Raw genomic sequence first — 72,089 nt, 5'->3', positions numbered from 1 at the left:
CTTGTATTAAATAAACAATTGTTCTGATAGGCACACATCAATTACCTTATATTAACAAAAGTAAATTATACTTCCATTGAGAATTTTATCTCAAAATTTAGAGATAAAGACCCAAATGCAAACAATGAAAGTAGTTTCCAAAAAAGTCTTTGTATGAATATTTGTACTGATGCAAGTAATGCTACACATATAATCAAATATAAGCTGCTTTTGATGAAATTGAATTTTTTAGATCAGTTTGAAATGCAATCAGTAAATGAATTAATAAATACTAGTGAATATAATTTGTTTAATAAATAGTCTATAGTAGAAGTGAAGTATTTGATCAGATCATCTTAAATCAATTTTACTATAATTCTAATAACAAGGGATGAAATTATAATTATACTCATTCATATGTTTATTGGTAATTCAAACCCCTCTTGTGATGAAATAACAATGAGGAAGCTGTGTAACAAGAGGGCACGGGAAGTCCACTCTTCTGGCTAAGAGTGAGAAAACAAAGCCAAGAGCCATGCTCTACTCTATCACTAGAGAGCTATGAAATCATTGACATGTCTTTCCTAATGATTTCAACTGGGATGCCCCAGGGTTAAACTATGTGACACTCCCCTCGGTCATGTGTTGGTTTTTCCAGTCATTATTAAAATTTGAGAAGTGTCATTGGTATCATTTGACCTGACTTTATCTTTTACTGTCGGACACAATTGGTGTTTAGTCAGCAAACAATAGTCAAGTGAGAATAAAAAACTAATTTGATATGCTTTTAATTATGTGAAAGCTGACAGTTTATCGCTTAAAGTACTGACAACATGCTTCACTGTATGAAGTGTCAATCATACTCTAGTTTTAAATGAAATTAACATTAGATATTATACAGATTTTTTACCATATTACCTATTTTTCATTGATATAATTACCTTAAATGTGATTTTCGTAAGCAATTGTGATAGACACAATTGTCCAGTAATACAATATATAACAACTGTATGCTAGAATGCTAACTTGATCCTGAAAATGACAAAAGTCTACAATAAGTTTTGGTTGAGAAATTATTCCAGATTTAAGTCCTTATCTAACAACAGAACCATTTGGGCTATAAAAAAAGGCTCTCATTTTGTTAAAGTCTAAAAAAGCAACCAAAAGATACAAAAAATACCTTATGCCAAAATACAGTCTAGTATATATATATATATATATATAAAAATACATATCTAACATACAGGTAAAGAAAATATTTGGTTTTTCTAAAGCATAAAATTATGCTGTTGATTATTTTAGAACATATTTCTAAATTCCAATGTGATGTAAAATGTATTAATGAAACAGAGTAAAAGTATCACCTGGTATTATTGGTCAAAAACATTATAATTATAGTTGGTGGTCATATTAAAATAGTTCAGTCAACAGGAAAATATGCACACAATAGATAAAGAATAAAAGCATGTACAATGGTCATTTAGTATAGAGAATTATTATGGACCTTTATTTACCTTGTACTGTATTGTATGTTTTTATATTCATTGGGATGTGTGCAGCTTAACAATAGCTGAAGAGTTCACTGCGGAAACTGTTGTTGGCCTTAGGGTGCTGGTAATCCCTTGACACTTACTTTAGATCATGTAGTGCTGAGATTTAAAAATGTATTTGAAATGATTGAAAACTGTTCTGCAGGTGTCAAGACTAGGGCACGTGTTAACTTACTTTTAAAAACTTTCTTTGGTTTTGAAAGAAAAGAATTTGTGAAAGGTATGCCTGGTATGGCAACTTTGTTTTTAAGTATGGATTATTTTGAATCTTTCAAAGAGGAATTTATGTATCAAGCATTGACTGATGTTATGTACCCTCATCTGTAGATGAATATCAAGATTAAAATGGATTGACTAGGCACAACTTTCATATACATGTATCTCCAGATTTTTATGGTAAGTTCTTCACTAACAAGATATATTCCTTACACGATTTCTTCCAGTAACGACTTCAACCAAACCTACAAGCCATGTGAAGAAAATCTAATAATAATTGAACAGTGAGTGCAGTATGAAAGCAGACTGATCAAGCAGAAAAAAGATAAGAATATTTAAATAGAATGCTGACAGCTGCTCATTTTTAGTTAATCCCACTAAGTTGACAAGGCCTGTCAATTCAACAATATTTCCTTTAGTCTCTGGCCATTGACAACAAAAAAACTGAATTGTATTGTGGATATTAAAACAATTCTCTCCTAAAAAATTTCTAGTTCATTGGCTTATTGACTCCAATTTGATTGATCTCATTTTAAAATGAGAAAATAATATACACTCTTTTTCTTGGATATATTGTTCTGCAAGTTTCTGAAAATTGAAGATGAAAGGTAGAATGGTGTACTGTTAAAGATTTAATTGTTGATAGAAATTATAACAGTAACTTACTTATCACAAAAGACAAATAGAAATTATAACAGTACAACTTACTTATCACAAAAGACAAATAGAAATTATAACAGTACAACTTACTTATCACAAAAGACAAATAGAAATTATAACAGTACAACTTACTTATCACAAAAGACAAAAAAATACTGTATAATTTAAAATGATTTGGAAAAAAGTAACTCAAATGATTGTCAAGATACTCAATTAAAAGCATCCTGCTACCAAATCTGTGAGACTGTTTTCTCACTCTTAAATTTTGTTCATTTTACTCTATTTCAATGTGTCTTTGTTAAATTAAATAGAAAATTCAATATTTTTTGTATGTCTGAACGCCAAGAAGAAATGCATTTAGAAATTGACAATGGTAATGTATTGTAAAGAAATCTATCTAGTATAGGAACAATTCAATTTCACATCACTTGACACCTCACTTCAATGACTTCAACCTACTGACATGTTTTCACATTGAGAAACAAGTATTTTTATTTCTGCAAATTCAATTTAGTTGGAGGAGGTTTTCAAATTGATCTAGGTATCTAATTCAATTAATACAAAACCCATCTATGAAATTAACTTGTTGAAATAAGATTAAAATCACTGAGAGCCACCATTGTTAGATTAAAATTCAGACTATTCACAAGTTTGTCTTTCAATTGCATGCTCATTTTAATTTGAACAACTTACAAACACCTTGTTCATTGTCAAAATATTGATTCTAGATGACATTTTGATTGACATCTTTAAATTTTGAAACTCTATCTGAACATGTTTATTGTTTATGTTAGAAAACATGAGAGAGCCTATGACCAAGTTGTTAAAAAGGACATGCTAACCTCCATAGACTTGGACAATGGCTAGTCTTATCAAAATAAACTTGGAGGACAAAGGTTTAGGTTATAAAATTAAGTATTTGTGTTATCGAGAGATGTGCCAATTATATTTCTAGAGGTGTGTCACATTGTTTTGTTTTGAACTTTGTGAAGGTGACACTTGCACCGAAATAGGTGGGTGGTTTGAAGCTAGGATGGACTAGGTATATGCAGAATTGCCAGGTGTGATGTGGTAATCAATAAGCATGGGGCAATAAGTTTATTATGGTTATCATAAGTTTTAAATTTCAATGAATTATGTGCAGATTTATATCAGTTACAAATTGAATCAATTGTCATCCATGTTTGAAATTAGTTTTGGTATCTGATAGGTGTGACCTGTGTTCACTTTTGAACCTTCACCTCTAATTTAGTCCAAAGTGAGGATTTGGTTTCTCATTTCACCAAGTATGACCAGCTGGTCAGATCTTTTGTGTTTAGGTTATTTAGAACTTGACAATTAAAGAATTATTTTTCTGATAAAAAACCTAATTTAAACATTCTTAACCTTAATTAGTTGAAAACTGATAGTGTAAACAATTCTGTGAATTTCTTTATCAGAAGTTATTGATGACAGTTTTTCAAAATGGCTATCATTCCCTAAAATAAATTTTCCTGATTGGTTCTTTTTGTCAGTTCAAAAATGTTAAATAGCTGAACTAAAAGAATACTTTAAATGGCTCCACTAATGAAATTCTTTGACTAAAATTCATTTGATTTTAAGCAGTATTCAACATCAAACAAGATATTTTCATCTAAGGTTGTGTATTGTGTGTGCTTAATATTGGAATAATTTCAGCATTAAGCAATTGGTAAAAATTACAGATGAATTGAAACTGGATATTCATTAACTTGACTTTCACCATGATTGTTACCAAGGGTGTTCCTGACCCTAAAAAGCATTTAAGGAAAGCATTAGTGAAAATATTGTTTTAATACTTTGTGGAATATTTTGTGATTAACACAAACCAACGAAATAAAGTTTATTTGTCTTTATCAGCTAGCATTTAGCAACATCTACATCTATTGTTACACTCAACTACAATTCTAACATACATGAGGCTCATAATTGAACCACTTATTAAACATGATTAAAATAATCTGTATAGAAGAGATAAAATGTCACTATTAAAATGCCAATTGTCATGGATATCTGATGCATGTTTATGTTTGATTATTTTCATCCTTATCAATCAGGCCCACAGAGTTGTAGGTAGTTCAAAACTGGTCTTGAACAACTGGTCATTTCTCTGATGTTCACCACAATATACCTCGCCAATACATGAATGGTGGAGATAAATTAGTCACTTTTGCAATGCACTGACTTAGTTTAAACTTTGAAGTGAATTTTAAATCAAAGAATAGAGATAGCTAGCTATATATTCTAAACTGTAATGGTTATTGGCAAGAACACTCATGTAGTGCTAGGGAATAAATTCATGAGAAACAACACTGTCTTTTTTGTAAAGAGACCCTATGTATGCCAGTGTTTTGCCCAAAAAAGTTGTTGCCCTCTGCACTAAAACAGATCTTTTATCAATTATATATGCTTTTTGCTGTTGATGCATTTTTATTCAGACACGTTAAACAAGCTTATGAATTGTATCATTGAAAAGTTATGTGAAAGTTGAGATTGTAATGTGTGATTTGTCCCTGTCTAGATAGTGGCATTATAAATCAAATACACTATAGTCAGAGGTCAATAAGGTCACTAATTATAGGTTCTGGTACTGTGATAGATACTTTGTAAATTTAGAAATTTGATCTACCATCTAAATAAAGTACTATTTCTGATCAATGGGATATTCTTTGGTCACTGTTCTCATTTTCAATTGAGCCTAGTTTTAAACACAAAGGTCCAAAATCAAAAATCAGTCTTCAAAATTGGCTGAAATCATTGCTTTTTTTTTTACATGTGCCATCAAGCTAGTTTTAGTAAAGTGATAGGAATAATTCTTCATTCTAGACACAGGTGGCAAAAATGGTATCTTCCTTCGAAATAGGTTACAGAATGTGTCATTAGTGGTTGTCCTGTGGGGATGAATCAAGTACTGGTAACACCACATGCTAGACCAAGATGGTCGGTAGGTCACACTTGCTTACTTTTATACATTACTGATAATATCCTGTATCATAAATATGATCCATCATAATATATTCCACCAGGGGATAATAGAAAATATTTGATTTCAGACTTATTATTTTAATGTTGAGGGTTAAAGAGTGCAGTGGACAATTTTAATCATGCACTGATGCAGACCTGTCAAGATTGATTCATGATCTAGCAGTCTGTCAAATCACCTTTAATTTAGTCCTGGCCATTCAAATCAGTTGATATCAGAGGGGAGAGTGCCTGCTGGGTTGATTGGTAGCCTTGACATAACCTGCTGGCATCCACAGCATTCCAATACTGACACATCCTTCAAATATTTTGATAAATCTTCTATCTTGTGATTATTGGTAGTATTATCACTGCAGGGACAGTGGCAGGGTATAAAAAATCAATGGCCGACCAGAGCAGCCTGTAACTGATACTGTTTATCATTTAACCACATTGTTTTCATGGCTGTCATCTCTACACTATTTCCTGAATTGTCACCAAACTTAAGTAATTTTGATCACTTTGAACTTATTATAATTAGGATCCATACTGATATCTTAAATAGTTTTTAGTTTTAAACTTAATGCAATAGATTACCTTTTGTACATGTATAAACACCAGTTATATCTGACTATGGAATGATTGGTCTTCAAACTTATTTTAGCAAATATTAACATTTTAGTATGGTTTTAATATCAGAAGTCATATGAATTATGCCTAAGAAATCTAAATGTCTAGTATATGACATTATAGGTTATTTAGTAAGACAGAAATATATCCAATCTACTTGAAAACTGTGTTTATTTAAGACCAATAATTATATCATATATTTATCAGAATGATACACAAGACGGCAGACAAATGATAGCCCAGAGTGGAGATAAGCTACAATAATTAGCTTTCAGAGATATTAGAAAATCAGTCCTTGTTTTCCCTGGCACTTGCCTAAAACTAATATTATTTTATGATAACTAGTTGATATGGTAGTTTAGGGTAAGCTGACATTTATACACTCTACTATGGTCTCTTGTTGATTACTCTAGTCTCTAAACACTGTACCAGTTTTAATTGTAATTCCAGCACATTGACACTGTGTCACTTTGATTCAATGGAGACTTGAAACTCTGAGGGTTTGATCATATAAATACATAATACATGTACCTAAATAGCAGTCAGTTGATGACAAACTTATTCATGAACTTTTTGTAATACTTATTACCAGAAGAAGTCTTGTCCAAATGGTACTCTGTTGGTCCAAATCTGAAAAAATCAATTACGTAGAAATAAATCAGACAGTCATCTTGGATTATTAAATTTTAAACAATCCACTGAATGTATACACTTTCTGACATTTCTTCAAGATGTCTGTTGACATAGTCTAATTTCCCTGTTTTTGAAATCACAGAAAGCTGGTAATGTACTGTCTAGGTTCATATTGTTTTGGACCAATGATTTTTTAACCAGAGTTGAGTACTGACAACTAAGGGTCAGTACCAATCTGAACAAACACCAAGCATTGACAGACACCATTTATTCAACCAAAACAGGATCTTCTGGTTGCCAGATTTTTTGGGGAGGGATGTCTGTAGAAATTATTAGTCAGTTGTGTCTGCTTGTTTAAGAAACTGAAAGATGAAACATTTGTTTGTGTTTGAGATTTTTTTAAATGAAAACAGATGGTCAGATCTCAGTGTATTCAATGCTTCAGTGAATGTGAAATTACATTTAATTTTTTTGACAAGAAGAGCTGAAACCTTTCATTAGTTTAACAACTAGATTTGTGCTGTTGATTTTGGATTTTTTTTTTTTATCCTGTTTTCTGTATAAAAACTATCATTGCAAATTGATACGTCATTTACTTTGTATTTTATGAATAATTGATAAACATTTTGTAATAATAGTCTTTATATTTGTGCAATAATTTTTTTTTGTGGATGCAGTATCACTTGTTTAAAAACCAGAAACTTGCAATTAAATTTTCAAATATAGTATATTAATTGACAGTTATATTAAATAAAATGTAATTTCAACAATCATATATTACTGCTGCTACTTGAATACGTCAAATCCACTTCCTTGCATTAAACATGTACGTAAAGGTTAAAGATCATTCAATGACCTTTGCCACCTTACCATGTGTATAGCATATTTGTTTATTTCCATGAGTGAATCTTGGCATATGCAATATAGGTTTGCTCTCTGAGGGATTACCATCTTATTTTAAAACCACGTTTTATAAGTTCAACTGGTCCTCATCATGCCATGTTAAGGAATTAGGTTTTTTTTTCACAAAGTAGTTATGCTTTCATTAGCAGAATATTATTATATACATGGTCACTTATGCATATTTCCTATGGGATCATTCTATAGATGCATCAATCAGAGATAAATAATGTTTTTAACATAATGATCAATTGAAAGAATGAACATTTTTAGCAGAAACAACAGACTACAGTAGAAACAAGTTTATTCATGGACAATCAACATTATATCAGAGCCAGGTTGTGTCTGCATGATTATTATTAGAATGGTAAAGTATGCAACTAAACATGCATCAGAAAGAGAAAGTCCTCAAATATAAGACAAAATCAAAAGAATATATTTTGGCAAATTCTTTATAGCAGTAACATGTTTTGTGTTGTGATCTGAAGTCTGACTATCAGATATTTGTCAAAGTCAAATTCATAAGTCTATTTGAGCTATTTGTTTTTTTCTAAAGGAAATATTTTTGTGGAGAAGTTAAGAAGATTAAAAGAAGTATTAAGACTATCTGGAACTAGGAATTGCTAAGAAATCTGAGCATCCTGCTTATTGAAATAAATTGAGATTGATAGTAGGATTGGAGTATTAATAAAGAAGAATTCTGTCTAAGCTCTATGATTACTACACTATCAAAGCTGCTTACAGGCCAGAATATTGCTATTGTAATATCCTGCTATGGTTAAAGTGGTGGTGTCTCTATTCAATATTGGCCTAATATATGAATGCAATTCTGAGCTATGTTTAAAGTAGTGTTGTCTATAAATTACAAATGGAGTGTTATATTGATCAATGACATGTAAAACTGTAGCAGCTCATTAAGGCAAACTAAGTTCAAGAAGTTAGACATAATAAAAACTTCCTTTTCCATTTAATGGTTTTAAAGTAAAGGAACAATAAAAAATATGTGGACCAGGAAAAAATCACCTTTGATTTGGAATTTCATGTCTATAAGGAAACAACAATATATATACTGAAGAGTTTATGATTAAATTCCATTCCTATGTGACATAAAAGATATGGAGAGTTATTGTGGGAAATATTCAGATCTGGTGCTGACATTTACAGTCTTATTGTACAGGTCAGAAAAAAAGTCATGTTAAAAACAGCCCTTTGACAATTAAAAAAAGTAAAAATTAATTGGATGTGTGTTGATTCAAGCATTAGTAATGAAATAACAGTTGATTCTTCAAGTCCGGATATTAGAATTTGACATGAACTGAATATTGACAATTTGAAACTTGAACAGAAATTCATGTACAATTACTGTCAGACACTGATTGTTTAAATGAAATTAAACAAAGAAACGTGAAAAAAGCCCAAGTCGTAACTTTTGTTCTCTGATTAACTAACTCAATTTTAGTTAAATTCACTATGCAATGAACTCTACTCAAATTTGCTTTCTAATAAAGTTCCATCATCTTGTTGTGCTGTTAAAATTTGACTAGCTAGATTAACCCAGTCAATTTTGATGATTTTCAAATTGATGTGAGTCACTTATACCTGATTTTTAATATTGCCAAATAATCTGCTTTTTATCTGATGACAATCAAAGGTGCTGAGATCAGGCGGAACATTTCCCAAGAATCAAATTGATTAGTTATGATAGAATTATACACGCCTTTAACTCCATTACGCTTCATTTTCAGTTTTTGAATAGGCAGAGCTCGTTAATCACATGGCACAACTTTGTTAATAAAATCTATTAAATTTAGGGGAGTAACGAATTGGAAGTTGTGAAAGTTGAAGTATTTAGGGGTGTGTAATTAGGGTGAAGGTGAAATCGCTGTTAATGACCTGATATGTCAATGTCACTTTACAATCTGGACATATTCAATCTTTTTGTCAACTTTTTCTAACGTGACATTGACTTTTTGGCATTGAAATTTTGGTAGAGATTTCTATACCATAGAAAATGTCTATGCTGCTTTGGAACTTTCATAATGGTGTTTTGATAAGTGAAGTTTATAGATGCCAAGGGTACATATATTTTTAGTGTTGAAATATATATAAGCATTTGAATGCAGGTGATATTTGGGGTGTTTTTATATTCAATTAAATTTTTTTGGAAACATAATTTTTAGTGCATCATTCTCTTTCAAAACATGATTAAATTAACTATCCTAAACCTCTACAAGGAAATAACAGTTGAAATAAACATGACAAAATGAATGTAAAGTTTGTGTAAGGAAATGAAGATTGGTAAGTCAGTGAGGATAAACTATTGTTCAGTTGAGATTTTGTCAAGGTTGAAGAACGATAGGAGATTAAATTTTCTTCTCTATCCAGATTACATTAGTCATTTGTGAAGAGATTATTATTGGTGTAAAGTCAGACGTGGAATGACCCTTGTCATCTTATTAGAAATACGATGTCCGACATTGATACAGCAGACGTCATGATTACCAGACAAGCTCCGCTGACATTCTAATCCTCTTTTCTTGATTAGATAATCCGCTGTCCTCATGCATCGTTTCATTTCTCAATATATTGCCTGCCATTGGATTACCAGATGCCATTTGATGTCTTTCTGAGGATTTTTTAATTGTACAATATTGCCTTCTGCTCTTTTTCAACTTGCTTGACTAAATTCCATCTTGAGACAGCAAATCCTGATACTTAAACTTTCTTCTTTTTGAAAAACATTGCATCAGCAAATGTCTGAATCAGTGGTGTGAGTGCAAATTATAACACATCCAATAAGTAGCACTATATTTCAATTCAATTTCAAAGAAAATCTTAATATATACCCATCATTTTTTATTTTGAAAATGAAAATCTTGCATTTTAGAAGTACTTCAGCAAATACTATCATATAAGTTGTTTGCACTATTTAACCATTTTTAAACAGAAGACTATCTACTTTTCATCAAAAATACACATCGAAATTAATTGAAACCATTCCTTACACATTATTTTCTTGCCTGCATCAAAAAAACTGAAATAACATGTACATTGACTTTCAAGTGGAACTTAACATGTTTTAAGTTGAGTGTTTGTATGGATGGTAACAGGCTGAGAATATGTATTTATAATGCTGTGAAAACAGAGTGATTGCCATTGAAAATCATGTAATGAAGATAGGATTGGAAGAAAAACTAATTGATTTCTGGTAAATGGACGTGGATTTTGCTGTGAATAGAAGAAAATTACATAAACTGACGAGAAAATGACTATCTTTTCAAAGTTAGACAAATATAAATAGTTCAATTATTACTTGTAAACACTCAACTCACATGTTAGATGTTTCCTAGCAAAATTTACTCCATTATATGATTTTGTATAAAATACCAATTTGGAACATGTTTGTTTTAATCATCAAATGTTCTCAATATTTCTGATTGCATAATTTCTCTGCCATTCATATGATAGAATATATTTCTTGATTGGGAGTACTATACTAATATCATCTTGTGACATGGCATTTCAAAACACTTGACATTCTTCATGCAATTTTATGATTGTTGTTCCAGTGTTTGACTTGACTGCTCCAGTAAATACTCAGAAGCAATGCAACTATTTCAAATTTAGAATGAATGAAGCTGGAAAATTGACAAAAATGACCATGAGATTGTATAAGCTTAATAAAAGCTTAATTTAAGCATCTCACAAGTTATGTGCATTATTTAGTGACATTTACTATTTATTGTCTAGTAAATTTTTGCATGCTAGATCAGAAAATCTTTCTCAGCTTCTAGCTCATGAGAGCATGTTGTCCTAATATATTTTCATCCAATGTATTTCCATTGAATGCTTTAAAATTGAAGATTTTATCCAATGCAAATTTTGTGTATACGAAAAATGAATCATTTTCAGGATAAAAATGATAAAAGTAGCAGACACTACTTTTACTTCTGGAAATTTTTTATGACATTGCCTTCTGGTAATAAAGCCATTATTGAAATCTTGTGTAATATAAAAGCTTATAGCCATCTGCTACCAATACATTATCTTCTAGTGTGTGGTTATATCCACATGTGATATGTCATTACCCATTTAGATGAATACTTGTCAAATTCATTTGCATAATCTTAGATTACCAAAGAGTTAAGTCTGTGGTTTTTTCTTCTTCTGTCAACAGCTTGACTATTAGACATTAAATATTGTTTGATTATTCCAACAACATGTTGTCTCTCCTGGTTATTTATTCATCCATTCATTTATTCAATAGTGCTTGCTCAATTTATTTACAGGTTATTCTTACATGGTTACTCACTTCATTTGCTTTCATTCTGATTATCTCATTCTATATATATTCTGATCATTCATTCTTTCCTTTGCTTTATCAATTGATACAGTCATGCTATAAATATTTGCATGGAAGATGTACCCAAATCCCTCCTGAGGGAGTCTGTGTTTTGTTACATTAGAAAGTTAAAATTTGAGAATATTGTCAGATTTATGTAAAACTCTTCAGCGTATGTAAACTGACTCTAGTTTCATCACAAATGAATGAGTTGGACTTATGTTTTGAAAAGTAAAGAACTTGTTTGATTTCATATGCATTGAAGCATGGTAATGAAATTTGAAAATTGTTAGTTTATGAAAAGACAGGTCATGTTTTAATCCTGATGGTGGTTGTATGTCAACACAGTAGGATGTCTGCTACAGCTGCCATCATTATTATGACTGACTGACTTCCCTTTTTACAAGGTATTTTACGCAACTTGATTACTTTGAATTTGTAATTGGTCATACTGAGCTGGGGTGAATAAAAACAGCTGGTTTCAGTTTGTCAAGCAGACGGGCTAAAGTTTCAAACCATTCTTACCAAATTGTCAACTACTGTTATTCAATAAATTTGATCTTTTGGGTTGAAGATTAAATCATGTTTTGGTGGGAAAACAGCAGGAATCTCAGCAGATCAATCTGTGTGATACCTGTAATTTTGACAAAAACACATTTGATTTGATTGAGAGAACAAAGTATGAATACCATTTTTATTCCAGAATATAATCGGGATATTAGTTCAACAATATATTCAGTCAGGTAGATTTTGCTTTAAGATCTAGATTTTAAATTATATCGTATCATCAGTTTGATCAAACATTGTACTTGCACCATATGAAACTTTTGTGTTTCTTAATTTGTACAAATTTTTATCAATACATGTATGATAGATCAAGTCTATAATTCTCAATCAATGCCAGTATGAATCATAAGATATGTATTATTTTTAATCATAATGAACTTGGTCACACTGATATTTGAAATCTAAAGTAATGTTATAACAAGCAGCAGGTGTAGTAAAAGAAATCAGTATGTGAACTCTGATAATTATATAATAGTTGTACACTAGGGAGTAGGTTTTTTTTTTTCATATTCTATCTGTTTATAAATCAACACCTTCAAAGAACACAGACAGAATCAATAGCATTTATCTTTATTCAGGAGACTGTTCAAGAAAGTACATTTTGATGCATACATTTGCAATACATGCAATGTTCTTTACCGATGTAGTATCAAACAAGAAGGGGTTACATGTAATGTGTTATTCAGATTTACTCAGTCCAGAAAGAGAAGTGAACTGGTTTACCATCTGTGTGTCTACCCAATGGCTGATTGTTGAATGTTATGATACCTGTTTTATAAGTCATATTGAAATCATTGTATCATAACAGTTGTACAAGATAGCATCATTATTTCAGATTCTTATATACACCTACCAGAATCTCTTATATTTATTATAACTCATTTAGTTTCTGTTCAGTGTAGACTGGTTAGTAGGGTCTTGCTCGTTCTTCAAATTTCATATTCATACCATGGTCAGAATTTTCTGACTTTCTAGCTAACATGATTGTCAGTTACTTCTGATAACACATTGAAATAAGTATACCTGATATATGATATTAGCTTGATGGACAAGTGAATGCTAAACTAAGGAACTTAGTCACAGAATGGCATCTGATGTTCATAAGATAAGGCATGCCCTTCTGAGCCTGCAACCCCATAGTAAGGTGGAACTAATTGGAAAGAAATGTGTGTTTTAGACTTGATTGTAGGCATTTAGTTGTCCAGATTTATTCCTTGACACCCACAAACAAGTCAGGGTTGGTTTTAGGTTACCAGGGTTTAGACATTTGTGGTTTGTAATACTGAGAATGATTGCTGGAGCACAAGAGCAATCCTATTCAATGTCACTGTATCATTTTATATCTATACTAGTATAAAGTGAATTGATAGAGTTAATAAGTCTGTAGATTAGATTACTGATATCTAATATCTAGATAATAAGATTAGTATTATCTCTAGATTAACTTGTGATCTGATAATCCTCTTCTCTATAGTATATCAATAATTATATTACATTTGATATCAATCTAATCAGGTAATAGATATATTTATTACTTTTACAAGTCATGGAGAACATAAGCCATTAATGGAGTTAGACAATAGGAGCATGTTTTATATAATGTCTTATGGAATTTTCCTGTCTCAAGAACAGAGTTAGTTATCTTTTTGTAGCACAAAACTCTTTATTTGGAAAAAATGTAAATTGTTGCCTTATATTATAAAATAAGTTTTATTCTTCAGTACATGTAATTGTTTCAATTGAAAAGGAAAGAAAGTTTCTGGATGTATGCAATACACATAAAAAGTCGTGAATGTTTATTTGGATATAGGTACATTATTGCAAAATTTACTGATTGTACAGTGTTAAGCAATGCCTGCCTTCACTTCCCCAATAACATACAAAACAGTGAAATGAAAAGATATTTGTTGCCTAGAAGATGTTATTGAAATGTGAAAACCAAGTTTCATGTCTAGGTTGGTTTGAGATGTAATGTCAGACAGTTATAAACTATGTATTGAAAATATTTTCTAAAATAACTGTACACAGATAAGGCTTATTTTGGAATACGGGTGTTATTTCACAGGGGTGTGTCTGATGTCTTTCTCTAGAGTGTTATTTAAACCAAGTTCTACCTAATTGGGCCTTCGTCTAGGTGAAAATTCACAAGCGATCTAAACATAGGTCTGAGCAAATCCCATGAAAATTGACATTATGTGTCTAGCCATAAACCAAATTCCTATATCCCATCTGAATATCACGCCCATCCAAATATCACATCAGAGGAACTGGGTGGGTCCCGCTTTGTCACGCCACATTCATACAAGTTTAAATGAAAAAGAATTAGTGATAGCTAGTTACCATTGATGAGTTCATGGGTTTTTATTCATCAGTTGAGCATCCATTTTAGGATAGGTGAGATTCTTTAAGTTATTTTATTCTAACAAAGAATAATTAACTGTTCAAGTCTAAATTGTGAGACATTCACAGATGTTCAAACTCTCTTACTCTTCATACACTGCTTGATTTACACAGCTTGTCTAATATTACACACATACGGTTGATTTATAAGTGGAGATTTTGAACAATGTTAGCAGAAGTAGAAAAAATTGTTGTGGAATGACTAAATTACCTCCCTTGTGAATACCATGTTGAATGTTTATTGATGTACATGTCTTCATTATTACAAAAGCTTTCCATCAATCTACTTGAACACCACAATTTCACTGTTACTCAGGCAATAAACCTAAACCAGAATTATCTTGTTGATTTCAACTTATACATATTGCATTAGCCTGCTAATCACTGCCCCTTCGAGGGCTATAAATAGATCAAAGCAAGATGGTATGGCATTTTAGGATTCCTCTTGGATTTGCAAATGTTTATTCCTTAGTGTCTTCTATTTGTCTTATTCAAACCTTGCTGCATTGATGCCTTTTCTATTCAATGGATAATACAAGCAATACATTCTTGCTCAGTTGGGATGAAATTCTTTCTTGCAGGAATGTTTGTTGTATTTTTGACAAAAAAAGGTTTGTGTAGGGTTCTGATTCACATTCTATCAATTTTAGATAACTGTGATTGACACTAACCTTTGAAACAGATGATGTATTATTTAAAAAGTTATGATTCACAGAAGTTTCTAAATTTGACAGATTATTATTTTACATGAAGAAAAAGAATCCATTGATAAGAAATTAAGACAATTGTTTCTTTGTATTTGAAATAATTTGGTAACTAGAATGCTAAAAGATATAAAGATGTGTTCAAAGTATCTGGTGTTGTGATATGTCAGTTTTGAATTCTATTAATTGCTATGAAGTCAGTATTGTCTCTCTGAGGCTTAGCTAGACAATTGAATATCCCACAGAACTGTTTATGCCCTACAGGCTTCTCTCTTAAGAATTAAGATGAGATGCATTTCATTTCCTTTCATTTTTGGACTAGCATGGATCTGTACCAGCAACCCATAAACTTTACAATTGCATTACTGTGCATTAGACATCTGCTGTTGAGAGAAGTGGTAGTAATATTTTGATATTTGATTGGCTCTATGTTTTATTTATTTCAGTAAAGTTAGGATGTAAATCATTTGGGAGAAGACAGACCTCTCAATATGCAATTCAGAACTATTTTGTTTCTATTTGGGTATTTCAAGATGATTACGAGTTAAATGAACTTGTATAAGTGTATTTAGGTTAACCATCCACTAAGTATTAAATAAATTAAGAACACAATTAAAGCTGGTCTCAATTATAAATTCACCAATAATTATTGTAGTAAGTAATTGCTGCTTTCAGCCATATTGTAACACTCACTAATAAATTAGATCAAATTGCTCCCAAGTGGTCTTGTAAATATCTTACATTATTTTCAACTTTCACACAAATTGTTTTCATTAGACCTCTATCAAATATTGGATTGGGATGCAGATGATCTAATTATCATAAAGCCCGTGAGAGTTACCTTATCTTGAATTATTCAGCTGACCAAGATAACACTATCCAGACCTACACAGTTATTTGTAATAAATTTGATTAACAACATTTGTTGGTTCAAATATACTTAAGAAAGCATACAAATAAATATCAGGTCTTTAAGAATATTTATTTAAACACCCACATGGAGAGGAGGCGTACCTAGTTGGTAGACATGTTTGTTTTTTATAATTTTATGTTGATACTGGCTCTAAGCTAAGGCTTCATCTTTTTTGTCCATCTGCTCCATTGTTACTTAAAATAATCTAGGATATTAAAGAATATAATATTTATATGTGTCTCTCTTGTTGTATTGTTTTTTGATGTGTCCCGTGGGCAGCAACCTTTAAAGTTTATAAAAAAGTAGTCTTGTAACAGAAATCAATAGACTTTTGTATCTAATTTAGTCTTACAGCAATCTTTATTTTGATTAAACCTTGGAACCATGCTTTCGAGGTCTCTGTTTACAATATTTTGGTTGATGAATCTTTAGTTAGAAAATTTAGTGCTTTTTAATCAGTCAGAAAAATACACAAAGTGTATAATAATATAATGGGTCTTTATTTAAAACCTAAGTAATATGAATTTTATGTTTTTATAACAGAATATTAAACTAGACATAAAGAGATTGTACAGTAACATGTTTTATTGGAATTTTATAATCAGTTAGATCTTTAAACATTGAGATACAGTCTACAAACATTTTAAAGATGTTCTAAGTATACAAATATTTAGCAGATTTTTTAAACTTAAAAATAACATATTAAAAGAAATATTAAGCATGTCAAAGATATGAGGCACCTTTTCAAAACAACATTCTTGAAATAAGAACTCAGCAGTATTTTTCTTAGAGCAAAAAAATCTTAATGTTTGACTTATGTGCTGCTGAGAGGAACATATTTTGGCAAAAGAGACAGAATGTAAAAAATAAAAGTAGCTGAAGAAATCGAAACAAAAACATTTGAAAGGATTGAATGAGCGAGGCCATTAGCTATATGAGTTATATTGAAAATGAAAGTTTCTGAACCATTGTTATTTAGACAGATGGCTTCACTTATTTTTGCCCCTATCATTCCACCATAAAACTGCTATGTAATGCAAACATTTGGGAATGGCAGAGGCCAGATTCCATAGTGGTTTCAATAAGGTTAACATTGGATATCTAATAGCAAAGTAAAAGTGGAGATATTTGAAGTTGGCTGTGATACTGTTCTGAGTGTAGTTTGCTGCGAGACTGTTTTATCTGTGTGTCTGCTAGAATCACCAGTATGAGGTAATTGCTATGCCAGAGTTTAATATAGCCTGCTGCTGAGAATATAAACTGTATATATGTTTAGCATTTAATTTTCTGTGCTGGTGTTTTTGAGAATTGTGAAAACCACTTTGTAGATTCTGGGAAAATGGTATATTTTATAGTTTTATGAATTGTTTTGTCAGTTGAAATGGAGTGATGTTTTTCTGGATGGTGCCATGTGTTGTCTGCCTAGAGAAGCCAGTCATAACTTTTAAAAGCTCCCAATTTTATAATTATTCTTTGGAGATTTGAGGATTTTTGAAATGAAGTTGAGATCAGATGGAGATGGTATCATCTAAAATTAAATGTGCCAGGTTTGTATATTTCAGCATATGAAAAGACTTGACAATGACTTGATAATGATAAAATAGGTAGTAAAATATTACTTTTTCTTAAACCTACATGGAATTATCTGTCATATAAAAACAAACCAGTTATTATTTCAATATTTCAATATAAAAGCATGTTCATCTTCTAAATGTTGGGTTCCATTTGAACAATGTACATGACTTGGAGAGAGTTTTGACTTGTACCCTGAACTAGAATAGTCATTATGTGGTTTACAACTATTGTATCTTAAAATAATAAAACTATCAGTATAAACTAACAAGATATCTAATGGTAATTGTGCCAATTAGTTTTCTTAGAGATTACAAATTGTAAAAAAGAAGGGAATATTTTTTGTCCCCATGTTTCCAATTGCATTCAATGTCAGTAAATTTGTCACAATCAACAGTGAGTGACTGTTCACACTGCCTCTACATTCTCAACATTGCCACTGTAGTTTGATGAATTGGCTCAATTTTCTCCCAACATAGCACTTGTTCTCACACTACCTCGTAAATATGTCATCACATCCACCCTCTGTTATACTTTCTCAATTACATATAACATTTTCTCTCTAACTACATGTTCTACATAGACAGTTAGGTGCTACATGGTTACAGGCTATTTCATTCATGTTTACAGACCTTTTACTCTACCATTTGGTCAGGTTCTTTGGATTAACCGTTTTGCTTGGAGGATATAAATGTAGGTGCTATTGTAACAGAAGATTAAACTGATTGATTGGAGGTGTGTGGTAAAAGTTTTGAGATCAGAGCTTCATCACAAAAATATTAATGTTCTATTTTAGAATAAGGTGTTACTTAACAGGTTCAGGTTTGGTTTTGGCTTGTCAGAAGAAACCAAATCATTTTTTATTTAAACAGTTTATGCAAAATGCATAAGGGTTTCAAGGAAAACAGGTTGTGAAAGCTAACCTTAAGAGATGGTTTCCATGGTGTATGTCTAGATTTTACTTTCAACCTGATTAGATAGGGATATGTCAGGCTTTCACTTGTGGCTGGTCCTTTCCTTCATGATTTGGCAGATTTCTTTGCAGGCATCGTTTCAATCATTGTAAGTATCATAAAGTATAAAAAACTGATTAACCCTTGTGAAAATATCACTTGTGTCACAGAAAATAATGGCAGCATAATTTAGTAATTATCTGGTATATTATTTACATACATTGTAGGAATCTGTGTCGAAATGCTGCTCATAATTATAATCTTATACAACCTCAAGATAGTAATTTTAGGATTAAGGATAATTAAATCTATTAATAAGCCAGAGAAAAGGTGTCGAGGGTGTATTGAAGCGAGTGTGGAATCACCTTAGAGATATAAGATGACATTCGAAGACGCGTATAGCCCCAGGGCTGTGGTCTAATTGATCAAGTACTACTAGTGTATGGTAAAGAGCTGGTGTTGAAGAGTTTGTATGAGAGTCGTGGAACATGTTTACTATATTATTTGATGTATTCTCAAGATTTCTCTCTTTACTTTCAGAGAAGTTGTACCAGTGAACTGATAAGGAGAAAAAACTCAATCTGTTTATAAACCATCATTAATCTGGATTACAAAGGATTATCTCTCTAGATATGGTAAGTTACAGTTTTTTGAGAATTGATGAATATTTACAAGTATTTCGTTCTAATCCTCTTATTTCAGAGATGTGTAAATACTGAAAAATATTGTAAACAGAAGACATACACTTGATGGCTTGACTTCATGCGCTTAATATTAAACCTCAAGGTCACACAAAAAAATCTGTTGGATAGTGAAGTTTTGTTTTTCTAAAGCTTACAGTGATTAGAAGTATAGAACATAAATCCTATTTTTAACTTATCAATGATAGCAATCAGTTGGTGCCCATTGCATATTGAATAATCCGTGATTATAATGAAAAATCATAAGCATTTGGGTATCCTTGTCCGTTTTTCTCATATCCATGATTGCTACAAAGATCTGTAATTCAATTGGTTAGATTTATCAAAGCACTTGCTGTGAAATTTATGGCACAAATATGTATACATGTCAAAAGCAGATTGTAGAAATAAACTAGAACATAACTAATGTTAAAAAGAATTTAATGAGGACAGATCCCCTGAGAATACCACCTGTGACAAGAAATTCTTCGTTTTAATGATAAAAATTACTTCTAGCCTGAATATTGATCATTATAAACTTCTATTTTTAACTCTCTCTTCTACTGCCATGAGAAAATAACATTTCAAGTTGGACTTCTCATAAATTTATAAACTCTATGACAATCTGATAATTTGTTGATAATTGTCTTGTTCTGCTGCAACAATATTTGAAGAGAATTTGTGATAGGGTAAAGATAGAAGTAAGACTTCTTGTAGGTTGATCAATTCTATTTCATTCTCATGGTTTGCCTGCTTTCTCAGCAGAATTTCCTTCATTGTTCACTGAATGACTTAATTGTTTTGATCAAAGGTTGTTTTCTTATGTTAATAGTTTCCCTGTATCGTTGTTTTACCAACCAAGAACTGACATACATATACATTGCTTCTCATTTCTGTTGTATCCATTGTGTTGTATTGTAGGTTTTATGGTTTGCAAATTGTTAAAAGTCACCTGTAGATGATAATTCACTTGTTAATTTTAACAATTTTTCTGACCTTCAACATTAATATATTTACATTAGAAACCTATTACTTCAGTTGTCTGATTATCACTTTTTAGGATGTATGTTTCTGCTACTCATGTTTCATGCCTCATGCCATGGTAATGTCAAAAGGTAAAAGTTACACACTATCAAAAGTTACACTTTAATTTTAATATAAAAGAACTTACAACAATAAACAGTCAGAATCATACTGAAATATATCATCAATATATAATACCTGACAACGCCCTGATATACAGCTATGGTTGAGGTGGGTACATTGTGAGGTTGATACATTCTGTGCAAGTTGTGACTTTTGTCCATTTAGAACAATAGCATTAAAAGTATCAACTTAACTAACTCATCTAGACTAGAAAAAATATATTCTTTAAGTTTGAAGAAGAAATGTGACTACTTAGAAGTGGAAATGGAGGTTCTGGACAATATAAGATACCATTTCCTGTCATCAGCAGTCATTTTCCTGTCGTCCATAATTTACAAGTCTGGACTGTTAATGGCTTATTTTTTCTAGATCTGAAGAAAAACAGACCAGAAATTTACATTTCAAATATTTAGAAAAAAAATACATGTCGTGTTATTTAAAATGGAAATCAATGAATATTGGTGAAAATTAAAAGATCCTTCTGTCAGGCACTTTTTAAGAATTCTTTATATTGAACAAGCTATTGGTAAAAATGAAATTGGAAATATCTTATTTAAAGAGAGATATTTTGTGTTGATTTACACAACATATAGTACATGTGCCTGTGTATTGTTGTCATGCATCTGTATTGATGGCATGCATGTTGGTAGACATGGGCTTAATAATTAATATTCTGGCACTCGGTGCCAATACTTACAACAAATAATGGTATTCTCTGAGATTCTAACTGAACATGATGAAGAGAAAACTGTTAGTACCCAAATGATTCTGGGTTCCTATGCCTATGTTGAAAATGGCATGTTATGATCCAAGAAGTTGTAGATAGATCCAAAAAAGATTCCTCACATGAAATGTGATAAAACCATGAGTTCTGGTAGAGTAGAATTGAGCAATATGTCTAGGAAAACAATAGCCAACTGTTATTATTGTTGATATAGATATGAATGTAAGCAATGTAATAGAGAAACATAATGTTGTTTTTCTTAACATTTCAATGATATCTTCTGTGTTAAGATTGGCCACAGGAAATATTACAGATAAGACTGATGTAGGCTCTTATCAAATTATACACTTGATATCACTCTTATCTTGAGACTGTAAATATATTTAATATATTAAATACCTAATAACTGTATGTATGCTATCTTCGAGGTTCTATTAGAGATTAATTTGGATTAGAAATTCAGACCCTTTCAAGATAAACTCTGATCAGTTGACTACTGTGATCACCATGGCATGAAAATCATTTAGATCAGTCTGAGGTCATGGACATCATAAATTTTTATATCACATATTCATTTTTTATATGATAACAACGAGGATTCTACTAATAATTGAAAAGGGAAATGTTTTTATTCCACATAAACACTGAAATATATAACACTGGTGTAACTAATAATTACATATCAGACAAACTCTTTTAGTTTTTAACAGTTATTTTTTGTATAAAAAGTTTGTATAGAAAGTTTTGTAGCAGTAGAAAGTTTTGATTATTGATACTAACTATTCCTAAACTTCAATTCAGAGTTATGCCACATACACAAAAATGAATTTTGATAAAGAAAGATATAGTATTTGTTTTCTAAAACCTTTTCAACTTACAGAGATATTGCAAATGAAATGAAAAAAGTAGCTAATTTCACTTTAAAACATCTGTGAAGATTGTGAGGTGCAGTCATGACATTTTCCTCTTTTGATATAGTTTATTTTAAAATGCATGAAGGTGTGATCATTCTAATTTTATTTTCACAATCAATAGCTTTAAAGAAATATAACATAATTTTCAACCGTAATAAGTTTGTTTGAGAATTCTGTGAGTAGAGAAGTAATAAAATCAACCTTGGCATTGTTTAGTTTTCTAAAGTGTCAAGATAAAAACTGATATAATTCTACAAAATATGTATTCACTAATGAATAGGAACTGGTAAACATAATAATAGCATTATATCACACCTGGTCATATCTTCATACTCAATTATTATTATTATTAACATAATTCAGCTATTCAATATGAAAGGTATGCAATCCTGATAATTTTGTTTTGTGACTGTTATGTTGATTCCATCTTCTGTTTGATTTCATTTTGACTTTGAATCTTCTTAGCCATGCAAAAAGTTTTTCAGATTTTTAATTTTCAGCATAGTATCTTCAGTTAGACTAAAGAAGTTCTAAGAGCATTTTGAGTTGTTTGAGTAAAAGTTAGACGACGTTATAACTTTAAGAATTTCTAAGAAAGGAAATGAGTAAATAGAAGCAGAATTGTTAAATATTTTTCTGATTTAAATAATGAAAGTAATTGAATACAGATTCTACAGGTGTCCTTCTTCCTCACATTATACAACTTTTCTTTCTAAATACCAAAACAAGCACATTAATAGAAATCTTATTGCCATGTTGTTTTTTCTCAGTTTTAACATGATGTTATAAGATCTTACCCACTGATAATAAATTAGAATCAGCCATCAAAATACTGAGCAGCATAAGTTTATGCAATTTGTTCTACATCTACCATGTTTTATATGGAGATTCTATTGAAAATTTGATCTTACGAATTGACTAATTGAGAAGGAGAAATAAAATCTAGCAGATGGGTTTATTTTCAGATTGAAAAGGGCATACTTTATGTCATAATGGACAAATTCTTTTATTTTTTGAATTTACTGAATTTTTGTGAAATGAATTAAATTTTACCAGGATAGCAACATAAGGTTACCATTATTTAATACCAACTACCTAGAGATCTTTGCAGGAATTTTAAGTTACAAAACCTGTCTGCTCATCCTAACAATAACCCACTTTTTCATGTCAGATCTTATAATAGGAATTTGGGTTTAACTACCTGTTATAATCAAGTTGGGGCTAGGTACAGAAGGATCAGTTATCTAGAGAGGACATACAACACCAATAGCACCCTTGATATTTACACTCCCTACACCTATCATATTTCATTACTCAGACCCCCAATGAAGTGTGGCTTCAAGGGAAACCACTTTCCTTAGTAATTGTCACAGTAGGCTGAGTTAGGGATTTACATTTTAATTCCTGTGTGGAAAATAAGAAATAATGATGGAATTGTTTGCTAATGACTTCCATTGTTAATTAATCTTTCTCATTAAACTCAGGGTGGCCTCAATTATTACCTTTTAATGTCTTTAATTCTCAATAAGAATTTATTGTCTAAAAGTGTCTAATTATTGGAATCCTAAGGTAATTAGGTGATGTTGTCAATGATATTTATTGCTTTCAATTAATGTGCCCATCACTGCAGGCTTTCTTTATCTGTTAATTTGATATTTGGAAAAAAATGCTTTGTGGAAAGATTTTAGTTAATGACTACATTCTGAACCTGGAAATCTTGATCACTATTCATATCAGCTGTTAAGAGTTCAAATATTTGAGTGCTTATATTGCTTTATTAAATGTTCAGAATATTTTGTGTAGTAAATAACACTATTTAGTGTCTGCGATGGTTGATATATAATTTGTGGTTCTTCTTGTAGATGATTATTCAGTGCACTACTTTTGAATTGGTTCAAAGTTCTGCTGAACCAATCATTATGTGATTTGTAGCAAACCCTAATATTGTTCATTAACATTATGATTCACTGTTTTAAGGTCATTATTTATTTCTAAGATGTAGATTAAGGTAAAGCAGGATTAAAAGGGCTAGTTGGAACTCCCTTGATCTTACTTCATTAGGGTATATAGGTGTGTTGTAATCTATTGTTTTCTAATCCAGTGTAAGTAGGAGATAAGTAATGGATTATCTGTTTTAATCTATAGGTAAACACCAGTTTAATTCGGTATGTTACACCATTCCAGTACTTGACTTCATATTGTTTAGAAAGTATAAGACTTCAACTGCTTTGTTACATATTTTATGTTTGTATCGAACGGTTCTGAGTAGCTTGTCAACTTTATTCTGACCAAATTCTTTTTGAAGTAGCTTGATCTGCTGTTGTGTGTCAATATTGGATCATGTTTGATACCTAATGTACATACTCTAATAAATATGCTAAAAATAAAGGTGCAAACAATTGATATGTAGTAACTAATTGTAATCATCAAAGGATATATGACTTTGCTCATTCCATAGATACAGTTTTTCAGTTGTTTATGTATACAAACCATAAAGACATTATTTCTAAAGTAGATATAAATTTAATGAATAATTCACTCAAAATGGGGCTGCAGTTTTCTGTGTTACAGTTGTATACAATGTGATGAACCCGAGGGACAAACAGTTTATATTATGTTGTTACAGTTTAATTTTGGTCCATCCCCTCTCTCCATTTCCATTCCTGGCAAAATTTCCCTCATTGCACCCTGCATGGCGTTGCCTGTCTTTATTAGCCCACATGGTGCAGAAAAGTAGGACGTAAAACTTCATTTCATTCCATTTCCATGATCCAAATCTACTACAAGCTTTCTGTCAGTCAATACTGAAGTTGCACTTGTTTGGCTAAGCCTGTTTAACAAACTAGCCAAATTAATATGTTTACTTTCAATTAGATTGTTTCAAAATATAAGATGGAGAAAGATAGATATCAGTTTAATAGACATGTTGATTTTGAATATGATATGACAATCATTCTAAGGTCTGATTGTTTATAGAAATTATAGTTTTCTTAAATTGATACCACAAAAACCCGTCTATCTCTCTCATCAACTAGCTTAGCCATCTTGATTTCAGCCTTGATTATCTCCCTTGCCTGAGGCCTGGTAGGAAATCAAACGAAATAATTGTGGCGTAATTAGAAGGTTATGTAATGTAAGATGTTGTCAGAAACAAGCCTGAGGGTGGGCTGAGAAAAACTAGGTAAACATGTCTTCCTTCTAAACTGCATCCCAATAGGCTTTGATTCCATCTTATGATTAAGGTGATTTAGGTCTAATGGAGAAATTTAAAGAATTTATAGATCTTTAATATTTATCATTAAGAAGCAGTCAAAAGCTATGTGGTTGGCCAGAAAGCAGTAACACAAACAGAGTATTTCTAATGTTGATTGACTTAATAGAAATAAATATTATGTTTTGCAAAAGAATTATTGGAATGATCTTGAAAACAATTATTTTTTTAATTTAAATATTATTACATGTTTTACTTTCTTACAATTTGAAATTTCACTGTTTTCTTGCGAACATTGAGCAGTTTACTGATTTCACATAAAGTGCACGATTAACTTGAAAAATTCATTAAATTCAATGAAATATTAAAGAGACAAATTAAAGAATGCACATTTAACACTACCTCCTAAAACTTTATGTCTGGTGTTAATGTTTTGTGTTGAAGGACCAACCTAGTCATTTTAAGATTTCCAATTTAAAGCCGTAGCAACAGTGTGCTTTTTATGATGGCAAATGGCAGTGTAACAAGTGGAAATTACAGAAAAATTGAAGGTTTTCGCTTTAGAAATGATTTTACACAAACTGGAAGTATAATAGAAAATTGAGTAGGGGTGGATGGTGGTTGGGTTTAATTACATCCTAGGGGGTGTGGTAGACAATTGAAATGTTAAACTCTGATTCAGATCTGTTTCTTTCTAGATGATAATTACATCATCAAAGCAGTCAGATATTATCTTCCCTTCTGGTTTATTTTTAATTTGATTAAAGACATTAGACTAGATAAGATTGTACAGTTTTACTGTTATATTATCCTTCAGGCTGTTTGGCTATAGTATTATACTATTGTACTGTTTATTTTCAAAGATTTTTGTCCATGACATATACTAGCAAGATATGAATGAACTTTGGTCCAACTTAAAGAAAGAAATGTATGCATTCCAACTCTTCTATTGAATTTAAGTGCTGAAAGATGACAGAGTAAGTCTGCTAACACCAACCCCTCAGTTGAATTAGATGTTGTTTCTTTGTGACAAATAACCTAAATGTTCATTCCATCTAAAATTGACTTTAAAAAATAAAAACTGTCTACAAGTATGAAGTAGCTAGTAAAGTTAGTAAGTGAAGCAGAACACTTTATAAAAGGAAGAATAATGTGATATTTAAAAGGTATAATGATCTAGTTAATATTAAATATTAATAATAATGTTATGTTAGAATTATTATTATGATATTGATTATTATTAATATATCTAGAACATCCTCTTATTAATATTATAATATAACTATTTTTATACATATAGTATAGTTTAATTATGCAGGACTGTGCAGATGTTTTCAGTATGTCACAAAATGACCGTGCCCATGTATTTCTTTAAAAATCTTAGTTTTGTATATTGATACAATTTCAGCATATGTTTCTTGCTAGATAGAGACATTTTCACTTCTGTCTTGTTTTCTCAATTTGACTTTTGTTTTGCGTTGTATAGAATAGCTTACAAAATGAGAATATTACATCTGTAATCCCTCTTTATTGACACAGGGTAAAGTGTGAAGCATGGTTTAAAATTAGTTCTACTATTGAATGAAACTGTAATCAATAGGCTAACAGGCTAACAGAATTCTGAAGTATAATCATAAATAAAAACAGTTGAAAACATGAATACCTACTAATGACACATATTTTATCAATGAATTAACAATCAACTTTTTACTATTACTTGATGACGCCAATTCAGAAGTCAGTCAAACTTCAAAAGGTGTCAATAATAGGACTTGAAAAAATTGAAAAGGTTTTTATGATTAGAATGATAAAGGTAAAAAGAGGATGATATAACCAAGTTTTTGTCAACTGATTGTAAGAGATAGTTTTATTGAGTCAGCTATTGTAATAATATTGAGTAAGAACACCTTGAAGCCTGCTGCCTTTTTTCAATCTATAAGGTGTTAATCATTGTGTGGTGTTCCACTTCACTGAACATGTATGTGGGAGGGGCTTAATTGTACCCCTGGCACCTTCTTGACTTCATGAGTTGAACCATAAAACTATTGGTCTAGAACACAGGCTAACAGGGAGTGTGTCAGTCTAGTTAGTTTGTAGGTTTAGCCACTGTAAGACGGTTTGTGGTCAGTTGGTAGTGACTGGCTGTACTTAGACAAAAACAATCTTGTGAAACCTTTCAATTTAGTTAAAAGATTTAAGTATATTTGTAACTATTGGATTAAGTGTGTACATGGCAGTGTGAAAAACTGGATTTTAGCAGTAACTTGGAGGATATTTTTACTGTGGACAAAGTACGGATACAGACTGAAGTCTACAGTTTTAGGTAAATATCTTATAATGTGAAATATTTCAGAACAAAATCTATTAATTTGCAAATTATTCTAAGGTTCTTTCAGTATAAACTGATATACTATATATTTATAGGGAGGAAACCACTACATGGTGTGTGTGTGTGTGTGTGTATATATATATATATATATATATATATATGCAATGGTTTCCCTGTTTTCAAATTCTACCTTTATTCAAATTCATTTACAATTTTATCCTTAACAGTCAGCTTATATTTGCTTTATCCTCAGGTACATGCATATATAAGTATTCCTATGAATTGCTCAGCATTAAATTTTGAAGCGGTGACAGATATATGAAGAAAGTTACTTCAATCTTTAGAATATTATGAATGATAAGAAATTATTGAGTCAGTAGCAGATGAAGATCAAATGAATGGTAGAGTAGAGTAGTGTAATTAATAAATTGATAGGACAACCAGCCGAACTAACCTGGTAGACCATGGTTGAAAACTGCTGAAGGATTCATCCTTTATTGATTATTATATAACACTCTAGTTGTCAACTGTGTATTAAATACAGGTATAAGAGAGTATTTCTATAGGGATTATAGTTAGATTATACAGTCTCTAGTACTCTACAACTGAATGGTAATTGTAATGTAATGTTGAATTAAGGGTTTGAGAAACAGTTGTATTATATTTGTATAATTTGGGTTGACAGGACTATTGTACCTGTAAAATTTAAAGTTTTCTGTACTCTAATTAAGGCAAATGAAAGTGTCATCGATCCACTTAAATTCTACACTTAAAGCCTTGGGTAAATGATTGTCAGATTTTTATTTTGTTGCTAGGTAATCAACAAGCATACAAATTTCACTGAATCCATTTCCATATTATTATGAATTAACTTTAAGCTTATTTTCAATAGATGATAATTTTTTATTTAAATTCCGACAAAAATCTCTCAGAAAAGTTAGGAGTCAAAACTTGAGCCGTTATCCAACTAGACATCTATAGATATAATCTATGGCTGACTGTCTAGTGACAGTACAATATGACGTTAGCTTGATACCTTTATTCCAACACAAATTCACCATATAATGGTTTTTAAGATCATAAATGTATAAAGATTATTTTTTGTGTTTACTGCTTGACCTGATATTGCACAAAAGAGGACTAGATGAATAATAAAGGTAACAGCTGAACAATATTTCTACCTCTATGATTCATAGTAGAAACAAGATTGACAATATGATATAATACTGTCTCACACCTTCATTTTGATTGCCAACTAAGGTGATATTCTGTCATTGATGTGTATTCAGTCTGCATGATGAGTTATCATTGATAACTGTTTTCTTCTGTATATCACTTGGAACAGTATTCATCTCACTTGAACTGGAATAGAAAACTTATACAAATACTTTATTCTTCTGTTGGATTAAGAGCAGGTGAATTATCGGAATTGAATTCAGGTAAACTTTGCATTCATGATTATGTTGATTATAAAACTATTCAGTTCTAGATATCATTAATTTTAAGCCTCATGAAGAAATATTTTAATTTATTTTAATTTACTTTAATTTAAGTCACATGTCTTAACCTGTAGAAATAGAAACTTTGAATTGTAAATGGGGGATAAATTACCAATAATTAATGAATAATTAATGCATTACAATAAACCATACATAGAAATTACGCTTGTTATACAAAGATAGCGTGACAATCAATATAATAGTCTAATTGACTCTTTTGTTAAACCTATTATAAACTAAGACTAATTAATAGTTCTTGGATGACAGTCAAATATCATACATTAGTGTGAGTTAAAATCATTATTTATGTCGTAAGTTATAAGCCTTCATTATGGTCAAAAGTCTGAATATACATCAGAAATCATGATATTTGTCATCAGTATGATCGTTTGTCATGATATTGTTTAAAATAGAAACATCCTACAAACTTATAATTTTGTTTAATATAAAAAAAAGTATTATTTTGTCAGAAGTCTGATATAAATTGATGGAAGCATTTCTAGAGAATAAGAACAGAGTTCAGTTAAAATTTCAAAGAAGGTCCATCTTTAACAAGGTAACCTTGACAGGGTTAATCCAATTTAAACATAAAACATCCATGACTAACTTGATTGTTGATCAATTTAAGCAAGATCAAACTTAATTCATACTCAATTCAGATACTACTATAGCTTCATTGTTAGTCAATTCACTTGATTTCTTATTACTATTTTCAGTTACTAGTGGGACCTTTAATTACCCATCAGTCCCTGTGTAAATACAAATTACATGTGAACGTGATGTTTAGATGCTGTTCAATTTTAACTTTAACTCTGTACGCAACAACTACAAAGACCATTTTTCATGTAGCCGACTTCTTTGAAAAAGATTACTTGTTTTTTGTGCAATGGTATTGTAAAGCAAGTGTGATTAGAAAGTTTTACTTGATTAGTAATTTTGTAAAGGGTGAATCTTTTATGCTCATTTCTGCTTGGAATTTTGAGGTAATTTGTATCTAATTCTGGATGTTGTATGAAAAATTTGACGACAGGTAGTAGCTATTAGTTGTAGAATTAGTTAAGTCAACATTTAAACATAGTTTTTATTTTAGTCACTTAGTTTAACCTTACTTTTCTTTCTTTTGATTGTTAAGTCTTGTGGAAATGTCTGGAATTTTTAAATTTTGTGTGATTTTTTCTTATTTATGAGTTACAAAAATGGATGTTTCTAAATTCAATTTGTTTTCACATAAAATAAGGCTGCCCAATAATTCTATTTTATGGTTTTCTTTGAACCAAGGACAACCTTGTAGGTAAAATTCAAAAACTTTACCTCCCCATGGTGACATTTGCTTTAGTTTATTTGAATTAAATGAAGCACAAGAAATAATATTGGTTGTATTTGATATTTGCTGTGTGTAAAGCCTGAAATTGTTCCATAAACTTCATCCTCATAACAAGCATAAAGATGCCATTGTCATAAAAATCCAAGATAATTGAATTTGATGTCATAAAAACAACATGTTCTAATGAATCAAATTCAATGAAAGAAGATTTATAGGATAGCGGAAATTAATTGTGTCTGGCAATTTTATTTGTGACAAATGTTTAAGAGAGTCAGATGCACCTCCTGTAGTGTGCCTTAATGTAAGGGAAAGGGGAGAGAACTGTTAGTAAATGTCGTAAACAGCATGCCTTGATTGGGCATTAATATATGGAATGTTATGGTCGGAAATTAAGTGTAGTCACTTACAAATTATGGGTGTGATCTGGTCTCTGGCAGCATACCACTTGAATTATAGATGATGCTGACAGCATGTAGAAATAAATATAATTGAATGCTCACAAACCATGTTTTCAACACCAAATCAAATACAATCATTCACCAATATTGCCCTGCTGGACATTTTGGGGTGATGTCATGTTGTCAGAAACAGCCATTTTACTGTCATGTTTATGGGATGTCTCATTCCAGTCATTGTTGTATTTAACAACAAACAATAGTTGATTAAAACGTGAATTCAATGTCCGTTAGCGGAAGACTGAAATAAGTCAACAGTCCATATTTGTCTTCCACTCTAACCAGGGCTTGACCAATACGAGTGGTCAGTCATTCTGATGAGATGGCATCAGAGAATTGACAATTTCCGCGAATATTGATGGCTTTAATTAACATGTGTAAAATGTTTGGCACAAGTTGAAGTGGCCATTACTGGCTAACACACCATGCATTTTGATCATGGTTTAATGCCTTGAGAGTTGCTAGTGAGTGTGTAGTGAAGTTGAAAGACACATCTTGTCTTAGTTTGAGAGGTTGATGATTGTATTAAAAAAGAAGCAAGATGTGTCTTTTTGAGAATTTCTAGGACACTAGTTTTAAAACGTGTCTCTCTCTTACTGTCATAAAAAAAAAATTTCAGAAAGTGACAGAATGAAGTTATTCTTTACTAGTAAAGTTAAGAAGTGAGAATTTGAATCTTTGTGTCATCTGTGAATGGACTGATAAAAAAAAATACCAAAAATTAGACTTACTACAAATACTTGCAGACATTTTACTAAGGAAATTATGTTATACATCTTATTGTTATTTGTGTTTTGAGTTACTAAATTATATCAAATTAATATCAATTCAGAAGTTTTTTTGTGGAAACCTTTTCAAGCCTTCTTACTTCAACAGAATAGATATCTAATGTACTGTATCAAATATTGAACAAATACTGTTAATCAACGGAAATGCTCCATGTGTTCTGAATTTTTCAAATCATAATCTATGAGATTGATTTAATGAAGGAATTTAAAAGATTATTTTGGTGAGTTCACATGATTAAATTGCTACCTACCTTGGCATATGGTAAGAATTAAGGTCTGTTCAACTCTGTAATTGAGATATTAAGTGAATATGGCATCATATTAGTAATTTGATTCATAACTATCTGACATTTGGATTAGTCTTACATAAGTTTTCACTTCATAGTTTTGTAATTCTACTTGAAATTAACTGATGTACTAATAGTAGGACCATACTGGATAACATCAATCTTCTGTTCCTTCGTCATCTTCTAGAGTGAATGAAGTTTTACTTAGTAAGTGCTGACCAAGTTGTGGTATTCATATATTTTACTAACCATTTTCTTACAGGTCATCATCAAAGATGTCTTAAAATCAAAAATATTTTCTTGATTTTTGTGGAAACTTTTCTTTTGTGTTCAAAGATCTAAATGAAAAAGTAAAAAAGGAGGGATTTATAGGGCTTTTTCAGCTTTTTTTACACTGTAAATTGTGATATTGTTGTGATGATAGATCCAATATAATCTTTTCTTTAATGTCAGTCAAGATTGAGAAGAATGATATTTTACCTCAATTATAACATAAATATCAGTTATTAAGGTATCTTTGAAATGTACATGTATATGTTTTTGCTGGAACCTTATCATTCAACATTATTCCTAAAAACTGTCAGACATTTTACTCTTTTTCTTTTCATGTGGTTCCAGCCTTAAGTTGTATTTTCTTCTGGCTAAAATTTCACATTTACCGAGTATTGCACATGTTTTGATGTTGTATGCAGATATTTGTAGAAGTTGTTTATAAAACGCGAAGAGATTTGGTTGCACATTACGGCAAACAGGTTAAATTGCCATATGATAATGTTTATTTCAATCATTCTTATGCTGGGTCAGGTTTTAAGTAGAAGTGATGCTGGGATGTATACCATGCAGTGTATATCAGACAGAAATTTTTATTTTCGTTAACAGGCTCAGATTTATTGTTGCAGTGTTTCTACTAGGTCGTATATAGTTCTGACTTTCAAAGTTCATTCTTGTCTGGGTATAAAAGACAAGCGTAATTCTAAGCAAGTGACTTTAGATTTGGAAAGATATGATTGATATTACATGCCTAGTCTTCAGAATTTTAATGATACATATTTTTTGGGAAATTTCATAGGATATTCCTATGTATGTGCTGAATGTATTGCCGAACTGCTTTTTTTGGATTTCGAGTTTCGTTTTGCTGTTGTGATCTTTAAAATATATTCATACATGTATAACAGTGAATTTTACTTGATATTTATTGTTTATTTTATTGTATATTTCAGGGTACAGGTTATGATTAATAGATAATGGTTTAGTTTAAAGAAGGTGAGAATTAAGGAGGTGGAAGATTACAGATAGGATATTCACCATGGATGTGAATTTAAGGATTACAGCATTGTTACTTTGCCTTGTTATAAAGGTAGTATATGGCGTGTATCTTGGGGGCCACCTGAACAAAATAACTATAGACAATGAAACAGGAATGGTGTATATAGGTGCTGTAAACAAAATATACCAACTTAATGCAAATTTATCCAAAATTTACGATATCGGAACTGGACCCCGGAATGATAGTCCAGATTGTTTACCAGCAACAGATACCTGTTCATATGCAAAACAACCAACAGATAATTACAATAAAATTCTAGTCATAGATCGTGCCCAACGGAAACTCATTACTTGTGGAAGTATCTATCAAGGTGCCTGTGAAAGAAGAAATTTAGATGATATCACAAAATTTAAAGTTTCTTATGATGGGAACAGCATCACAGATTTTGCTGTAGCTGCCAATGAACCAAATGCATCCACAGTCGCCTTCATTGGCCCTGGACCCAGTGATCAAGATGTTCTTTATGTTGGTACTACATATACTGGTAAATCACGTGAAAATAAAATATACAGAGATGAAGTCCCAGCACTCAGCAGTAGAAGTCTACGAAGTGAAAGGTTCTCTCTTGCTGCTGTTACCAATGTTCTTCAAGGAAGGTCTTCTTCTATCTATTTAAAACGTGAAGTCAGTTCTATTTATCCTATAGAATATGTTGCTGGGTTTAGTTCCAAGCATTTCAGTTATTTTCTTACTGTACAAAAAGCTTCAATCCATCCAACTAGAGATGTCAAAAATATTACGAAAATTGTTCATTTGTGCCAAAACGATCCAAATTTCTTTTCTTATGCTGATATGCCTTTAAAATGTGTAGATGGTGATAAGGATTATAATATAATTAAAGCTGCAGCAGTGATCGAACCTGCTATGAATCTGCGTGCCTCATTACTGATCGAACCTACCCAAGATGTTCTGGTGGGTCTCTTCTCCCATCATAATGAACAGTTTGATGAAGAAGATTCAGCTATCTGTGTTTATAGTATGAAGGAAGTACGAGCTAAGATTCTAGAGAATATAAAACTATGTCATCAAGGTAACCCTAGTGTTAGTGGTGGTGGATATTTACGTGTTGGTCCTGGTGGAAACTGTAATCAACAGGTAAGAATTATTTGAACTTGCTACTTGATTCTCAATTTCACTTGGTCTATTGTTACTATACTCTTCCAAATTCATGTGGCAGACAATATTCCTTTTTATTCTGATAATGTGAAGGATCTACAGAATGTTCTGAAATCACAAAACTGGATTAAATAGATTCTCTTCGTATCACATGAAGATTCAATACTCTCTGAATTTTATGTTTATGGTTACTAGGCAGAGTCTGCTATGACCATAAGTAAATATACTACAATTTATCCTGCTTTATTTTATTGTCAGGTGTCTGAAGGTTCAAAATTAAATTCATGGCCCATAGAATTAAGTAGTTATGACGCCAATTTTAAATTGAATAATGAAATGCTTTCATTGATTTACAAGGATAAAAATCCCATTAATAAAGACAAAAAGGCTTTCCATTAAATAAGAGAATAAAAAACATAGATTTAAATATCTTTAACATTAATCTACAAGTAATTTCTTAATAATTTCTTCAATAATTTTTATCTTCAAAAATCAACTGCCTTTGAGTTCACTTTACTTATATTTCTATTGTTCATTGTTCAAATATACAAAAGGTGTTTTTTTATACGTCACTTGTACCTGAAAGGAGTTTTTATCAAGATTAGCGATCATTGGTGATAGACATTTTTCCATTAAAACTTTAGTACACTTGAATCAGATAACACTTTTATTAAAGGTTATGATTGCTTTAGCACAAGAAAAGCACAGTCTTTTATTGAAAGTGGCAAATCCGGTTTGAATTGATAAATAAAAACCTAAAATGTCATCAAATTTCTTGTGGTAGGCATTAATTATTAATGTGGAAAATTTGTACAGGGAAGAAGAAACCCAAATCTGCAACAATCCTGCCACCTTATGATATGGTCAATTGTTTTTTTGAATCAAGTTTCAGTGTATGAAATTATAAAAATTGTATACTTCAAAGGAAATCATGTTTTTTATGTCACCAACCATACTTAATAATATTCTGTTTAAAATCAACCTTATTTTAAAGTAATTCGAGGAAACCATTTAAAAGTCTGTAAAATAGGTATATGTAACTTTATACTTGTTAGGTCTGTTTTGTTTAGAATTTGAAAAATCTTTAATCAATGGTTAGGGATCTAGCCACTTTAAAGTAGAATGATTTGAAACCTATCATTACCACACCTAAATACCACAATGTTAAAAGTATGTTTGTGTTATTATTATGAAAATTATAGATCAATGAATAGAGGGTTTAGAAATGTGATGAAAAGGATTACAAAACGTTTTGCACTGGTCTGATACTTCTGTTTACTGTCCTTTGTTCCTTGTCTGAACAGCTGACCCCTGTCAATAACTTCATAATACTTTTTAAAAAAATCTTGACCTTGTGACTCTGATTTTATCTTTTGAAATGTTTAGATAGAAAAAAAAAGAAAGATATGGGTCCCTTGAGGACATGGCTGTTAGTAGGTTGGTGTTAAGTTATTGGTAATCCACTACTACTTTTAACCACATTTGAATATTTTGATTCACAATGCAGATAACTACACAAGTATTTGTAGACAAAAAATTCATAAAGTATGGTGAAGTGGAAGGCCAGGTCTACTTGAAGAAAGTATTCAGTAGAAAAAGGTGTTTAATGTTTCATCTGTCAATAAGACAAGTGGTTGATCAACAGTTAGACATACCTTTAAGATCAGGGTAAAAAACTCACCACCAACTGGTAACAATCCATCTGTGATTCATACTTCTTTAGACTGAGATAAAGAAATGAATAGACTTAATGAAAAACATTTCTTTTAAATTCTCTTGATGGAATACATTATGCAAATTTGGATAATAATATATAGTGTTGCCTCATATATTGTAGTAATTCTTCTGATACAGGGTGATTAGTCTCAACTTCTTAACTGTCTTTAAGAGACTGTCATGAACATTTTCTTCAGAATTAATTATATCAAGGGCCCCCTAAAATATTGGTGTATGTCTCTAAAACTAATGTTGATAGAGTTTGATAGTTAACATTTGATTAATTAGATGAAATATTTATTAAAGTTAGACTAACGAAGTGCTAATTGATGGCGGAAAGTCGTTAAATTCTCGTTAGTATCCCAGAATCTTCTTATAGACATTTATCATTTAGTCAAAAAATATCAAAGAAATTGAACGTAATTGATCTAATATATCGTACATGTGTTTTTGACCTGGGGTTAAGATAAGAGTCTTTTGATTTCTACACTGTGAAGAAAGAGAGAGGCATGATACAAGGTGCAAGTTAGAATTATGAAATCTAAACGAGATATAATTTTGAATTTACACTCATATGGAAGGTCTGTTGGGGACTTTCATTTTGTAAATTAATGATCAGATAGGATACAATCATAACAAGATGTTTCAGATATTTTCACTTCAGAACTCACAAAATCTAAGTTGTGATCAACTGACTTTACAAATTCATAACCATAAAATAAATGTGTTAATATATGTTGATAATAAGCCAACTGTCAGGTATTAAAATTAATAATATTTTTAATTCAACTAGACTTAAAACCTGGTTCTCATCAAATATTAACATTCAAATTTTATTCTGATATCTACTTTTACTTGAATCAGGATTTCATGATAAGCTTTGTTTAATGTCTACTCAACTGCAGATAAACACCATATAAATTTTGATAAATTTTTTTATTGATTTGCACTTTTGCTTTTAATGGTTAAACTTTAAGGCACATTTTGATTATATGTGTACTTTTGCCTTGAGCAGAGTTTAAAATGACTTGATTATTAGATTTTAATGCCTATGTGCCCAGAGCTATGTGAAACTAAATGGTTTGCTGGGATATTTTTTGAAAATGGGTTGAAATGTGTGAAGCTTCTATGTCTGTTTTAACACATTGTTATGTCACAAAACTTACCAACTTTGGTCAAAATAAATATTTTTATTCAAGGGTTAAAAAACATAATTTAATACTGGAAAATGATTGTTAATTTGATTTGACAGTATTATAATCTTGATATGGATGATGGTCAACTACTTGCAGTTTCATACTCTATTACTATCTTTAAATGGCAGCATAACAAGAATATTCCTTATGTGTATATAGAACACAAAAACTCTTGCATGCATTTAATCATTATCTAAAGTTGATAACATACATCACATGATTATTTCAATGGACTCAAATACAAGAGCAGTTGATGAATCACAAAATGAAGGTCTCAGATCTTGTTTTACAAACACTGTAAATAAGATTTGTTTATAAATATTTTGATGTGATAACAGTTCCTCGGGTCAAACATTAACAATAAATTTCCCATCTAACTGTAATGTACTATGGTTCATTGGAATAGATAAAAGACTTACAGAGCAGTAGAATTTAATCTTAGTTGTTGACATCTCTATAAAATTAATGATAAATACCCCTATTTATTAGAAATTTATTGCAATAAGTTTGTTGTAAACATATCATTTGCTATCTTCTTCTCGATATTTTTCCTCAAATTGGTGTGTTGCATCTGAATTTTGTGTTGTAATTTGATATTTGAAATATGTCTACTGTCTTATCAGTAGCCCCTCCAGCCTGTTCTACAATGTTGGTATATTCACCACGCCAAAACACTTGACACTGGTTATATTTTGCCATCTATTCAATTACAAAAAACCTACCCAAATCTATTGGCAATTCAATTTGCATCTACATCAAGATTTCATTCCACCATGAAAGACTTGACTTGTGACCAATTAACAGAGAACAGAAGACTCACTGTTGGAAGCTTAATATCACCATGTGGCTAACACAGAGAAAAAAATATTAGAAATATGTTGATTTCACCTGATAGTCTGCTCAAATTATACCTCTTACATTGTCAGGTATACAGAGAATGTTAATCTATCAATAAATCTTTTTCTACCTTTTAACTTAGTTACTGTAGAGCTTTCTTACCAAAAAATAAGATGTATATTTAGTTTGATGAGAAAGGTGTGTTTTATTTGAACAAAAAATCCATCTAAATCGTGTAAAATGAAACTTAAAATGTATCATGGTATCCATCAATGTCTTAAAAGCAGAAGAACTTTGAAGATTGCAGACTGCTTTGGTTTGGTGATACTTTCTAAAAATCTTGTCAACTTACATTACTTGACAAAGAATGAGATCCAAGCAGCTTGAAATCATGTGACAAAATAGTTACTACAAATATGAAATATGAAACTTGACTTCTTGACTAAACATCAGACAACAATCTAACATAACTGGCATAATAACATTGTCTGAACAAATGCAGCTTGTAGGAAATAAATATCTGCTGTCAGAACTGTAGTGCCATGTTAAAATGTACATGATTTTTCAATTTCAACTCTGAGCACCAAAGATAAGAAAAGATGAACTATGACTATCAGTTGTTAAAGATAGGCTACTAGAGTACTCTACCATCATAGTTTATATAGGATTTATATCAGTTTTACTGTGTATTATTAATAGATTATATCACAGATATTAGCCTATCAGACATCTTTTCATTTTGACTTGCCTATTTATTTAGCTTCCATACTTGTTTATTTTGTCTTATTCCAGCAGACTTCTTTCGCATCCTCACATAGCTAAAGGTGTTGACTTTAAGTAAACTTATTAATGGAAAATAACTTAATGCTTATCACTAATTTGAAGGGTACATGACTTTTTCTTCTGAATGCCAAAACATGCTAAAATGTGCCGACTGAAACAAGTGACATAAAGCTTCACAAGTGATCAAAGCAGAAACAGCAGAACAAACATGTTCAATGCTTTGTAAACTTTGTAAAATATTCATTGTGAATATCAAATTGTAGGCATGAGTACATATAAATTATATTTCTCTGTAACCATCCCTGTAAATTGACTCCATTGCCAACTCAGTTATGCTTATATAATAATCTGATAAAAAATGGCAGTCTGGCGTTGAAATATAATATTGCTAGTGGTTATTCACTGATAAAAAGTTAGATTGTGGTATTTTCTCTTAGAATTGACAGGATGTTTGGAATCTGGTGGAAACGTTTTTGGGTTGTATTATTGAATAATAAATAAGAATGGTTGGGTGGAGAATAGTTTATGTTTTGATTGTGGTGCAATTGTATTATATCATTTGGTTACAATTACTTGATTTTATATCTGTAAAACATGCATTTGTTATCAATTCTAGCAAGTTTAAATTTACAAGTCTGAAATATTGTTGATACATGGGCAGTAGTGCTTGACTTCAAACTTTGAAAGAAATATTTAAGTTGTAATTTAATTAACTTATAAAATATTAATTTTTTTTCAAATTTTACACAATGATACATAGTCCCATAGGTTATATAAAAGATAAAAGATGTTTGCATACATTGTACATGATCATCAAAAATAAGCTTATAGTTTTAAACCTAAAAAAAAAAAACAGGCTTACATTATCATCCTTGTATCTTACTGGCAGACCTGCAAATCTAATTCATAAATATTTCACATCAGATAGTAGCTGTTATTTTAAATGGGGTGTCAAAGGTCAAAGTGTAAAACATTTCAATGATGCCTTTAGCAGTATCAATTCTCTTCAAACAAATAACTACCTCATAAATCTGTTAATGCATAGAAATTCATGGCAAGATAAAATGTACCAAAATATCTTGGGGTTAAAGTTGAGAGTGAAAATAAACTCAGTTATTTTTAAATACAACATATGGAAGGTTTAATGTTTTTGTATTGGTCATTAGTTAACTAATCTCTGAAATATCTTATTTTAATTTGGCCAACAGGTTGCTACACGAGATGCCTATTGAACTTCAGGTTGATTAATCTTATGAACAATCATTAGTATATTAACATAAAATGCAGGCTGAATGTAGATCCATGTTAGTATGAATTTTGAAAAAATGAAAGACCTATTACCAGTACCCTTAAACAATGTTACATAGTACAGCTGATGAATTGTCAACAACAGATGACCTCAAAAGGTGTTGCTAGATTGTTTTTGTTTGAAGTATGTCACGAAACAGGTTAACCTAAGAATTTTCAAGCTTTATGGGCAGAAGCCAATTCAAATGTCAAAAATTAATTTTTCTGAAATTTGTACATTTATAGGAACTAGGCATAAAAATGATTTGAAATGTTTGTGTGTGAACAGATTGTATTGAGTGAATTCTATTAGGAAAGGAAATGACTTCATCTGTCTTTGTCATCTATCTATCTTCTTCCCTCCATATTACATCCCACTTCTGACATCTTGTTCACCTCATCCACTGACTTCAGCTTGACTGAGTACCTTTTTTTGTTATTATTGCCTGCTATCAATGTTGCGAAATATCCCCTATGCTGCTTTGAATGCGTCAAATAGTAGTTTTTACATAATATAATGCTTTACTTACAGTATATTTCATGGAAACAGATCAAATTACTTCCAAAATGAATAGGTGTTCTTTTCACCATTGGATGAAAACTTGAAAAAAAGGAAATTATTCCATTTCTTGCCGAAATCTTGGGTCATGAGATAGAAGAAAAGTCTAATTGTATTGTTTCTTGAGGTCAGAATGACACAAATTCCATTGTTTTGGAATTTGGAAAACTAAAATGGTGTCAAATGAAGATGACTTAAAGGTTTGACAGAAGCTATAGAACATCTTGTTGTTCTTCAATTTAAGAGATAGAATTGTTAATGACTTGCACAAATGTAATTGTAGTATTGTCTGCTAATGTTAATTACTCATTGTGAAACTTTGACAGATCTAGCAAGATTTTCATGTGTTTTACATGATAACTATTTAGGACATTGTCATTTTGAAATGATGTCACATTAGCTTTCGTTTTAATGGTGACAATTCAAAAGGAAATACATTTTTTCTCAAGGATTCCTTCAGACAATCTCTTCAAAACTGTAAATCATTTAAGAGTATTTTCGTGATGGAAGCAATCATCATTTTACATGGCACGGCATTGTGATTTTAAGACTTGGGTAGAGGTAACAAATCCATTACTATCAGAATTGTAGACACCCTCATTTGACGTGCAAAAAAAGATGGATATTATTGTTCATTGCAAATGTCTTCTGATTTTAGGCTCGTCTGAATAATATCAATATTTATAAGAAAAGGAAAATATCTAGGCTAGTAATTTCAGACCTTAAGCCTAAATATATTAAGATAATAAGAAATCCTGCATATGACCTGGATAATGAGCTGATCATCAGTTCAAATTCCATGTCTAAATTTCCTCTTAATGTAGTCTCACAGTTCCAAGACATTAAGACGGTGACCTAATTCTATATAAACAACCTAATGACTTCTGATAATTACTGCTACTTTCTTAACCAAACACATTTACAAATTACAAGATTTTTCTTCCTTCACAGTTTATTGATTTGGTTTAATTGAAGTCTATAAGAATGTAATTTGCCATGATTTTGATGAAGTGTAATCAGAAAGTCAATTCTTTATAATCCATCAAATTATCATTAATTACTGCCTAGCTTTTATCGATCTTATAATTTCTTACTTTTAAATCAAAATAACTCATTCCATAGCCTTTCATGTCTGGCAAATTAAAAGTAAATTAGTGGCGCCATTAATGTCTTAAAAATGTAAAATTTATGTGTTGCATGGCTGACAATACATACTGACAATATAATGGTGGTTCTTAAATTTAGATCGTGCAGTTTAGTATAACATGTAAATTATGTATAATGAATAATCTAAGCTATTCTTTCAACAATCTTGAGGCATTTCTTTGAAACTTAAGTTTTCATGACATGAGATTGAGTTGATGGGATATTTATGTAATGACTATTGGGTCGCTCTTTTCGGAGGGTTTGTCTGATGACCATTCAACTGTACTACAATGAACAAGATGCATAAGAAATAAGTTTTAAAAACAGAATAGAAAAGTTTTTATATGCCCAATGCTTGTGACTTTTGAAGCGTCTAAAGTTCCTGTTAATCATGATAAATGTTTCTGTTTTTCAGAGTGGATTAGTAACACATAATATAGAAGAAGATGATGAATATCTATGTAATACTAATTTAGAGAGTTTCTCTATGGTAGTTGGTATTAACCCCATGGTAAAGAAACCAGTCCTTTCGTATCGCGATCAAACGCTTACTGCTGTAGCCTTGACAACCATCAATGAACACACTGTTGCCTTTGTTGGTACTTCTAAAGGTGAACTGAAAAAGGTAGGCATCCCTTATAGTTACATTACCGGTACTTAATAATTACAAGGCCAAGTTGTTATGGTTAGAATGTGAGGTTTCTCATATGCTCAAACATCATTTTACTTGAAAAAAAAATAAACTAAGGCTGAACCTCAGTTGTCTTCTATCAATCATGAAATAAATATATGTATTAAAATGGATTTGCATTGCCACCCATACTACCCTGTTGCTGGCAAACAAATATCTTCTATCAACATAGCTTAACTATTGTATTTCATGTTTTTGACAAACAAGTATAAAAACTTTACTAGATAAAATGTTAAACATTTTGATAAAGTGAAATCAGACGAAAATCAGCATTCCCCTGTAAATTGTTGACATAATCTTAATTGTTTACAAGAAAAGAACTGCCTCATTAAATTGCAGGAACTTGTAATTGCATTAATGATAGGGTGCTACACTAATTCTATGTGACAAACATCATCTTGCTCTACAATTATAAAACAAAGCCGTGAAATTTTAGACAGACAAAAAACTAGTAATTACAGAAAACAGTATGTCAAAATACATTTCGATGCCAAGACAAATTTTACAGTTAAGATTTGATGCAGCAGTTTTGGAGATTTCGAGAAATTTTTATCATTTACTGTCAATTTGTTAATAGATAAGACTTTTGGTATGCTTTGGAGAATTGGTGTCAAGCAGTAAATATTGATAAATGTCTTTCTTAAATCAAATGTGACCAAAATTTCTATGATTTCAATTTGATGCCAATTCTGCAATTACTAAAATTTAATATGACTGAGTGACAGTTATTCAGATCTTAAATAAGACATGCTATACAGAGAAACACATGTATGAAATGTTCCAAAAGCCTTTGTAAGGCCTAAATTGACCGTGATATTACTATTTTTGAAATGCAGTCAATTCTATTAGTTTGCAAAAGTAGATATTGCCCCAATCTAAATCAAAACTTTCTTTGCAAGTTCCTTTTTGAAATTTGTAAAAATGGAAAATTTCAGGAAAACCCACAGCAGTTATTGAAGAACAATATATAAACCTGCATATTGTTGTGATCTAATCTATAATATATTGATAATAATATGAGATAATAAGACACTAACTAGCTACAGGTTATCCCTTTTCATCTACCTTCTAAAAACTTCTTTCAACTTTCTATACATCTCACTTCTTCCATTGTTCTAAACCAACTCAAACTACTGCGCAAGATTAAAAATCATTGAAGACACAAATAGATCAAAGGAAATATTAAAAAGGTGAAAATCGATAATATCTAATTGATACTAGTTAACACAGCTTGTATGATAGTTATATAGTTTAATCTTTATTTTACCATCTTTAACATCAAAACCATGTTCAATATATTTAAAATGGTATTTAATGTCATCAAACTACTTGAATACTTTTATACATCTTTTGAATTGTGCTTACCAAAACAACTTCAGTTTTAATTGCAATAAGCTTAAAAGAAATGTTAATCTTTGAGAAAGTTCTAAGAATGATTGAAATATGCCTTTTGAATAGTTAAACACGTGTGCAAAGGTTTAAGTGGCTTGTCCAAAAAGTTAGTTCTATGTAATTAAAATCAGAAAGGTTAATAAGATACAATGTAACATACAAAAAGAGTGGCAAGAAAGAATAGGTCTAGATAAAAAATACAGCTCAAAATAGTATTGTTAATAGTTTTCTTGAGGTACAAGTTCACATTGGGTGAAACTGATGTTGACAATTGTTTAACAGTTCTGAAAGTTGTTACATTTTAACTGAATTGTTCATACCATCTGTGTTCTGATTTTATTGCTTGTACCAGTCAACCACCATGACTAAATATTGTTTGAATTTCATTCTTTTGTTCGAAGCCTTTAAAGGGCTGAAATGTTTTGTTGGTGGGGTAATAGGAAGTAGAAACTTATTGTAAAAACTTTTATCAACCATATGTTTTCTATCATCTTTCTCTTTCTTTAATAAAATATCTAACCTAATTTCTATTGTTTACTTGAAAAACATCATTTCTACCATATGCTTAGTGTAATATTTTAACTATTATTCATATAGTTAATCTAACCATCAGTCTTAAAAACATACCTTAATTTTGGAAAGATCTTGTTCAAAGGGGATAAAGGTCAAATTCCATTACATCAACTGTTATTGAAAAGATCCTGAAATTAAATTTCTGTTTTGATTCAAACATGAATGAAAGCTAACAGTGGATTTTTTGGTTAGTTTTGTTTCATAAACAGGATATTCTGTGTAGGTAAAAAAATATAGAAATCAAATTTTGTTGTTTTATGTTTAAAACATGTACATGTTGCATGTATATAAAAAGAGAAAGTACAGTATATCAACAGATAATTAGCATTGAATTTCACATTTTGTTAGTAAAAGAAAACTTGATCCCTGAACCTTCATGGTTCTTTATTGCGAACCACCACAATGATGAACCGATCTTCTCAAATTCAACAAAAAACACTGGTGAATGCTTTAGTTTGTTATACACTGAAAACTTATCACAACTTTGATGAAATTCAAGTTAAATTTTTATTGTTTGAGATTTAAATAGATATCAGACTTGTTGTCTGAAATAAAAGAAATGTCTAAAATGTGGTGTGTTTTGATATAAAGACTACCATCTGATATGAGACCAACATGTTTAGGACAATAGAGGAATGAACTTGATAAACTAATAAAACGTTTTTTCAATAAAATACTGGGATTTAACAGTAGAGCGTTAAGTGACATCATTTCCATAAAAACAACATTAGTAGGGAGTCTATTGTCCTCTCACTTTATAAAACTATATCATCTGTATGGTATGTGGTAATGCTAGACAAATATAATGATGATCCTCTTGGGTGTTATCATAACAGCAGGTTTCAGCTGTTAAGCTACTGTTTAAATCATGAGATCATAGCAATTCAACAGTTCACATTTTGTATTTTTAGTGTATTTCCCAAAATATAAGAAATTGACAAAATATCTTTCAAGAAAATCAGAAAGAATTATAATTTTGTAAATTATGTAAATATAAAGAAATACTTCATTATTTATTGATATATAATGATAAGAGCACTACATAGGAAATTCTTTCCTTTTCTTCATCTATAAATTATATTGAAATGTATTTTATAAAAACTAATAGAAAGCTTGATGTCTGCTTCTGTTCCTATCATATTTTAATAATTTATTGCCATTGTCTGTATATTGGAGAAGAAAATATGGAATTATATTTTGATATATATGCTTCTTCATAAAGTTAATTTCCTGAACGACCAGTCATGCACAGACAATTACAAGTCACTGACGACCAGTATTTCCTTTTGATGCTTTCATTAAACACGTTCCACTACTATTATTAGAAAAGCTTTCCAATTACAATGCTGGAGAAGTATATTTGACTTTACTCTTGAAGCTTCAATAAACTTGGAAGCTTCACTTACAGATTAAAGAATTGTTGATTAAAAATCCTTATTTAAACCTAAAAAGCATTTCTTACATCTGTTTATATATTCATGTACTGCTCAGTATGAGAGTTTCATGTATGCTGATGGCAATTGGTTTGATAAAACTATGTGATGAATATATATTCAGCATGTAATTAAGATGCCCTGAATCAGGTGCCCATAATTTGACTTGTAACCCATTCCTTTATATCCTTGACTTCATCTAAAGGCTCAGTAAATACAGTAAAGAATTCTTTCTTAAAAATACTGATCTTACCATAACACTTTTAGACATAAGATCTTTCATGATTTAACCTTTATTTTTCATGTTAGAAAGGCTACATGAAAATTCAATATTCCCAAATGTATAGCTTAAAACAGTTAACATACATGATTCCTACTTTTATAAAAACCTACATGCATTATTGTATTTCAGATATAGTCTTGGGTTCAATATGCCTGACTTATTTAATCATTTACAACAAGTCATTTACAGACAATTGTCTGCCATATTGAAGTACTGATGTGAATAAAATTTCCCCGTTGAAAGACGCTTGATGTTAATATCCATGAATATATACAGCCTAAAAAACTTGAAAACCTAATGAAGACATAAGGCATAATCATGTCTCAGAGGTTTTGTAAATGATTGAATTTAATGCGATCAATTTCCACAGTGAATCTAAGAGAATCATACAGGCATAAAATTTTACTGGCTTCATATATTGATTTAAAAATATGTCTCCTGTACTCTTCAATAGATCCTTTTAATCACTTCTATATTCTGATCGTTTTAAGATGTCTGTCGGAACAATAATTTGATAAATAGTCATTTAATGATAGTCTATCGTCTGTTTTTCAACATTCTCTTCAATTTTTCAATCAATAATGCTAAATTTATGGCTTACAGTTCAAAGAAAATGTGAAATTCATCTTGGTAAAAAGTGAAAATATTACCGGAAAGTCTACATGTATAAATGGATAAAATCATAAATAGAATAAGAAACTAACACAACTTCTTTCATATCCAGATTCAGACAGAATTATATCCTCCCTAACTGTCTAATGTGTTGGCATCATCTTTCGGTACTTTTAATTTGCTGGGGTCTTAAGGTCTTCTAATGGCATTTAGGTCTTAAATAGTAGTAACTTAAGAGTCATCTTATAGTAAATGCAAATTTGTTTCAAATAATGTTCTTACATTTCACATACACTTTACATGTACTTTTCTTTATCAGTCCATCTTGCAACAAATTAGTAATTTTTAAGCAAAAGAATTGAGTGATGTGAAGATATATTTTTATTCTGCGTAATTACTGAAACTCGTTAGAAAGAAAATAATCTAGAAAGAAGCAAACTGTTTTATTTGTTTTGGGGGTAAAGGAATTGGTAAATTGCTGTTAGATGAAATTGATCCTGTAGTTCCGTTTCACCCTAGAGGGATGAAATAAAAAGAAATCATTCCTGCAACCATAATTATCAGATCTGACCTGAAATTTTCTTTGAACCATTTGAAAGTGATTGCTTCCTGCAGAATAATGATTAAACAATTTAAATTGTTATTTTTGAGCTTCAAAGCATGAAAATTATTGGCAGATTTTTTTTATCAGAAAATATCAGTACAATGAAATTATGAATCATTTCCTGGTTTTGGTATTAATTTCCTTTTAGGCTAAAAGATGAAGAGACTGGACAATTTCTCTTTAGTTACACAGTTGATATAATTGGGATAATTACGAGCAGAAATCAATTCATTCAAACTTTTGACCTGAACTCATGTTGTGATATTTGAATTCCAGATGATCACTCCTTTTCATTTTTCCTGTTAATTCCCTGTTTAAAATTTGTTATTTGTTCCTATAAATCATACTAGTACCTTACCAGAGGATGTTCTCTTAAAATTATTTTTTATACAAGTGAGAGCCAAATTGTATGGTGAAATCAGGTGTCAATGTAACAATTTCTATTTCAGATTGTAGTGGAAAATGATGTAAAAGCTAGAGAATACTCATCGGTCGTTGTTGATAAAGGCAGTGCTGTCAAACAGGATATGGTTTTTGATACAGCTCATGAAAATATTTATGTTATGACCGAAACAAATGTAAGTTTGTACATGGTATGCCTCTTTGCTACCTTTTGTTTTTAAAGCAAACTCGATCAAAATCCAATTTGGATTGGTTTATTTCTGGGTGTCTGTGCCTACTTCTATCTCTTGTGCTGTAAAGATTGAAAGAAAAACCCAGTTCTTGGCGTAGAAGTATCTTTTAAATTATATGAAATATTCAATTAACATAGATAATTAGATCAGAGTTATCAGACTACTATCTCTATAGCCAGAAGTCATTTTCTACCCTTGTTTAATCCGTCTGCTTTCATCCAATTGTCTTCTTGACATAATTTCATTTTCCCCTCAAACACGTAGTTAAAATAGATGAAATAATGATTGAAAAAAATGACCTGAGTAGCAGACATGTTCTTAAAAGAAGAGAAATATTATAAGATGTCGACAGATCACTTTGTGTCCTGTAGCTATGTCCCTTTGTTTCCAACATCATAATTAAATCACGCCATTCAACCAACAATGGTGTCTTGTAGCTAACCAACTTAAAGAATTCACTCGAAATATGTGATCTCCTTAAGGCCAAACTACTTTTTTCGGCCCACATGGGAATAAATTGGTCATAATCAGAAGAACTCTTTTATTAAGGAGATGTGGTCATCTGAAAGAAATGAAAGGTTACTAATTAACAAATTTCCTTCCATACTTAGTCTAATTCCGTCGCCATAAAATAAAACCTGGAAGTAGTGAATATGTGAGGCAGGCACTTTTGTGTCACATATTTGGAGCTATACCTGTTAACAAAGAGGTAGAAAAGGTTAGTTAATTCCGTGCCAGCTTGGATGTCCATTCTGTCATGGCATAATGGCTTCTGGCAGAATTAAGAATGGAGAGAATTAGTTGCATCAGTCTCAAATTAACACGTTTATTTCTATCTTGAGGGAATTTCATTAGATACACGAGAAAAAAAAAGAAGCGTTTTAAGATGGAAGTTAATTAGGGGCTAATTCTGGGGTTTGGCACGTGAAATATTTTAATGATATTGTCAACTACTGTGTAAAAAAGTCAATTGGCAGATTTGCTAACGAAGACTTTGAAAATTTGAGAAGAAGCCAGATTCCGCTAGTGAAACTCTAATTAAAATGTTGAAAAAACTTGACATTACTTGCCCACAGCCACATAGTTTAAGAGAAAATAAACCTTCATTTGTATTTTTGTAAAATTTCCCTACTGACTAATTGGCTTCGTAAATTCCTGGCCATATCTTCTTTGTTGTCACACTACATCTGATTCATTGAAGTCAATTAGTGAAGGTTGAAATTTCTCCACTAATTTTAAATCGCAAAAACTTTCAACAAATCACAAACCAAGGGAAGTTGTTAATGAGGACAGAATGATTTTGAAGTTTAATCATGCAAAGTATTTTGAAGTGGTCTGAAACTGATGGCCTAATTTCAAATCTATCAGATTGAATCATTGGATTTGGCTATTGGATGAAAATTTGTATTAGGAATTCGAAAGGTTATTTGGAAGACAGTGTGAAAAAATTCTGCAAAAAATAGTCTGAGCAAACCAAAAAATGAACGGAATTATAAAAACATAACTGAATTTTTAGGAAACAGTAAGGTTAAATTAGATTAGATCTATAGTGTTATAAAAGACAAGAGATTTTAAGCACTTTTGTCACGTTTCTGATGTCATTCCATCATAATGTAAGCTTCTGTGACAATGCATGCAATATTCTTAAAGCATTGCAACCACATGTAGTGAACTTATTGACACAGTATTAACTCTTGTTTTTTACTGGTATCATGGTGATATGAGAGTTATGAAAGCTTTAAGCCAATGGATTAATATATTCCATGATGAGCAGATTTACACATGACATCTGATTTACAATACGGAAATTGAAATGTTGAGGTTTTTGTAAGTGAAGTATTTGTTGATGTGACAGTCTTGTTACAAGCAGATTAAATATGGCTTCACTGTCAAGTTATTTGTCAAACCTAAGAATCTCACTTCAAAAGATATTTTAAACCATCAAAAATTAATGCATCCATCAAGCATATTTTAGACTAAAACTTGTTTTACGTTGTATTACATGTTAAAATGTTATAAAAACAGAAAAAGAAATAGCAAATCCTCTGATATATCAAGTTATATCATACATGTCTTGTATGGGTGTCTTGTATAGCTGTATTGAAATTAATGGTTTGTTCCTTGTTTTTCAGGTGACCAAATTAAAAGTACAAGATTGTGGCCAGTATAAATTATGTAATAATTGTCTATCTGACAGAGATCCCTATTGTGGCTGGTGTTCCTTAGAAAAAAGGTATGTACACAACATTTGAATTAATATTGTCTCTTGTCTCTGTTTTACGTTACTTTAGTTTTCAGTGAAGACATTGGCCAGTTTTCAATATGGGTTGACTCAGTGGTGCTGAGACAGACCAATATTTCTAAATTTCTATAGACTTGTATTGAAATACAAAGTTTATGTTCATTGTTGTCATGGTAATCTAAATCATTGGGTTAAAGTACAATCCATTTGGAATCAAGACCAAAGAAAAAAGGACACAACAAAATGAACATGACACTTGGGGGATTTGATACACTTAAATAGCAAATCAATAGAAGAAAGTTTTTCCATTATAATATCTCCTACATTTTACAATCTTCACGCTAACTGTCAATTTCTATCTTACGGCACGGAATTCAGACATATAATTCTTATAGATAATTCTTTTAATAATTTCTTCATATCAACAAGTCTGCTGTTAGAGAAAAGATTTTTCTTTTTTTAAATGATTTTTGTTGGTGATTATCGCGAATGATGGATCTACTTTCTTGAGAATATGACTAAAAGTAATGGAGGTCAATATTACCACTCTCTGGCATTGAAGGTTTGAAAGGGTCTCTGACTTCAGAGTATAATTATTGATTCATAATATCATGATATGAATATAGGTCCATATCAAATGGAAATTAAACAAAGTTTGAAATTTGAAAATGAAACTACATGTACAGAAAGTATGTATTCTGTAGGCACTATGGAAAACATTTTTCTGGAAAATGTTTTGTAAAACATATAAGAAATTAAATGGGCTAAAAAGCAGCAGCAGGCTTGTCGAACATAAAGATATTATTATAGAAGTTGAAAGTGTGTAATTGACTATTTTAGTCTTATCACAGATATCTTTGCCACAATCAAATTTAATATTATTATATATACAGAATACAAAAAAAATTGTTTAAATACTTAAATATTTGAAAACAGGAAATGATGTATTGATTGTTTTTGAGCAGGCATTGTGGGGGAATTAAGTTGAAATAATTTGTCGGCAAAAGGAAAGGTTATTTCAAGAAATAAAGCCTATTAGCCAGTTTTCAAGTCTATTGGTTACTTGCCTTTAAATCTCTTTTATAGCTAGAAGGTGATAAAAATCAATAGAGCTTATTATTTTTTACGTTTCCAATAAATAATGATCCCTTTTCTTCTAGTTTTAATCTTGCAGGAAAATCGCTATTTATCCAGATAGCTTTCAAATGATGTAAATGAAGGAAAATTACTATAATTTGACTGTTTTTATGGTTTTCACAAAATGAGATTTTAACCATCAATAAATTCTTTATAAAAATCAAGCTTTTAGTAGGAATCATTGTTTTATCAAAGAGTGACTCTTTTTTTCAAATTTTTTGTTTGATTTGAGACTATATGAAATTATAATGAAAGCTATAACTATAAGATGATAAATTCTTTTATGTAATGTTTTTGCAGCAACTTCAATCATTTTCTCAAGAAGAAACCATTTTCATTGTTTTAAATAACAAGATTCAGTGTGTTACATTCACACTATTGTCATTTAGGCATTCCATTTTGTATATGACAATTCATGATATTCTTGATCAGTTCCAAATGAACTTTAATACTTTATTCGGTTCATGGAGACAATGCTTTGCCGATTTTGATCTAGTTCTCAAGTTCGTTTCACAAAGTGTATTGTTGAACAGTCACATAATTTGATTATTTTAGATGTACTTTGAAGAATTCTTGTCCTAATTCTGGAGATCCAACACAATCTAGATGGTTACATGGTAGTTCTAATCAATGTATTTATATCACCAATATCACACCTAAAACAACATCTGTAACCACTGTAACAGAGGTAAGTCTTTTCTCCACAACTTTACTGTAACAAGTGAATCAAGAGGTAGAATGAATGATGGAAAGAGGTGAAATGACGATACTTTTCTTAAAATGAAATAAGATACCAATGCATTTCTTAAAGAAGCATTAATATATACATATATATATGAGCACTATTTTAAAAGAAATTTTTTTTGTTAATATTATTATGTATATGTGTGTGTAATTAGGATTTATTAATGGAAAATAACAAAAATGTTTAGACTATACAGTCTATTTTAACCATACAGTTGATTCGTCTGATAATATTACCAAATTGTATTGAATCAAATATATGTATAAATTGAAAGTAAACTTGTCAAACAATGTTACATATGTTCTAAATTACAGACTGTTCAAGTCACAACAAGTTTGACATATTTATGATAATTCTATCTCTTGTTTACTATTCCTGCGAGAAATCAAACATCTTACCAGGAATTGTGACATTAAACAAACTTGCAGGAACTTGGGCGGAAGCAAACAATATTGGGTGGACTCGGTTAAGAGTGCATTGAAACTTTGGGTGCTGTTTTCGAATGGATGGTTTATTATGACCCTGTGCATGTTTATTTAAAGAAAAAAATGTCTTTTCTGAAAAAGTAAACACATGCAATTGAGCTCTTGAAGACATTAATAGTTCTTTCAATTGAACTGATTTCTACAAACTATCTTTGGTTTAGTCACATTAAGGCCTGGATTCTTTTCTGTTTTGTTTGTTTGAAAATGTTAGACAAGCACCCTATGTGGAAATACACAGATTTTTGTAAATTATCCTTTTCGTGTTACTGGACTTAATACGAGGGATTTTCTTTCATTTAAAAAAAGTTTTCTTTTAGATTTATCAAAATTTTAAAGAAAGAAATCGGATTAAAGAAAAATGGCTTGATATTTGTGAATGTCATCAAAAATATTATTAAAAGAAATGGATTGTTGTAGAATTTCTAAATGTCAGCATGAACTACAAACATGTCCAATCAATTTCTTTCAGAATTTCTCTAAAATATAGACTAAAGTTCAATTTCAAATCAGAATCTACAATTCCATGAAAAAAAATTATTAAAAAAATGTTTATTCATCATGTATCATATCTTACTTTTTTGACTTTTTATTCCTTCATTTGTTTATAGCTTCATCTGACAATCCCTCAATTGCCTCAGACTAGTACCTATAGCTGTGTTTACCAAGAGTTAAATTGGAACTCCCCAGCTGAAATGTGGTATTTTGGTGCCAAATGTGCCACTCCAGACTTTTCAAAGATTGGTGCCTCATTGACTGTAGAAGGTAAGTGATGTCGCTGGTTAAATTAGATGTCTAAAGAAACTTTTTACTGGATTTAGAATTGGAATATGATTTATTACTATTACCTCATAGATTATGTCACTTAAATCAGTATTTTATAAAAACTGTCTAGCTCTGTGGCTTATATTTGTATTTATTTCTTATTAGAACTCCTAAATGTCAAAACAAGTCTTTAGATACATGTATATGTAGTGGCAATGGGAATTGATGCTTAACTTATTTCCTCTTTCAAATAAGTTTCAAATATTGGAAGTAGAAATTGACTTCTTCATGTAATTGAACTTTCCTATTTACAGGTTCAAAGACTATTACTCTAGCCTTGAATTCAAGTGAAACTGGAAAACTCTTTGTTACAAAGCCGTTTACATTTTACAATTGTACCAACTTCAAAGAGTGAGTTTTTGTTGTCTTTCCACGGCTTTTCTCTGAAATTGACTTTTAAATCAGTATTTCTTTTCTGTTTGGAAACTTGTGATCAAAAGTACTAGGATAAGGAATTCCATTTCTGATTAGTTTTGGAGATTGAACGCTCTTCCTTTTTCTTTTTTTTTCATCCAATAGTTGCAATAAAATTGGTTCCTTTATATTTGAAACTCTGTTTTATGTTTTTTTTATCTGGATATTTGGCATTAAAGACTTTGGCACATGCATAATTGTGGTAGCATCACTTGCCATATTTAGATGAGTAACAGTTTCTTGGAAGCACTCCTGGCGCCAGTTCTGTTTTAAGAATGCAAAGGATACAAAAAGGCATAATCAGCTAATTCTAGTAGTATATGAAATTTTGATTTTATTTATAAATGAATATTTCACAATCATCCTAGTTGTACATCATTTATTAATCAATATTTGATTGTAATTACAGTTGTACAACATGTACTAATTCTGAGTTTGAATGTGATTGGTGTATATATGATAATGGTTGTTATCATGATAGTAAACATTGTAATGATCAGATTATTCGTGGAAAAGGGGTAAGTTACTGTATTGTATATAATTGCAGTGTGCATTGATCAATGCATATGAAAGCACCATAATATGTCAAACAGACATATCAAATTCACGACTTCCAAAATTTTGCAAATACGAACGAACACAGAAATTATTATAATAGCAATGAGCTGTGAACTGAATAAGAGTATTGTTCTATAATGTATTTGATGTTCTAGCAACAAAGTTTATTTTTATTATCAGTGATTGAGTTTGAATATAACTGTACCTTAAACTTCATTTCTTTGATATTTTCAGAGTAGTAAACCAGGTGTACGAGGTGCTCTACACTGTCCGAGAATAGATATAGAACAAACTGGTGATGTATATATACCAGTAGATGTGACTAGAGTTGTTTTATTAAAAGGTTATAATTTCCCTGTCCTCAAACCAACTCACAGTAATTACCGGTGTGAAATAGATACTGGAGAGAGAATATATGAAGCTCAAGCTGAAAGACTAGATGATAGACATATTACTTGTAATATGCCAAAGGTAACATTTGTGGATTATTTTTCATTGCCAGATAGCTAACTCAGTCTGAAGGTAATGATTCTAAAAATGAATTTTGCTGTATAGAAAAACAGGGCATGAAGTTTGAAGGATATATTGCTGTCATTTTTTATTAAATTGCAAAGGAATTAAGGAAATCTCTAGTTCCTCAGGGTCATCACCATCATTTGAATTTGTTAATCCATATTAGTGGTATAAATAAATATCTTTTATACCTTGTATTACAGATCCATTACAATGCTCAGAAAGGAATGTTAGATGCTAAGCTATCAGTTTATTGGGGAAACGATTTTGTGTTAGAATCAACTTCATATTTAGCAGGTAAGTTTGGGTCTAAGACTTGATTTCATTTCATAAATATGTGGCATCTGAAACGTAATGACGATTTTCAAATGCTTTTCCAAATGGCTCCAATATTGCTTACAAATAATACAATTCAATACAGTCCTTAAGCTGCAGTTGGCATTCTGTGTTGATTGAATATTTGTTCTTCTGTATTTCAGCTAAAGTCTACAAATGCAGTGTAATGGCCAACAGTGAATGTGGTCTATGTATAAACATCAACTATACTAAACCATTTTTAAATTGTCGCTGGTGTGGAGATGGGTGTCACTATATGACTAAATGTCCTCTACCAGCAGTATCATCATGTCCTGCTCCCAGGATTCTATCAGTGTGGCCAATGTCGGGACCTATACATGGAGGAACTAATATCACTATTGAAGGAACTAATTTAGGAGCCAAGTTTGAAGATATTGAAAATACTGTTACTGTTGCCAATGTTAAATGTATTCCATATCGCCATCTTTATTCACCATCTAGAAAGTAAGTTCATGAAAATCTGGTATTTTTTAACTATCATCCTCAAGTTACATTCTTAAATTTTTTTCGTTTGGATATATATTACAATATACTGGGGTAGCTGTTTTCATTAGGTGTATTTATCTTATTTTATTGAATTTTGTTTTATAGAATTGTTTGTCGAGCTGATTGGAGAGGGTCAGTAACTAGTGGTCCTATACAGATCTCAGTTAGTGGTATTGTAGCCAATTATTCTGAAAACTTCTCATATAGGGTAAGTATTAGGCTTTTTTGTCAATTATTTGTCATATATTAAGCTTGAAGGCTTCTTTCACTACTGAAACAAAGGTCACTGTGTATGATTGTAAGGCTATATTTGATAGTGTTGGAACGGTTAATCAGTTAACCGATTTCGGGTAGTATTTCACAGGTAGCCGGGTCTGATTTGAGATGATCGGTTAACCGTCAATTTTATAAGAAGTAAAAAGAGAGCAATTTTGACAGAAAATTTGTCACTGTATGAGTCTTTAATAAATAAACATCTTTATTGATTGAATAATAAATAAATAAATCAAGATAGAGTATCATTTATCAAAACAACAATGAGTTGCAAGAATTGTAGTCAAGATTATCAAGCCTCTGTGTGCACCGTTATGTTAATAAGATAAACAAAAAAGCACTGTAATCATTATCAGACGTTCGGCACGTGCCACGGTTCGTTGAATCTTGTTATTATTTTTATTGTATTAAGGAAATGTAACAAAGCTTTTTTAACGCATGTTCTAGTGTTTGAATAAGTTTTGTTGAATAAAACAGTAATAAAGGTCGTATTACTTTTTAGTAAATCTCCTGTAATTAGCTGTTTGTTTCTTCTTGCCTGTCAATCAGCTTCAAGCTTATTAATATTCATGAGTACGGATTCATTGAGACAATAGTTTTATACCAGTTGTGGAACCTGTACACTGATTCGCGACGACTTCAATGAGATACACTCATTACACTGACCCCACAAAAAAAACCTTTGATCTGTTAGAGACTGTAGCAATGAGTGACAATTGCACCAGTCCGTCTGAACTCTTGTCAGGCTCACTCCTAATCTTTCTGTTTGGTATCTGTCGATTTGTACCAACATTTCGCGGGGAACTAGCCAAAATCTTCCTGGGTACTCATTTACACTTATTCTAGTTTAGTTAATTGTGAGATTGACTCCTTTTATCATCGTTAGTAATTAACCGGGTAACAAATTCACTAACCGTTTCAACACTAATATTTGACCATCAATTGTTCACAACTTTTTTGTGAGCATCTGAATCATTTTCATTGAAACCACAAAAACAGCCTGTTGCTTTTATTTACAATTTATAAATTTCTTCCATTTTTCAGAGTCCAAGATTAGACAAAATCCATCCAAGTCATGGTCCAATATCTGGAGGATCTTTAATAACTATAACTGGTAGAGATCTAAATACTGGTGGAAGTATACAGGCTAGTTTTGGTAATGCTCCCTGTGCTGTAGATAGAGGTAGTGTCACCTCAACACATCTCATCTGTCAAACCACCAAAGTTCAGCAACCAGAACGTAAAAGTCCTATTAAGTTATATTATGATGGTCAAGTGTTTACGTTAAATAGAGATTTTATATATAAACCTGATCCTATTATCACCAGAATTCATCCTAGAAAAAGTATAGCAAGGTAAATAATTTTTTATAGTGAAGTTTCATCTGATACTATACAAGTATTATGAAGAAAAAGGCAAGATGGGTGCCAGTTTTGAAAGGTTTCCAAAAAAAGTGAAATATCAATTCTTTTTAATTAGTTTTAACATGTTTTGATCCAATCAAGGGTGAATAGGAAGTAGAGCAAGTCATTTCTCAGAAGGATCTAGAGTTCTTAAAGTAACAAAGAGACATTCTGAACCAGTTCTTCTCTCCTAATGACATTCATTTTTCTCTTTAACAGTGGTGGGCGTTATTTAAACGTGGAGGGATCAAACTTTGATTGTATACAGAAACCAAAGATGTTTGCGTATGTTCCTACTGGAGGAGGAGATTATGAAGTCACTAATCCCACGGTAAGTACAGACAGTTATATATTGATATTAATTACATTTTGTCTGGTAAATTTTATTGTTAATTACATCACGTCTAGTGAGGTCAGACCTGGGTAAAAATTGAAAATATTCCATCAAAAAGTAATTTAGTCTGGGCTCTTATTCTGACCATTAAAACTGATTTGGTATGTCATAAATTGAGTATTATTAGAGAAAATGGCCGACACTAATCATTGATGTGTATGTAAGAGTTAATGGAGTTTTGTTTATTCAGACAATAGTTACATATAGGAGTATACACAGTATATATTATAATATCTATATTTCATCTTTCATCTCCATTATCTTAGTAATGAGTGTGAAATGTCCAATCATGTCTTTTGTATTTGAAACAGAAACAATTTCAAACTTTTAGCTATGTAAGAATTCACTCTTGTAGTAAGCCTATCACTCCTTACAAATTCTTTGTAAGATGACAATTACAAGAAATCCTAACTGTGAACTAGTCATAAATAAATAGTGCAGTGTACACATTTTGATTGTATTTCTTGTTATTTTACAGTTGTGCAAATCTGTTAGTGCCTCAATGATTAAATGTCCCACCCCACCTTTACCTCCAATGAGAAATGTTGTGAGAAGTAAACGGTCTACTCCAATTGTTAAAGTACAACTAGGATTCAATATGGATGGTGTGTTATCTCTAACTAATTTGACTGGTGCTGGAGTGAGAAATATACTAACCTATTTTCCTGATCCTGTGGTCCATAATTTTACTGAAGAAGGCAACATCAAAACATTTAAAGGAGAGATGCTGATTATTGAGGTAAGTGTGTGCATGTACATGACTATGCCAATTGAGAATTTCTGAACACAGTATTTCTGGTTGCAATTGGTGCAATATTTCCATATATTTATTCTAAAATCTTCCACCTTTACATCTTAATAGTTGATATAATTTATAATCAGTTTTTTCACAACACTTATATAAATTTTTATATCTAGGGTCGTGACCTGACAGAAGCGTCTGATAAAGATGATGTCAAGGTGATGATTGGTGGAAAACACTGTAATGTGACTACTCTATCATCCAATCAGATTGTGTGTTTACCACCACCAACACAACCAAATAAAGGAGATGGTGTAGAAGTGAAGAAAGGGGATGGATTACCTGTTGTTACAGTAAGTTCTTTGGTCTAATATTGTTAAAGATGGGTTCACTTATCTTCATTTTTGAATATAAAAATGCTAATACTTATATGAATAGAAAGTAAAGGTGTTCTAATGACTTGGAAAAATACCAGTTTGTCTCACATGTCCTTTAATAATTCATAATTAGCTAAATTAGAAGAGAATTACCAGCAGAATTCCAATGAGTGACCGATCACAAAAGGTCAAAAAGTCTTTTTTGTTTATCTAGACTGTACATACATGGACATTTTATTATTGCTTAAAACTGGTACTTATATGCAATAAGAACATAATGATATGATTAAGAATACATGATGATTCATTAGAAACACCAATTAATCAAATAGTTTGCTTAGTTTGACTGTAAAAAAATAAGGAAACCCATCTTTAAACTAATTGATTTTCAGCCTGCTTACAAGCAACTGACCCCACAGTAACAGTTAGTAAAATGTTAGATTGTTGGCAATAAGGTGACATGGGTTTGAATCCTCCAAAACATATGAAAAAATCTGATGCCATAGCTGGTGCTTCTGAAAAGTGTCCTGGTGTAGGATTTCAACCCGTAACCACTATGTTGGTCGTAGATGTTTGGAGGAAAAATTCATAGGAATATCCTCATTTATGTCCTATAAAACTGATAAACTTATATCCCCTGGCCCTGTAGTAGATTAAAAAATGTGATTATTTACATGGAATTATGTATATTGTGAATATTTAGTTAAGAGTCTAGGCAATCATGTGATATAGACATTGTAATGATTCTCAATATGAATTATCATAACTTTCATGGTTTCTATCATTGCCTCTAGATCTAGGTCACTACAGATTCTAAGCATTGTTGTGGATTCTTTGAACTGATTGTTTGCTGACGAAGTTTTTTCTAGTTTGAAATTATACCTGAAGGAAGTGGTTTAGCTAAGAAATAAGCCAGATTGAGCCTTTGTTGCAAAATGGAGCAGAATTAAATATTTGTATGTATGGTTAGGCAATTGATAGATTAAAAACTGAGAAGAGAGGAATATATGTCAGATTTCTCAAGACCTTGAGAACATTTGACAATACTTTCCAATTCTCCCATGAATTCATCAAAACTTTCTGGAACTGGTGATTTAAATAAATTTATCGAAATTAACTTTGTCAAATGAATTCTGAAAAAATTAAATAACTTTGATGTCCCATGAGATAACTGATATGACAATCTCTTGGTCTTCAAAAAAGAATTCTATTTCTAAAAATTAATGAATTGTGAAATGGATGGCCATGTGTGTTATCCAATGATTAATTAAAAATTTCTAATTAGCTAATACTGAGTGTTGATTAGGAGGCCAAAGGGACTCTAAGAAATCTTCAAATACATGACAATAAAATCCTGGCATATTTAGATGTTGAATGGGGGTCATAATGTGTCGTAACAATGAGGTCAGATGCCTTCAGAAAGGATCAGATACGCCTCACGGGACTCGTTGATGTTAAAAAACAAAGAGTGTAAATCTTGTTGATACTCAGTTTAATGTTAAACTCACTTGATACAGAACTAGCTAGCTGTGTGTTTTAATCTGTAAACTGTACTTAATTGAATAAAAGTCTGTCCTTAAGAGAAATTATAAAGAATTCCCTCACTGTTTACATATATGTGCATATTTAATATTATTTGTTAACCATGTTTAAAAGGTCACAGTTAGTAACAGCTTTAGTGTCCAAATCATCTGTGATTGAACAGTATTTTGGAACGAGACCATCAATTCATAAGTTGATCACAAAATGGCTTTAATTCAAGCAGATTTCTTTTTATGTTTTGTTGTTTAAAAGTTACACAATAGTGACATCTGGAGCTTGTATGCATATCATTATACTACTCATTGTGTTCTAGAGAGAAATCCTAATTAATATCAGTCACCAGACAACATAGATTAATAAAACAGATCTCCTTGATAAACATATTTTAACCATAGGGTTACTTCATAAGAAACATGCTTTATCAAGTGTAAAAAGATTCCTTGACATTCAGAACCCTGGAAGTTATGTTTTACAGACAGTTTGGATGGTGTGATAGTTTTATCTTCTCGTACTGTCAAACAATTCTAGCTGATTATTGTCCTTCTACTCCTGTTATCACTGCAGTCATATTTTAAACATTTATCTTATTTCAATACATTGTCCAGAAATGAAAAAAATGTTTAGCGATATGACTAGTGTCGTCGTAATAAATTTTGTTATTATCAATTTGGAATATTTAATATTCACAGCAAACTGTGTGAATGATTATGACAATATGCAGAAAGCAGTCACCCGCCCTGGACTTTACGTCTGTCTATTCCCAAGTAGGAACAAATTTCATTGTTTCTAATGTAAATTAGATGATAATGAAAACATAATTAAAAGTACATTTGTTAATGATCATAATGCCATTGATTAATCTAAAAAAAAACTGGAATAAATTTGATTCTGATTGTCAGCTGGAGAAAAATAAAGATTTATTTTACAAGAGTTACACAACTTGTTACAATTAAAAACACACTTAATAGTCTTTTAAAAAATGATAATCAAATTTCAAATTGAATTGAATGCCATTAATCTCAATTGAATTGAAGTGATAATTTGGAGGGACCTAGTATTTTATAGTTAATGTGCCTGTTAAACTCTGTATATGGCCAATAAATCACAAGTCTTTTCCCTTCCTGTAAATTATTCTATTAATAAACTGTCATTCATACTAGAACAGTTACAAGTTCATTAGAAAGTATTGTAAATTGTTCTGGCGCCACTTCTAGCTATGTTTTCTATATAATATCAAATTTGGATTCCTCTATTTTTCTAACATTCAGTGTGTTTGTATATGCAAGTAACATTTATACTGATGAAATATGAATTTGACATGAGATTGTCTTTTGTAATAAGCATTGTTTTTCTGTTCTCTAGTTGAACCTATTGTTAAAGTAGAAGAAGTAACCTAAAATAACACATTAGTGAAACACCTCATGTTAAACAATATAATGTTTTCTGACCTTAAATATCACTTTCTTTGTTCCTTTGTCACTTTCTCTCCCTTTGGAAATATTTTGTTAAAGACACAAGTTCAAAGTTGATGAAATGAAACATGCATTATTGTCTTGGGCAGGCAGAATTGCTCATTAAGATGCACATTCCATACATTGAGACTAATGTTTCTAAACAATGGAAGACAATTTTAGATAGAGAATTAATGTGGAGTTGTTGCCAATTATATTGTCATGATCTATTTTCTATAATGATAGTGAATGCTATTTTATAAGAACACAAAGTCAAGGAAGTTTATTGTAATTAAAGTGTATTTAATCAGGATATGATGTTCTGAGTAAAACTACACTAAACATGGTACATGGTATTTCTAACTAGTAAAATTTTGTGTGGCAAAAAAATTACAAAATTTTTATAGGTCGCTCGCTACTGCAGGACCCTGTTCATTGGCCAGGGTATCTCCTTTGATGTTGAAAAAATCACCCAGACTTGTGCATGACAATAGCTTCGAATGCTATTACATGAAGTGCTATGAAGACTTTTCCATTTAACTAAATGTTTTGTTTTTGTTAAATTTTCAGGTGCAAATTAACAATGTGAAATTTCAAGTTGGTAAAGTAGAATATGATGTACCTGAATCTTACTCCTTCCCATTTGAAGCTATAGCAGGAATTGCTGCTGGTGGTGGCTTCCTCCTGCTAGTTATTATATTAATCCTGATAATCTATAGAAGACAAAACACCAAGGCTGAGAGAATTTACCGTAAATTACAGATACAGTTAGATAATCTAGAGAGTAATGTCAGAAATGAATGTAAACAAGGTAAGAATGGATTCAGTAAGATTTACTATTCACAGTTACCTATTTAAGGTCTGATTTTCTGTGTTCTGTGATCAAGAATTGAAATCATGATTGACATTTATCTGGACTAGAAAGGAACAAGACATCTCACATTTAAATGAGACTAAAACTGACATCAGAAACCTAGTGTATTTGTGAAAACCATAAAAAAGTAGGACTAAGCAACTGGCCTGGCAAATATCTGTTTCAATATCACAATATTGCTTGCTGATGGTTATACTATAATATTCATCTTTTCTGTTGATCAAGGGGAAGTAACTGATTTTATGCCGACTACACAAATTTGATGTTTTAGATACATATTAGGGTCTTTCATGTTGATTTAGATATTAGATGTAATTTTGACTTTATTTAAGTGTATAACATATTGTTATTTTTACAGCGTTTGCTGAGTTACAGACAGATATGACTGATTTAACTGGTGATCTATTATCTAGTGGTATACCATTCTGGGACTATCATACATATACATTTAAAGTACTATTTCCTGGTATGACTGATCATGTTGTCTTACATCCACCATTGGTAAGTTCCAACTTCAGTAGAAGAATTTTGTCTGCAAAAAGATAACTTGTTTTTATTGTATTTTCTATAAATCTAATTGAATTGTCATAATCAAGTTCTGATAAATCAAGATCTCTATGTGTGATTTTTAAGATTAAACCATAAGATCATGTGGGAATCATGGTATCTTATTTATGAATGATGAAACTTCAACAGGACATTAGGTTTATTCTTATAATTTATTTTTCAGCAGAAAAATGGTAGATTCCGATTCTCAGACCAAGGACTACAGATGTTTCAACAATTATTGAATAAAAAGTTGTTTTTATTAACATTTATTAGAACTCTAGAGAATCAGAGAGGCTTCAGTATTAGGGACAAGTAAGTATAAATACATGTTTCACTCTTCCTAAGAAGACTAATGAAATGTTGACATGTTTGAGCATAATATATAGGTTGTATTAGAAATCATTTTTATCATTTATCTTATATTCTAATGAAGTATCCAAGTTATCAAATATATCTTTATATTATTTCAGAGTAAATGTAGCATCATTATTAATGATAGTTTATCAGAGTAACATGGAATATGCCACAGAGTAAGTTATATCTCATTTTTAAAAAAAAAAAACACATCAGTGAGCAAAAATGTAGACTGGAACAACATTTATGTGTTATAAAGAGGCCAATGAACTAGAAAAATTAATCATTATTGTTTATTTATTTATTTATTTATTTATTAGAATATTAAAGTCACTGTTGGTAGAATTACTAGAGAAGTCAGTATCTGGACGACATCCTAAACTAATGCTTAGAAGGTGAGATTACTTTATTCAAATTACTACAGACTGCAGTGTCATAGCATTGGTTAACACATTATTTTAATATTATAGTATATATAAATTAATACTTGCAATAAAAATCTGTACAAGCAAAACAGTTCTGTTAATCAATATCTCATATCTCATATCTTCTCCAAAGAGCAGAACCATCTGGTGTTTCAAAAAGAGTAGGTATTGAAAATGTAATTGACTTTGATGATCTTGTAAAATAACATCAATAATCTGAATTATTTTTCTATTATAGAACTGAATCTGTTGTAGAGAAGATGTTAACTAATTGGTTATCATTATGTTTATATAAATATTTAAAGGTAAAATTATTGAGTATTAAAAATATGTGCATAAGAAATTAGGAATTTATCTGAAATACATTTTTCCCTCTGAGGGTCTGTAGTCTATTTACAGTCTGGAAAACTGAATGTATATAATTCGGAATGACTTTTTCAACCACTGCCATCATAATGTTTATGTCATTATATATTTTATTGCAGGATCAAGCAGGCTCGCCATTATTTATATTATTTAAAGCTATTAAGTTACAAGCGGAGAAAGGACCAGTAGATGTATTTACAGGAGATGCTAGGTATTCATTATCAGAAGATAGATTACTACGGGAAAAAATAGAACCTAAAGTCTTGGTAAGTAAAGTTTAGGTACTTTAAACTTTCACTGGAGTTATGTCCCTTAACGCAGTCATCTATCCTGGCTTGAACTATAGTATTATTTATTCGAATTTATATCCAATGAAAAACCAATTCATACAACACATGGTATAAGCAATGTTTTTCACATTTTTTTTTTTATGTATTTCTGATTTGTGTATCTGTATATTTCCAGTCATTAAATGTAGAACATTCAGGAGAAGTGATAACATGTAGAGTATTAGATTGTGATACCATAACACAAGCTAAAGAGAAGATTATGGACTATATGTATAGAAATGTGTCTTATTCACATAGACCTTCTGTTCACGACTTAGATTTAGGTAAGCTTTTCTTATATTTATTTTACCAAGCTAGATTCTCTATGGACTAGTTTGAAAGATTCTAGTGTGTAAAGCAGCAAGCACCTATTAGTTTTGCCTTTGTCAGGTTGGAGCAGCTAGCAGTAAAGGGGTTGCAGGCGTGTCTATTCTGTTTATTATGATGCACATTCTGATAATTTATGTCTTTGCTCACTGACGATCATGTTTTAACCTTTTTCTAAGAAGCATAAATCAAACATTATTATTCAATTAAAACATTTAATTTTAGAATGGAGAAATGGACCAGTTGGACCTGTTATGTTAAATGATGAAGATGGAGCATCGATTCATAAAGATGGTTGGAAGAAACTAAATACATTATCATTCTACAGAGTTCCAGATGGCGCCTTCTTATCACTTAGTCATAAACAAACCACAATCAAATCTATGAACGGTGAGTCCATTAAACATAACTTGTCTTTTCACTTTTTGAAAAATGTTTATCACATTTTCTTCCCTTACACTTTTGCTATATTTGCACTAATATCTTTTAAATTTCACTTCTGCTCTCTCTATAAACAGAATCTACAAATATAATCAACTCTAATCAACAGCAATTTGATATAATATATTGAAGACATGTATAACAAATTGTAACCAATGGAGGTCAAATTCATACAAAGAAGATTGCTCATTAGACCCAGAATCCATAGGCTGTTCCCTTGTGTTGTGTTCTCTTGAGGCGTGTGCAATGTACGATGGGAAGATAGAAAAACAAAAATAGTCTGCATACAAACGTTGATGAGAGAGCAAATAAACCGAAACACAACTGCAATCTGTTGTTTTTATTCATCTCTATGATTAACACCACTATTGAAAATCAGGAGGATGAGAAGGATGCCGCTGTTGCATTTATTTTCCTCGTTGATGTTTATCTCTGAAGACTTCTTACCTCCTCAATTAAATCAGTTTTAGTCATATTGATCATATTGATAATGACAACAAATTTCAATAGTTTAGATGCAATATCGTATTTGTAATTGCGTGTTCCATCTTGTGCAGTTGCAAAAGAATGGACAAGTTCATTGTTTATTGTCCAGATTAAAAGACCACATGTTCCGTGTACAAGGCCACAACAAAGGTTCTTCATGGTCACAAGGGAATACGCCACAAGGGAACAGCCTATGGATACTAGGCCTAAAGTAATTCACCTTTATCACATGTATATATTTCTTATCTTATCCACACTTACTATTGTCTATCTGGTGATCTGGTTTCACACTAACCCCCCTATTATTCCTTAAAATTAAGATACTTATAATTTCAGGTGTCCTTGATAATTCAGTATTATCGGTTAGTTCAGCCTTCCCTATTATGAAGTCAGATATAGATCACCATAATGCTAAAGTTTGGCACTTGGTAAGTAATTTGTAATTCTATATTAATTTTATATAGCTCAATATCAGCTTTCTATACCACAATTTAGTTTTGTTGTAACTTTCAGAATATTATCAACATTTTCATATGCAGTTATTACAAATGACGTAATAGCCATACTAACTGCACATAAGAATTTATGTAAAGGAGAGACAACAGTTGAACTGAGACGAGAACAGAATTCTGACAAGTACTATGGCTTGTGGACAACATACTAACCAGTATTATATCTGTTATCTAGGTAAAACAAGATGATGTACAACAGAGAGATGGAGGAGTTAAAATGATATCAGAAATATTCCTGACTAGATTACTTTCAACCAAGGTGAGAACACTTCAATTTATGTTTTTTCATTATTCCATTTTTAGTCAAATGTTAAGTGCTTTTCATATTTCTTAGTAACAACAGTCATTTTACTATGTTACCTTTATGAATGTGTTTTGATTTTAACTTACCAATTTTCATGTTTAAGCTCAATAAGTATTCCAACTCATATTGAGAAAATAAAAATTATTTATCATCCCATAATGAAACAACTTTTATTTCAATTTCAGGGTACACTACAGAAATATATTGATGATTTCTTCCGAACTATTTTAACTCAGACCTATAATCTACCACCTGTGATAAAATATTTATTTGATTTCCTTGATGATGCAGCAGAGCATCATGGGATTACTGATCCCGATGTTGTACATACATGGAAATGTAATAGGTATGTTTTTTTGAATAATTAGTCAAATTTCTCTTTATAAGACATAGTGCAAACTGCAGTGTCGCACATCTTTCTTTCTAAGAAATTCTAGGTCTGAATGTTTTTTCTTTCATTGATTCAGAAATTGGTTCATTGAATTTTACTTTTCCCTCATCCTGCTGCTCTTCTGAAAGATTCTTTTCCCCGAAATACATTTTTGATCACAACTGTACAAACTACATTCTTCTCATTTTGTTTTTTCAGTTTACCATTAAGATTTTGGATCAATATTATAAAGAATCCTGATTTTGTGTTTGATATTCACAAACCACTTATTGTTGATTCTTGTTTGTCTGTTGTTGCTCAAACTTTTATGGATAGTTGTTCTACATCTGAACATCGTCTAGGAAAGGTAAGTGTTAATAAATATATAGTATGATTATTTCATGCTTTCAATTATTATTTAGAGGTAAAGATCATATAAAAATATAGATAAATTTTTACGATGAACTTGTTTTCGGTTTTGCAGTACTTTTCAACAATTCATAAATAATTATATCAATAATTAATATTGTAATCAATAATTAACATTGTTCCCAACAATAAATATTTTTATGAAAATTGGCTTGTACTATCAACTTAGCATTAATGTAACTAATAGAGAATTGATTATTTTACAGGATTCACCAAGTAATAAGTTATTATTTGCAAGAGATATAGTCCATTATAGAAAATTAGTAGAAAAATACTTCACTGATATCAGAGAAAGTCCCACTATTAGTGATCAAGATATGAATTCTTACTTAGCAGAGATATCTCGGGTGAGTGGTGCTTTAACTTTATTTTCTCATTGAGTATTAAAGTAGGAGGATAACCCATCACATATTGTCATTATTCTTTCAGCCCTAGTGTAGGTCTGTGTTCTAATGGATTATTGATTATTGAAATTGATTATCCTCAGATTAAGAATGTTCTGCCATGACTTCATTTAAATTCATTCATTTTTATCTTTTGCAGATGTCTTGTGGAAAGTTTTACATTTCTAGTGCTTTACGTGAACTATATACTTACGTGTCTAAATATAGTAACGAACTCGTCGAGGCCTTAGAGTCTGATAATATTGCCAAGGCTCAACAATTAGAAACCAAATTAGGACAGGTTATTACTGCCATGGAGGGCCCATCAAGTCGTATTGCGTATGTGTAAAGGTTTAGTATGAGATAGTCATTACGTACATGATTCTTAAATCACCAGGGTAACGAATGTGTATTATTTGTGCAATTTGTATTGTGAAAGCAGACACATGACCTTACGAAATCCAAAATCTGCTTTTAGACTGTAAAAGCAGATTATGAAATCCAGTATTTATTTTATAGTGAAATCCATGAATGTCTGATAAGAACCTTATCATGTTCAAACTATATATCAGTTTTACATTCCTTTCATTTCATATGATTGTTTGTATGTGCTGTGTTGAATCTGCAAATATTTGGAGAAATCTTCTTTGAAATTGAAATGTAAGATGGCTGTTGTGCTTTCCATGTGAAAACCAATTAAACCCTTTTTCTGTGATGACTTCAGTGGAAAGCCATGGAGGAATAGTAGTAACAATTTGTTCAAACAAATGTGCTTAATATTCACAGTTTGAATTGAAATCAAGAGGACCCTTTTACCCTCCAAATTGAAAACTTTGTTGCTATGACAACTGAAAGTAACCCTTAAAAGGAGATATTAATAATCTTCCAAATAAACTATATAGCCATTTAATGGTTGAAATATAGACATTATTGTGATGGTGCTAATTTTAACAACATGAAAAAAATAATGTTTTTGCAATGGTAAAACCATATGTCTTTCAAATAAATCACACAGCTCAGCTTTGTGGTGTTTCTTTTTTCTTATTTTAGTCTTTTTTTATTTCTAGCTTGTCAGCTAATTGGGTAATAATAATAATAATTTTTGTTAGTTGTTATTAAAAACGGTGCTTCCAAAAATTGCATACATTATTCGAAACATGTAGAAGTTCTTGTTTGCAAAGATAGCAATTCCGAAAGATCAGAAATCCAAACCACTAATAAATGTGGAATTTTATGAAGGAGTGATAGGATATAGTTCTACAAATTTTCGAATAATTTAATCCATATATAACTATGTAGATCATACTAGCTTAGTTTAATAAAAACCATGCCATGAACTTCTGCTATGCAATTTGATGAAGACTATTTTCAAATGAAGCCTATGTGTGAGTGTTTATTTCATTTCTATGCATATTAATGTAACATTATGTTTGATACATCATATTATGTATAATATGTTATATAAAGTTGTAAACAAATCATCAATGTCATTGAACATCAAAATCTTAGTTTTCTTGGTTGTATCCTTGAAAATATTTCATTTTGACTTTATGATGAAGAAAGAATTAGGAATCATTGTTCTGTTTGTCATGAAATGATTTCTTGGTACAATGCCTTAAAATTATTGATAAAAACAGATTTTACGCTTTGTTTTATAAGCATACATGTAGCATTTCGGATTTGACATTGAAATTTTGTTTCATTTAAATTCATTCAGGATGTAAATATTAGTAAATAATGTAATATAATTTAAATATACAAAAACTTATATAAGGATAATTTTGAATGAATGTGTGTTTTTGAAATGGTATTTTAATAATTTATTCATCATTCATTAGTCCCTAATTATTTATTCTTAATAATTATTCAATTTATATTCTATATCTTAGTTTGACTATTCCTCTTAATCAAATTTATACGGACAATAATTTGAATCTGCTATCAATAAACAATTAAGAACTTGGTTTGTATATCTTTCAGTTTTTAAGAAGTGTGGTTTTTGAAGTTTAGTATTAAAGTCATCTAAGGTTGTAATTTTATAAGGGTTATATTCAAGTTGCCATATTTAAAAAACAATTATTTTATTCAAGATATGAATAGTAACCTTTTAATTTGCAGGAACTCAATGCAACATGTGACAGAAATCCTTTCTATATTTATTTCCTTTAATGTTTAATGAAAACCATTATTTGTTTGTTTATGTAAAAATGGCCAACTTGCCATGATTTCGTTTTGAGTATTTGAATGAATAATTGATAATCATATTCTAATAATATTTATAAATATTAAAAAAATATCAAATATAATTATCTTTTATCAACTTTCTGGTTTTTACCATTTGCTGCTATTTGGGTAGAAGTTAAAGGAATAATATGTCTTAGAATGAAGATAAAATTTACGAATTTTAAGCTTGGCCAATAAGAGCATATATTCATCAGTAGATATACCCGGTGTCATAAATAACATAACAGGATCCTTATATAATCCTATAGATCCAAATAACTTAGTAATTATCCATAAATATGCAATAAACTATACACTATATTAATTCACATAATATTAAGATTAAGCTTTTTTCAATAATTACATAGTTTTATGAATTTTCCAGATTTACAGGGATGCTGTTGTAACTTTATGACACCTGGTAAGTTCACTGATGAATATATACTCATATTGACCAAATTAGATTTTATGTTCATTCTAAGACGTATCACTTTAAGACAGTTCTCAATGCAGTTTCCTGTGATGTAAGTTGGACTAAAAGACATGTAGAAGATTGTCTGATTGTTGTGTTTGCCAAATATCCCTTATTAGTCAAGAAGAGTGGGCTCGCAATGCTACCTACCTGCCATACATTGGTCTGAAATATATGATGTAGGGTAAACATGCTAATTATCAGCAGCCTCCTTATGCTAATTATCAGCAGCCTCCTTTAAAGGTATTTAAAGGAGGTTTTTCTTGCCCCTGTATGTGTATAGACAAATCAAGGCAAATAAGGTTGAGGAGAGGTGACCTCATAATCTGATCAAGTTTACTTTAAATTGAAGAAACCATTAAATGAGAGATCAGAATACAAATAGAAGCTGTAAGTGTGGAAATACTCATAAAAAAGCCTGAAAACCTTTGAATCCTTCACAAATATAACAAAATATTTCTTCAGAACAAGCCAACGTGGAAGAGACTGAATAAGCAAATTCTGTGCTATTGATATTATTCTGTAATTCAGACAAATAATATAATGTACAAACTCTTTAACCTAATAGAATTGTTTATTCAATAAAAGATATTCAGTATGGTAAGTAATTAACAGTACATATTTACTATACATAACACATGACCAAATTTCAGGCAAGGCATGTTAATATCCATGCACAAAATTATGTTCTGATACGAATGAATCATTCTCAATGACAGTGTAAATGCTTCGAAAATGTCTTGGTCACTTATGGCATGG

At 30.7% G+C, this 72,089-nt stretch overlaps 1 protein-coding gene across 1 annotated transcript; it reads left to right on the top strand.

Moving 5' to 3' along the window:
- Positions 1 to 33,661: 33,661 nt before the first annotated feature.
- On the top strand, positions 33,662 to 68,984 carry LOTGIDRAFT_105554 (hypothetical protein; the record flags this gene model as incomplete). The annotated part of the gene is made up of 31 exons (XM_009059864.1): positions 33,662 to 34,757; positions 42,769 to 42,947; positions 48,360 to 48,488; positions 50,678 to 50,778; positions 52,480 to 52,612; positions 53,763 to 53,909; positions 54,239 to 54,327; positions 54,800 to 54,897; positions 55,196 to 55,419; positions 55,665 to 55,758; positions 55,947 to 56,262; positions 56,410 to 56,512; positions 57,622 to 57,932; positions 58,200 to 58,311; positions 58,853 to 59,113; positions 59,293 to 59,469; positions 63,057 to 63,297; positions 63,719 to 63,890; positions 64,105 to 64,221; positions 64,380 to 64,439; positions 64,584 to 64,658; positions 64,927 to 64,993; positions 65,174 to 65,320; positions 65,520 to 65,667; positions 65,936 to 66,122; positions 67,151 to 67,285; positions 67,351 to 67,408; positions 67,639 to 67,799; positions 68,043 to 68,190; positions 68,459 to 68,599; positions 68,796 to 68,984. 31 exons carry the CDS (start codon positions 33,662 to 33,664, stop codon positions 68,982 to 68,984), a joined length of 5,616 nt encoding a protein of 1,871 aa, XP_009058112.1.
- Positions 68,985 to 72,089: the final 3,105 nt, after the last annotated feature.

The sequence above is a fragment of the Lottia gigantea genome (assembly GCF_000327385.1).
Source record: "Lottia gigantea unplaced genomic scaffold LOTGIsca_4, whole genome shotgun sequence".
In the NCBI taxonomy this organism is placed as follows: Eukaryota; Metazoa; Mollusca; class Gastropoda; family Lottiidae; genus Lottia; species Lottia gigantea.
This window is presented reverse-complemented; position numbering and strand designations above follow the sequence as displayed.